Below are 72,089 nucleotides of genomic sequence, written 5' to 3' on the forward strand. Positions count from 1 at the left end.
TCCTATTCTTTCATTCAGGCAAGTCTATCTTGTCTGAAAAAATGTCTGAAAATAAATCTCCCACGGTAGTGTCTCTATGGTGGGACAGTTTGAGTTCTCATGTCACAAACGTCACAGCAAAAAACAACAGAAGATACAGGGCATTTATATGTTGTCTTTGTCTTCGCTCCGATCTCAAGAGAGTACTCTGAGGAGGGTCCTGAGTCCTCCAGTGACCCAGCAGCCTTTGGGGATGACGTGAACCTTGACCCTCTGAGCTCAGTTGTGTTGTCTGGGTTGTCCTTTCTTCTGGCGGGCTGCCTTGGGCTTGGGGATGTACTGGTTGTTAGCCTGGTGCTCCAGCTCCCGGCTGAAGTACTGGATGGTCTTGTTCAGGCCTTCCTCCAACGGTACCTGGCAACACAGCAACATACACATGAACACACACATATAGACACATACACTACATGACCAAAAGTATGTGGACACCTGCTCGTCGAACATCTCTTTCTAAAATCATGGCCATTAATATGGAGCTGGTCCCCCCTTTGCTCCTATAACAGCCTCCACTCTTCTGGGAAGGCTTTCCACTAGATGTCGGAACATTGCGGTGGGGACATGCTTCCATTCAGCCACAAGAACATTAGTGAGGTCGGGCACTGATGTTGGCCGATTAGAACTGGCGTTCCAATTCATCCCAAAAGTGTTCGATGGGGCCAGTCAATTTTCTACTTCAGTTTATTTTAGTAAATACTTTAACATTTTTTTTCTTAAAACTGCATTGTTGGTTAAGGGCTTGTAAGTAAGCATTTCACTGTAAGGTCTACCTACACCTGTTGTATTCGGCGCATGTGACAAATAAAATTGGATTGATTGATAGGGAGTGTTGCAAAAGAGGACAGCTGATTTTTACGCACTACGAGCTTCAGCATTCGGCGCTCCCATTCTGTGAGCTTGTGTGGCCTACCACTTCACGGCTGAGCCGTTGTTGCTCCTAGACGTTTCCACTTCACAGTAACAGCACTTCACAGTAACAGCACAGGTGACTGGGGCAGATCTACAGTAGCAGGGCAGAAATTTGACGAACTGACTTGTTGGAAAGGTGGCAAACTATGACGGTGCCACATTGAAAGTCACTGAGCTCGGGCCTCCCGGGTGGCACAGTGGTCTAGGGCACTGCATTGCAGTGCTTGGCCACCAGAGACTCTGGGTTCGAGCCCAGGCTCTGTCGCAGCAGGCCGCGACCGGGAGGTCCATGGGGCGTGACGCACAATTGGCCTAGCGTCGTCCGGGTTAGGGAGGGTTTGGCCGGTAGGGATATCCTTGTCTCATCGCGCACTAGCGACTCCTGTGGCGGGCCGGGCGCAGTGCACGCTAACCAGGTCGCCAGGTGCACGGTGTTTCCTCCGACACATTGGTGCGGCTGGCTTCCGGGTGCGCGCTGTGTTAAGAAGCAGTGCGGCTTGGTTGGGTTGTGTTTCGGTGGACGCATGGCTTTCGACCTTCGTTTCTCCCGAGCCCGTACGGGAGTTGTAGCGATGAGACAAGATAGTAACTACTAACAATTGGATACTACGAAATTGGGGAGAAAAGGGTGTTAGATTTTTTTCAAATAAAAAAATAATTTAAAAAAGTCACTGAGCTCTTCAGTAAGGCCATTATACAGCCAATGTTTGTCTATGGCGATTGCATGCCTGTGTGCTCGATTTTATACACCTGTCCGCAACGGGTGTGGCTGAAATAGCTAAATCTACTAATTTGAAGGGGTGTCCACATACTTTTGTATATACAGTGTTTATGCACAGAAACACACACACACACACACACACACAATATCACATGCACGTCCAAGCGCACGTAAAACACAAACAATCATAGTAGTCTCAAAGAACATCACCTGGGGATCCCCTATATCCAACCCCCAGACAGTGTCAAACTACATCCCCCATAATGCACCACCCCTCCATCTCTCTGGGCAGTGTGATTTGACAGCAGTGCATTGAGTAAATGGTGAATCACTGGTGAGAGTGAGTGACAGGCATGTTTCTCTACTGAGTGGTATTATACACTAACCGGACAGTTTATTAGGTATACCCATCAAGTACTGGGTCGATCCCCCCTTTGCTTCCAGAACAATCTGAATTATTTGGGGCATTCTACCTGGTGTCGCAAACGTTCCACATGGACGTTGGTCCACGCTGACATCACGCAGTTGCTGCAGGTTGGACGGCGGTACATTCATGCTGGTAACAGCCCGTTCCATTTCATCCCAAAGATGCTCTATTGGGTTGAGGTCTGGGGACTGACCAGGCCACTCAAGTAGACTGAACTCACCTTCATGCTCCAGGCAATGTTTTTCCACTCCTCAATTGTCCAGTGTTGGTGATGGCGTGCCCACTGGAGCCGCTTCTTCTTGTTTTTAGCTGACAAGAGTGGAAGCTCATGTGGTCGTCTGCTGCAGTAGCCCATCCGTGACAAGTATTGAGTTGTGCGTTCCGAGGTGCCGTTCTGCACACCACTGTTGTACTGCATCGTTATTTGTCTGTTTGTGGCCCGCCTATTAGCTTGCACGATTCTTGCCATTCTCATCAATGAGCTGTTTTCGCCCACAGGACTGCCGTTGAATGGATGTTTTTTGTTTGTCGCTCCATTCATGGTAAAGCCTAGACACTCGTCGTGCCTGAAAAACCCAGTAGGGCGGATGTTTCTGAGGTACTGGAACCAGCACGCATGGCACCGTCAATCATACCACGCTCAAAGCTGCTTTGGTCACTCGTTCCGACCATTTTGTTCAATTGAATAGTAACGGAATGCCTGTCTGTCTGCTTTATATAACAAGCCACGGCCACGTGACTCACTGTCTGTAGGCGCGATCCATTTTTGTGAACGGTGTGGTGTACCTAATAAACTGTCCGGTGAGTGGTTGTATACCTCCCTCAGTGTACTGTGTTTTCATTCATGTCATATACAATATGTTCAATGTTTAATACAATATATACAGCCAACCCTGTATAAGCTATGACACAGCAATTCACTCTTTTGTCATTACGCACACGTCTGATGGAAGATTGTTGTGTGTTGTAGTGTGATCAAATGCATTGAGAGTATGTCTGTCTAGCCGCATAAGTGTATGTGTGTGCATGCAGTCGTGTGTGTGTGTTTGTGTCTAGCGTGCGTGTGTATCTAGTGTGAGTGTGCGTGCGCGCGTATGTGTGTGTCTAGCATTTGCGTGTGTGTTTATGTACTGACCACAGAGGTTCCCAGCCTAGCATCATCTTGGCTTTGCGGATGTCGGGCCGTCGCCTCTGAGGGTCGTCCTGCCCCTCTGGAAGGAACTGGATCTGACTGCGGCTCACTGTGTGTGTGATTGTGTGTGGAGAAAAGTGGGAGGTAGAGAAGGGTACAGTTAGGTACAAGTCCAACCTAGAACAGCAGCGATCTATTATATTTGTAGAGAGAGGTGAAGAAAGCTTGAAAGAGAATAAGTAAGAATGATAAGGAGCAAGGGGAAGAATAAGGAAAAGTGTTATTGCAGAGGGCTTGTCTATTGATCTGACACTCACTCACCAGACTCCTGATGAGCTCAGCAAACTCCAATATGGTGTGTTCTTCTGGGTTCCCCTACAGGCAGATTACATGAATCAGCACAGAAAATCAAGAAGACGCAAACACACACACACACAGAAAGATGAAAGTGCACACACCCTTTCAAAAGCAATTTAGCGGAGTGCTGCACACCGACCTCCCAGTGTCAAAGCACAACAATTTGGTTGGTCAGAGCACAACCCTGGTGTGTGTGTTTCAATAACGCACTTCAGTAAGCCTCTTTCTACAGGACCTCTCCTACTACTGTCACATCTCTAAACATTATGTCAGAGTGAACTGGCTGAATAGCTGCCATTCTGTAACATCCATTGCCTGACAGGTACTATAGAGAACCGTCTGAATAGCTACACAGTTCACAGTATGACAAAAAAAAACTGTAGTCAAATATGTTAGTGTATTTTTACTAATCATCATCCATTTGCTTTGACAATTCAAAAATACATTAAATTACACACAGATATAGATGATACCGTTATAATGTTTGGATTCAAGAGTAACGGACAAACTCACCAGGTTGACTGGGCTGCTGATGTTACTGATCATCAACGACACCAGACCATTCACTAGATCACACGAGAGAGAGAGAGAGAGAGGAGAGAGGAGAGAGGAGAGAGAGGAGAGAGAGACGTGACAGAGAGATTCATATCATCAGGCTGTGCAAGTGAACACAGACGGGCAGCAGAGAACACACTCAGTACAAATGTTAAACCAACTGCCATGGAGCTAAGATGAATACCTATACACTTGTCAGGATAACCCCTGTCTCTTCCCCTGGGATCTGGTCTACATAGTCCCTGTCTCTTCCCCTGGGACCTGGTCTACATAGTCCCTGTCTCTTCCCCTGGGACCTGGTCTACATAGTCCCTGTCTCTTCCTCTGGGACCTGGTCTGGATAGCCCCTGTCTCTTCCCCTGGGACCTGGTCTAAATAGCCCCTGTCTCTTCCCCTGGGACCTGGTCTACATAGTCCCTGTCTCTTCCTCTGGGACCTGGTCTGGATAGTCCCTGTCTCTTCCCCTGGGACCTGGTCTGGATAGCCCCTGTCTCCTCCCCTGGGACCTGGTCTGGATAGTCCCTGTCTCTTCCCCTGGGACCTGGTCTACATAGCCCCTGTCTCTTCCCCTGGAACCTGGTCTACATAGTCCCTGTCTCTTCCCCTGGGACCTGGTCTGGATAGCCCCTGTCTCTTCCCCTGGGACCTGGTCTGGATAGCCCCTGTCTCTTCCCCTGGGACCTGGTCTACATAGTCCCTGTCTCTTCCCCTGGGACCTGGTCTACATAGTCCCTGTCTCTTCCCCTGGGACCTGGTCTACATAGTCCCTGTCTCTTCCCCTGGGACCTGGTCTACATAGCCCCTGTCTCTTTGCCTGGGACCTGGTCTGCATAGCTCCAGTTTCTTTCCCTGGGACCTGGTTAGCCCCTGTCTCTTTGCATGGATCACACATATAGATTACTACAACCATTTTGACTCAGAATAAATTATATTCATTACATTGTGTGTGTGTGTGTGTGTGTGTGTGTGTGTGTGTGTGTGTGTGTGTGTGTGTGTGTGTGTGTGTGTGTGTGTGTGTGTGTGTGTGTGTGTGTGTGTGTGTGTGTGTGTGTGTGTGTGAGTGAGTGAGTGAGTGAGTGAGTGAGTGAGTGAGTGAGTGAGTGAGTGAGTGAGTGAGTGAGAGCGAGAGTGTGTGTGTGTGTGTGTGTGTGTGTGTGTGTGTGGACAAGGCGTGTGTGCTGATGATCCTGAACAGACTGGTGATGATGAGGAAATTGTCACATTTGAATGGACGAGACAGAAGTGGAAACCAATGCGGGGTTAACATGTCTCAGAGTAATTAAGACTCATGAGCGCATTAGGCACGGCTTGTTAAGGACCCTGGTTTGCATATGAATTGAGAATGCTGATCCCTCATTTCCCCTCCTCCCCTTCCCTGCGTCAATAATTTCCTTTATTCATTAGGCTACTCCCTCCCCTGCTCCACTATGATAAACCGCTGTGGTTTATCATAGCGTGAGACATCGTTGTGGTGTGTGAGGAGGCCTGGTAGAGCTGTGATGCTGTTTCAGCATACTGAGGAGTTTGCCTCTCTCTCTGTCTAGACGCAGACAGCTAATCTCTGATTATAGTGTGTGTTTGTTATTGTGTGTCCACAGGAGTCATGTATTCTCTTTAAACTAAGCTGCTGCCATTTTCTCCTCCCCTCAGCTCTCACGGGTCAGATAGCCTATGTAGGTCTGGGTCTGGTGTTTGGGTCTGGTATCTGGGGCTTCAGTGGTCCAACAACAAAGCAGTCCACTGGCTGTTATGCCGGAAGAGTCACAGGATGGGCTGAGTATGAGGGGAAGCAAGTCAGAGGTTTATTACGGTACTCCATAACACATTCTCAATCTCCTAGACTCGCATTCTATTAACACAAACTCACTCCAACACATTAACCCACTGGTGCAATCACGTGCATGCTCTCTCTCTCTCTCACACACACACACACACACACACACACACACACACACACACACACACACACACACACACACACACACACACACACACACACACACACACACACACACACACACACACACACACACACACACACACACACACAATAAAACCCTCACTCTCACAGCCAACACATTGGGAAAAAGGCAGCGCTCACTACAACGGCTTTCAACCAACTTTACAGTTTTTTACGATTGCTGACACACTACAATTTAACTTTTCCCACAATTAGCAAAACCTTACACTCAAGGAGCAAAACACAAGGCTAGATTTGCACAACTGTAAGCACATTGTCAGCTTCACACTATTTGCAAAACATTACACACAGTGATTTGCAAAACACTAAACACACTTGTATACATCAGACACAGAAGTATATCATGATGTCACTTCCTTGCAATTCAAAAGCACTGACTGTCAAATAAACACACCTATGAGCCAATCTGTTAAACACAGCCATCAGGTGCACAAACACATGATTGCTAAATTGTAGACACACCAATCAGGTTTAAGCACTATAAAAATGCAGGAGGTAGGTTCACCTGCCTTCAACCAAAATGCCTTCAACCAATATAATCAATGTCACAGGGCAACGTGGGGGTAACATCACCCTTTGCGCTGCCATTTCACAGCATGGGGTTGTCCTCCATCATGCCAAAATGGGCCTTTACAACACACCTCACATTCTCTCATTTTTGGACCGATTGCACCACATCGTCACAGTAGGTAATGAAATGCACCAGATGCAATACACGGTCTTCTGGGACAATGTGTCATTCCACCGCTCTGCTTTGGTCCAGAACTGGTTTCAACACCATCCACAGTTGACAGTACTATACCTTCCACCATACTCTCTGTTTCTAAACCCTATCGAAGAGTTTTTCTCTGCATGGCGGTGGAAGGTTTACGATCTCCAGCCCCAGGCTCAGGTACCCCTCATTCAGGCCATGGAGGACGCCTGTGACCAAGTCGACGGCGCAGCTGTGCAAGGATGGATTCGACATTCAAGACGGTTCTTCCCGCGTTGTCTTGCTAATGACGATATTGCTTGTGATGTTGATGAAATTCTCTGGCCAGATCCAGCTAGGCGAAGAGATAATGTATAGTATGTTTACTGTAGTATTTTCTGTACAATATTGTCAGTTTTTTTCTGATAATTTTTTATGTTTGTTGTTGTTGTTATTTACTGTAATTGTAACCTGTACTGGATACAGTATTTTAAGTTTGTCTGTTGTTTGCTGAGATAACAGTGTTATGCACACTACTGTAGTAGCATGAAAACTGGGACATGTTTTGTTGTGATTCTCCATGTTGACATGTTGACTGATTTGGGTATATGGAGAGAAATAAATGATATTTTCCTCAGTCTGCAGCGTTGGTCTTGTGTAGTGTTTGTATAGTTGCACTTTCTCTGTGTACTTCATTTACACTACTCTAATCACTGACAATTAGACTTGCTAAAAGTGTTTTAGGTTAGCAACAGCAGTGTGTAACTGGTTCAAAAAGATTGAAGTCATATGAAATGTGTGTGTTTCGTATGGTAACAAAATATAATTTTTATGAAGTCGTGTATAGTTTTGACAAAAGTGTTCCATTTTGCAAATGATCTGAAGTGTTGTGCTACTTTGGTGTAGGGTTGTGCTAATTGTGTGTAGTGTTTTGACAAACCGGGCCCTGTTTTCAAAATTGTGCTTAAACAATTGAAAAAAACTGTAATGTGGACATCTTTGCCAACCTCTGAGGGTTGTACGGAACACCATTAAAGCCAGAGTTATTAGTCTGGTTTGTGAAGTTCTACGGAGAGATATAAAACAGGATGGAACAGAGAAGCTAACATCATACAGATAATATACAGACAGACACGTCCATCAGAGAGATCCAACACAACGATGAGAAGAGTGAATGCTTGCATGTGCGGTTCTATAAATGTCAATGTGTGTGATAGAGAGAGAGAGAGAGAGAGAGAGAGAGAAAGGGAGAGAACACGTGTGTATTCTACTACAGAATCGTTTAAGTGTGAACGTGTGTGTGTGTGTGTGTGTGTGTGTGTGTGTGTGTGTGTGTGTGTGTGTGTGTGTGTGTGTGTGTGTGTGTGTGTGTGTGTGTGTGTGTGTGTGTGTGTGTGTGTGTGTGTGTGTGTGTGTGTGTGTGTGTGTGTGTGTGTATAAGCCCCCAAGACCAGGTTTATATATCACAAGCGGCCAAACACAGCATGTCGCGTCAACATTTACCTTTGTCTGCTTATTTATCCCAGGGCAAGAGAAGTACTGTCTGGAAACCAGGCTCACAATATGCACACCTTGTAGCCGGAAGGAGGATCAAAACCAGACCTAATGCAGCGGACATTTTAACACTCCCATTATATCAATTGTGAATGAATTTGAGGCTGTCTTAAACCATGCATCCCCTCCAGGTACACCAAACTGAACCAAACTCCACTAAAGAATCTACTTTTGTCGATTTCTCCTTCCCTACGTTTGTCTCCTAGTCTACAAGTGATATTGGGAATTAGTAATGGGGAAACATTTATACAGTTACACATCTGGATGTTATTTTTTACGATATATCATATCGTTTTGACAATATTGCAATATTATTTTTGCGCTAGTTGGCTGTACCTGAACAAAAACTCCAGTACCTTTCCTTCATAGCTTGTCCTCCATCTTCTTAAATAGAGAGACAATTTGTTTTCAGCGCTTTTATTTCCATGACAGATCAGAACTCGTTTTCTCATCCAACTGCAGCAGACGTATGCTGAACAACATGTTTGGAACATCGAGTCGCAGTAAAATCACAGTATCCAAACGCAATACATATAGAATTGTGAGAATCGCAATACATACCGTATCGGCACCTAAGTATCATGATAATATCGTATCGTGAGGTCCCTGGCAATTCCCAGCCCTATTGCTAATGCTGAGTGCCTCCGGTGTTGTTCTCACAAACAGGTTTTAAAGAAGAGTCTAACATGATAAAACAATTGGATTGAATCTAGAGTCACCTACATTACAACGTGTTTAACTTACTGCTTGTGCACATTGATCTACAATCAATTTCTAAATGACTTCAAAGACAAGGTTGGGCTAGCTGCAGAGACAGGGTCTAGTGTGCCTGTGTGCGTGTGTGTTTGTGCGCAAGAAAGTGTGTGCCCGTGCCTGGAAGCATGAGAGTGAGCGTGTGAGTGAGTCCGTCTGTGCGTGCGTCTGCTTGCACGTGTGTGTCTTGGCCACTGAAATGTAGTGTAGTGGCCTTTGTGTTAATGCCACTGAAGTTCACCAGGCTGAGTCACTAACAACCACTATGCTCCTACTGGGAAGAGGATACAACTGGCTCCCTTATCAGCCATCCATCAATATAGACCTTTTTCTCTACAGTTGTTCTTTCTTTCTTCGTTCTTTTACCAGAAAAGAGCGAGGGAAAGGCGTTGTCGCTTCCTCCCTCTCAACATCATCCACCTCCACAAGATGACACATCAGTTTACCAAAGAGGACAGGGTAGAAAAGTCTGGATCACTCGTTCTGTCATGTCCTCCAAACTAAATGACCTCAGAGAGAAATATTCTAAATCCCTCATACTAATCCTCTGTCACAAGCCCAAGCCTAACTGCTGAATAATTTTGCTGTTAGTTTGAATGAAGACGTACCAAGACATGTCCACTTATTCTATTTCCAACTAAATGTATTTGTCTCTCCTTTTATTTTGTTTGGATTATTATCTTCCTTTTGGAGCAGCCTTGTTTAAACTCCTACTATCTCGTATATTCTTTCGCCATTACCACACTAAAGCTTGAGAGCTCGCTGACAAAATCGAGTTTTTTTTCTGTGCGATTGTGTCTGGAAGTTTGTACTGAGCAAAACACCAAATTGGCAAAATAAAACAGATTCCAACGAAGAAAGAAATGATGCAAAAAGAATTAGCAAAACGCTCCTGTGTTATTATTCAAATTGTTTCCTACAGGGCAGTTGTAATTAATCGAGAGACTGAGGCCCTATAAATAAAGACAAAATAATAACAGAACTACGGTGGAGGCATGAATTCAGATTAAACCAAAAAACGCTTCAACAGATGAATACCTTCGGGTTCATTGATGAAATACACAGACAATGCTATAAGCACCTGTATTGAAGAGAAAACCTTTTCCCACAGATCACAGTTAAACTAAGCAGGGCTAGAGGGCAAGACAACATTCATGGATTACACTGTAAACTCACTCTTTAGTTTACTGCACCTCCTGCAAGAAAAACTGGCCTTAAAGCAGCAAGACAGTACTCAAACTTAGCAGCAGACTAGAGAAAGGAGAGACAGAGACAGTTCACAAAAATAAATAAAAGAAAGTGTGCCATGAGAAAAAGAGTGCTCATTCCACCCGCCACTTGACACAATCATATAAAAAGGTCCACATCTCCCCCTCAATTCCTCAGGGTGCCAATTGTTCCACTGAGAAGAGATATGTGACATCACCTCAACCGAATCAGCTCTGTCAGGTGCTAAAGTATCGGAGTTGTCGTTGTCTCCCTCTGGCCCTCTGAGGCCTCGGCCGTGTGGGTGAAATGCATCCTGGAAAGTGATGAGAGGTCTGCTGTCTTGACATACTGCTAGACAGAGAGGAGGTAGCCGTTCATCCCGAAAGGTGTTCGATGGGGTTGAGGTCAGGGTTCTGTGCAGGCCAGTCAAGTTCTTCCACACCGATCTCAACAAAACATTTCTGTATGGACCTTGCTTTGTGCACAGGGGCATTGTCATGCTGAAACAGGAAAGGGCCTTCCCCAAACTGTTGCCACAAAGTTGGAACCACAGAATAGTCTGCAATGTCATTGTATGCTGTTGCGTTAAGATTTCTCTTCACTAGAACTAAGGCGCCTAGCCCGAACCATGAAAAACAGCCCCAGACCATTATTCCTCCTTCAACAAACTTTACAGTTGGCACTATGCAAATCAAATCACATTTTATTGGTCACATACACATGGTTAGCAGATGCGAGTGTAGCGAAATGCTTGTGCTTCTAGTTCCGACCATGCAGTAATATCTAACAAGTAATCTAACAATTTCACAACAACAAAGGAATGAATAAGAATATGTACATATAAATATAAGGATGAGCGATGGCCGAACGGCATAGGCAAGATGCAGTAGATGGTATAGAGTACAGTATATACATATGAGATGAGTAATGTAGGGTATGTAAACATTATATAAAGTGGCATTGTTTAAAGTGACTAGTGATACATTTATTAAATCCAATTTTTAATTATTAAAGTGGCTAGAGATTTGAGTCAGTATGTTGGCAGCAGCCATTTTATGTCAGTGATGGCTGTTTAACAGTCTGATGGCCTTGAGATAGAAGCTGTTTTTCAGTCTCTTGGTCCCAGCTTTGATGCACCTGTACTGACCTCGCCTTCTGGATGATAGTGGGGTGAACAGGCAGTGGCTCGGGTGGTTGTTGTCCTTGATGATTTTTTTGGGCCTTCCTGTGAGATCGGGTAGTGTAGGTGTCCTGGAGGGCAAGTAGTTTGCACCCAGTGATGCGTTGTGCAGACCTCACTACCCTCTGGAGAGCCTTACGGTTGTGGGCGGAGCAGTTGCCGTACCAGGCGGTGATACAGCCCGACAGGATGCTCTCGATTGTGCATCTGTAAAAGTTTGTGAGTGTTTTTGGTGACAAGCCAAATTTCTTCAGCCTCCTGAGGTTGAAGAGGTGCTGTTGCGCCTTCTTCACCATGCTGTCTGTGTGGGTGGACCATTGGCGCAAATAGCGTTCTCCTGGCATCCGCCAAACCCAGATTCGTCGGTCGGACTGCCAGATGGTGAAGAGTGATTCATCACTCAAGAGAAAGCGTTTCCACTGCTCCAGAGTCCAATGGCGGCGAGCTTTACACCACTCCAGCCGACGTTTGGCATTGCGCATGGTGATCTTAGGCTTGTGTGCAGCTGGTCGGCCATGGAAACCCATTTCATGAAGCTCCCTACGAACAGTTCATCTGTTGACGTGGCTTACAGAGGCAGTTTGGAATGCGGTGTTTGTTGTAGCCGAGGACAGACAGCTGTTACGCGCTACGCGCTTCAACACTCGTCGGTCCCGTTCTGTGAGCTTGTGTGGCCTACCACTTCGTGGCTGAGCCGTTGTTGCTCCTAGACATTTCCACTTCACAATAACAGCACAGTACAGTTGAACGGGGCAGCTCAAGTAGGGCAGAAATTTGATGAACTTACTTGTTGGAAAGGTGGTATCCTATGATGGTGCCACGTTGAAAGTCACTGGGCTCTTCAGTAAGGCCATTCTACTGCCAATGATTGTCTATGGAGATTACATGGCTGTGTGCTCGATTTAATACCCCTGTCAACAACGGGTGTGGCTGTATTAGCCGAACACACTAATTTGAAGGGGTGTCCACATACTTTTGTATATAAACTCAACAAAAAAATAAACATCCTCTCACTGTCAAATGCGTTTATTTTCAGCAAACTTAACATGTGTAAATATTTGTATGAACATAACAAGATTCAACAACTGAGACATAAACTGAACATGTTCCACAGACATGTGACTAACAGAAATGGAATAATGTGTCCCTGAACAAAGGGGGGGTCAAAATTAAAAGTAACAGTCAGTATCTGGTGTGGCCACCAGCTGCATTAAGTACTGCAGTGCATCTCCTCCTCATGGACTGCACCAGATTTGCCAGTTCTTGCTGTGAGATGTTACCCCACTCTTCCATCAAGGCACCTGCAAGTTCCTGGACATTTCTGGGGGGAATGGCCCCAGCCCTCACTCTCCGATCCAACAGGTCCCAGACGTGCTCAATGGGATTGAGATCCAGGCTCTTCACTGGCCATGGCAGAACACTGACATTCCTGTCTTGCAGGAAATCACGTACAGAACGAGCAGTATGACTGGTGGCATTGTCATGCTGGAGGGTTACGTCAGGATGAACCTGCAGGAAGGGTACCACATGAGGGAGGAGGATGTCTTCCCTGTAACGCACAGCGTTGAGATTGCCTGCAATGACAACAAGCTCAGTCCGATGATGCTGTGACACACCACCCCAGACCATGACGGACCCTCCACCTTCAAATCGATCACGCTCCAGAGTACAGGCCTCGGTGTAAAGCTTATTCCTTCGACGATAAACGTGAATCCGACCATCACCCCTGCTGAGACAAAACCGCCACTCGTCAGTGAAGAGCACTTTTAGCCAGTCCTGTCTGGTCCAGCGACGGTGGATTTGTGCCCATAGACGAAGTTGTTGCCGGTGATGTTTGGTGAGGACCTGCCTTACAACAGGCCTACAAGCCCTCAGTCCAGCCTCTCTCAGCCTATTGCGGACAGTCTGAGCACTGATGGAGGGATTGTGTGTTCCTGGTGTAACTCGGGCAGTTGTTGTTGCCATCCTGTACCTGTCCCGCAGGTGTGATGTTCGGATGTACCGATCCTGTGCAGGTGTTGTTACACGTGGTCTGCCACTGCGAGGACGATCAGCTGTCCTTCCTGCCTCCCTGTAGCGCTGTCTTAGGTGTCTCACAGTACGGACATTGCAATTTATTGCCCTGGCCACATCTGCAGTCCTCATGCCTCCTTGCAGCATGCCTAAGGCACGTTCACGCAGATGAGCAGGGATCCTGGGCATCTTTCTTTGGTATTTTTCAGAGTCAGTAGAAAGGCCTCTTTAGTGTCCTAAGTTTTCATAAATGTGACCTTAATTGCCTACCGTCTGTAAGCTGTTAGTGTCTTAACGACCGTTCCACAGGTGCATGTTCATTAATTGTTTATGGTTCATTGAACAAGCATGGGAAACCGTGTTTAAACCCTTTACAATGAATATCTGTGAAGTCATTTGGATTTTTAAGAATTATCTTTGAAAGACAGGGTCCTGAAAAAGGGACGTTTATTTTTTTCTGAGTTTATAGTGTATGTCTGTGTGGGGTAAGTCTGTGAGATATGTTTATGAGGTAGGTCTGTGAATTATGTGTATGTGGTAAGTCTGTGGTAAGTGTATGAGGTAAGTCTATGGTAAAATGAGGTAGGTTTGTGAGGTAAGTCTCACAGTACGGACTGTGTTTTACATGTGTAGTAACGGTGGGTTACAATAGCATGCTTTTCCAAAAGATGGAACATGACTGACTTTGAGGGTAACATTTTATTCAATAACACCTTTTGAACAATTGCTACGTCCCTTTAAAAACAAATGTTTAAGGCTACTTAGTGCAGTTCCTGTGTTCTTTTAGAGGAATAAAATATCAACCTGTGTCTTGAACTCAGAGGGTAGGGAGGGGAGGGTAGATTTGAGTTTTGGTTGGTTTCGACCAAATCCACAAAATGTGCTGATTCACAGACTATGGAAGTCATTTAGCAAAGTCTGGCTAAGTCATAAGAAGTGGATGAGAGAGGAGGAAACATAGAAGAGAGGTCACTTGAAGGTCCTGGCTCCCCCACTGTTTATGCAAGCCTAATTAAAGCCATTCAGGTTCCAGTTAATGTTTGCTCGGAGGAGATAGGAGAGCTTCAAATACCCATCTGCCTCTGATCGCTCCCTTTCTACAGTGCAGCATGTGTGTGTGTGTTGTGAGATGATCAGATGGCACCGTCGATGAAAGCAGGCCGGATTAAATGATCCCCCAAAAATCATTCTCACACACAAGCACAGCAATCGCCAAAACCTCTTTGAAGACTGAGGATTTGGATGAGGCGGTGTATTTGTGATGAAAAGAGAGAGATAGAGGGGGTTAGTATTGTATTCCATCCCCTTTGGAAGTAAAGCAAATCTAACTTATTTTCTACCCTCCAAACACTCGTGGCCAGAGCTCACATGACCAGCCAGCCGCATGTCCATTGCCTCCAGATTCTTGCGAGTGTTACTACGTCGATATATCCAGAACCCTACGCCCCTCCACCCAAGGCCGAGTCTGCGTTAGAAATACCTTGAACTTAATTCATAGAAAGCATTATTAAGCCCATCAAAAGCTTGGGGATGATTTCCTCCATGGTTATCCAACAATTCCTTAGAGGAGAGAGCATGCTTAAAGGTCTGGGCCTATAGAGCACATAATAAAATAACACTAACACATACTGCCACAATTTTCTCCTTAGAGACAAACAGCCTTTCCACTGAGCAACATTTTGTTTCTTCAAGAGAAAGTGCCCTTTAAGCTACTGTCAGAGACTTTCACAGAAACAGCATGCAGAGATTCACAGACACAAACGGAGAGCAAAAACGGAGAGCAAATTAAAGATGAACAATGTGTGTGTGTGAAGCGTTCAAATACTATTTCAAATATTTAAATTACTTTAACATACATTTCGAAGTATTCAGATATTTTTCATTTGAAAAGACAAGTAGTTGAATATTGGAATGTACTGTATGTGGAAATATAGTTGGAAAGTATTGGCATGTATCTGAAAATACTAAAATATACTGACTCAAATACACTCACATGCATTTAACTCAGGTACTGTATTTGAAATAAGTATTTGAAAAAACTTGCAAATAGTAAGCTACTTATAGGAAATTATTGAAAATACTTTCAAGTAGCCTACTTCCAATGGAAATACACAAAAAAATTATACACATGAATCCAGGCATGGTGTGAAGTGTGTTCAGTCAGGCTTACCTCACATACTGGAAAGCCCCCGTCTGGGATCCGCTACCATACACCTATAAAAAATAAGGTGAAATGAAACTTAATAAGAATGTGATTGTCATGTACACCATGTGCAGAGAAAAGTGGTAGATGCTGAATCATAGAGGGAGGGAGAGAGATTCAAGTCAGTCTGTCCATCTGTCAGACTGCCCAGAAAATGAGTGAGAGTGAGCGAGTTGTTGAGAGTGATAGTAACACTAAAAGGGGTAGAGAGTGTGAGAGCAGAAATATTGGTAAGGGAACAGTAGCGAGAGAGGAAAAGTGAGAGTGAGAGAGTGATTGAGTGAGAGAGATAGTAACAGTGCTAGTAGTAGTGGACGTACGGTGAGGGCCTCTCCCTGTAGAGCCTGCAGTATGAAGTTGCTGACCACGCGGCCATCGTTCATGTGCATCCGGGACCCAAAGGTGTTAAAGATGCGTGCCACCCTCACCTCCACTCCTTCCTGTGGGCACAGGGAGAGGAAATAGAGGGGTGAGAATAGAAGTACACAAATCCTAACATGGCACAGGACAAAAGAGGGGGGTTATGGTTAGTGTCATAGGGCTACCCTAATGCACTGATGAAACAACTGGATAGGTTGAGGATGTTAAGTCATTCATGAGTTATTGTCATGTAATTACCATTTTACAGTACATTTCTAAAACCAGGTGAAGAGCAGACCATAAAGTAAACCAATGTAACCAAAAACACTGGAGTCAAAGTTTAGTGTAAAACTACAGGCTCTATGACTCACAGGCTTATCTTCATCAGACTAGTCAAATACCGAATGGATATGGTTGGAGGATTAAAACCACCAGGCACAAAATTCATACCCTTTCTGAACCTGTTTACAGAACATTAAAGACAGGCACACACGATCAGATCATTACGTCAGGATAAAACATCTTAAACTCTGATGGCATTTTCCAAATGACACATAATATTGTATACTATTCTCATAACATAAATTTTGGTTTCAAAACTATAAGTTCTACAAACACATGCTTAGTACTGAGAGAAAGGTAAGAACTGTGGGAATCTGATAAAGGATAATGTGACTACTACAGAGCCTGAGATACAACAGGCCAAAAAAAAGAAATCCACATGTGTTATTTCATAGTTTTCAAGTCTTCAAATAGTACAACTAAAGAAAAACCCTGGAATGAGTAGGTGTGTCCAAACTTTTGACTCATACTGTATATAAGACCCAGACAGGTGAAGAAACTTCAAACTTATTTTACCATTCCCTTTTTCTATCATGACATTGCCAGCAGTAAGATTTGAGTTAGATTTTCAAAAAAAGTCCTGCAGCTTTCAAATGATATTGTCACGCCCTGACCATAGAGAGCCCTTGTTTCTCTATGGTGTAGTAGGTCAGGGCGTGACTAGGGGGTATTCTAGTTTATAATATCTATGTTGTGTTCTAGTTTATATTTTCTATGTTGGTGTTTTGTATGATTCCCAATTAGAGACAGCTGGTAATCGTTGTCTCTAATTGGGGATCATATTTAAGTAGCTATTTTTCCCACGTGTGTTTGTGGGATATTGTTTTGTGTTTGTGCATCATGTAGTCACGTTTAGTTGTTCGTTTATTGATACATTTTGTTTTGTTTATGTTTCTCTTTAAATTAAATATGTGGAACTCAACATCCGCTGCGCCTTGGTCCCGTTCTTACGACAGCCGTGACAGATATGTCACTTTCTAGAAAACATTTTTGGAGGGTGGGGTTCCACCCAAACACGCTGGACCCGGTACTGCATCCAAAACAACCATTGGGAAAACATTTGTTTTACAGATCTAACATGCTGGCGCCATTTGGCATTTGTTTTCAAAGTCAATAGAAAAAACATGTCTTCACAGGATTTCCTCCAGAATCTGTTGTTTGTCATCTGATGCAAAGTCTATTGTGATCTGTACACCAGAGTAATTAATATACGTAAACAGAGAACATCCTATTCTGGTGATGGAGGGATTAGCAACAATTACACAAAGCCCCATCGACTGTTGGGATTGGACGAGCACTGGTACACACACACAGCTCTATAGGACACCAGATGGGGTATTCCAGAAAGATGGTTGAACAAATTCAGGATTTCCTGAACATATCGGTCTTGTCTTCAGATGAGGGAGTCCAGGATTTCTTGGCTCCAGAGCGGCTGCTTCTCGATTAAGTTAATAGGCTAAGCAAAGCGCAGATTGGTTGACCTGTCAACTAACATTGAAAAAGTCCTCATGTCGATGACAGAAACAACGATAGATATTTCACAAGTCTAGAACAAGAAACAACTGAAACAACACAACGAATATGTTCACATATTTACCCAACAAAAAGTAATACATCCACCGTTGAAAAAAACAGAGATGGAGCCTGGCAGAAAATTGCAGAGAGAGCTTGGCCAAGTGAAGTGACACAATTCCAATATCTAATAGGCCTAGCTCACACACATGGCTGATTAGTAACAACACGTTCACTTTATAGAGCACTTTTATTGCAACGCTGGTGATATTAAGTGTCAAGGCTATGGCCTAATATGGAAGTTGTTGTAGCCTATGTCACAATTGCAGTGGTAGGCCCATTCTATAGCCTATGTAGGATTAATAATAATTTATTGAATTCATAGTGCTTTTCATGACAACATGGGCAACAATGTGTTCTCTGTTAAGTTGTAAACCCATAGAAGTCACAGATCATGTAACGATATTCGTCTTCGGATGAAGAGTAGTCATTGGACCAAAGCGCAGCGTGGCAAGTGTTCATGTTATTTTATTAAAACAGAAACACTAAACAAAAATAACAAAGAGAGTGAAACGAAAACGAAAGAGTCCTGAAAGGTGCTGCAACACAAAAAAGAAAACAACTACCCACAAAACACAGGTGGAAAATGGCAACCTAAATAGGCTCCCCAATCAGAGACAACGAGAAACCACCATAAACCTACATACCCCTAGACCATACAAAATCCCCATAGATAAACAAAAACCCTAGACAAGACAAAAACCCTAGACAATACAAAAACTAAACAAACCACCCTTGTCACACCCTGACCTAACCAAAAAATAAAGAAAACAAATATAACTAAAGTCAGGGCGTGACAGATCATCTGAGAAAAAAAAGAAGAATTGAATGACTGTTTCTGAAAATGATTTGGTTTGGTGAAAGTATTCAATAGCTACCTGTTTGTTTATGCTGTGGAAATATTTTCTATTCACGTAGTCTCCTTCATTTGCTCCAGAGGGTCTTTGAATGACGTTTGAAAAATCTTTATCATGTTACCTAGATTTATAAATTTGAGATGAGAAAATCATTGTTGGAATTCCATTGACCGCAGCCTACTGTACCTGCAATTCTGTAAAAGTCCTCCTTGATTATATGGACAGCTTGATGGCCAGGAAATGCAACAGACATAAAAAAATCTCTTCAACGCGAGGCAGACTATTCTTACCGCTCTACACACTGTACAGGAAACTTCCAGTGGCAAAATAAAATTGCAAAGCAATACACAGAGTTTGTATAGCAGTCAAAGCGAAACTGCACTGGAAATACGTGGTCTATACAGTGCCTTCGGAAAGTATTCAGACCCCTTGACTTTCACATTAAGTTATGTTACAGCCTTATTCTAAAATGTATAAAAAAATATTTCCTCAATCTACACACAATACCCCATAATGACAAAGCAAAAACTGGCTTTTAGAAATGTTTGCTAATTTATATTAAAAAAACTGAAAGATCACATTTACATAAGCATTCAGACCCTTTACTCAGTAGTTTGTTGAAGCACCTTTGGCAGTGATTACATCCTCGAGTCTTTTTGGGTATGACACTTGGCACACCTGTATTTGGGAAGTTTCTCCCTTTCTTCTCTGCAGATCCTCTCAATCTCGGTTATGTTGGATGAGGAGCGTTGCTGCACAGCTATTTTCAGGTCTCTTCAGAGATGTTCGATCGGGTTCAAGTCCGGGCTCCGGCTGGGCAACTCAAGGACATTCAGAGGCTTGTCCCGAAGCCACACCTGCGTTGTCTTGGCTGTGTGCTTAGGGTCGTTATCCCGTTATAAGGTGAACCTTCGCCCCAGACGGAGGTCCTGAGCACTCTGGAGCAGGCTTTCATCAAGGACCTCTCTGTACTTTGCTCTGTTCATCTTTCCCTCAATCCTGACTAGTCTCTCAGTACCTGTCGCTGAAAAACATCCCCACAGCATGCTGCTGTCACCACCATGGTCTGAGAGTCTTTTGGTGACTTTTGGCAAACCGCAAGCGAGCTGTCATGTGCCTTTTACTGAGGAGTGGCTTCCGTCTGGCCACTCTACAATAAAGGCCTGATTGGTGGAGAACTGCAGAGATGGTTGTCCTTCTGGAAGGTTCTCTCATCTCCACAGAGGAACTCTAGCACTCTGTCAGAGAGACCATCGGATTGTTGGTCACCTCCCTGACCAAGGCCCTTCTCCCCTGATTGCTCAGTTTGCCTGGGCGGTCAGCTCCAGGAAGAGTCTTGGTGTTTCAAAACTTCTTCCATTCAAGAATGATGGAGGCCACTGTGTTCTGGGGGACCTTCAATGCTGCAGGAATTTTTTGGTACCCTTCCCCAGATCTGTGCCTCGACACAATCCTGTCTCAGAGCTCTACGGACAATTGCTTTCGACCTCATGACTTGGTTTTTGCTCTGACATGCACTGTCAACTGTGGGACCTTATACAGGCAGGTGTGTGCCTTTCCAAATCATGTCCAATCAATTGACTTTACCACAGGTGAACTCCAAGTTGTAGAAAAATCTCAAGGATGATCAATGGAAACAGGATGCACCTGAGCTCAATTTCGAGTCTCGTTGCGAAGGGTCTAAATACTTGTGTAAATACAGTATTTCTGTTTTTGCTTAGTCATTATGGGGTATTGTGTGTAGATTTCTGAGATTTTTTATTTATTTAATCCATTTTAGAATAAGGCTGTAACGTAACAAAATGTGGAAAAAGTCAAGGGGTCTGAAAACTTTCCGAAGGCACTGTATATGCTTTGAGTAAATTGACCAGATACATGAGTGATTGTGTGGAAAAACGATAACGTAATTTTTTTTTCAACTCTGAATGATCTAAAGGATGTATTCGAAGTCCAATAATTTGTTCCCTTTGTAAAGCAAGGCAAGCAATGAATGTTCTGATGTCAAGTGGATTTTCCAAGAAAGGACAGGCCATAGTGACAAAAAATAATCTGATCGGCGGAGATGTCCCGTATTTATTTGCTGCTATGATCAGGCTCTCTTTCTGGAGCCAGAGTTCTGGAAAAATCTTGGTAAATCACTAATTAAGCTTTCTGGAATACCCCTCTGGTGAGCAAACAGACAAAACGACTACTCTCACACAAACACAAACACATACACATTGAACACACATACAGGTACTGTCAAAACAAGAATAGCCAGTCCCGTTCTGTGTGCTGGATGATTTCTCAGTCAGGTTTGGAGAGTTAGGTCTACTGCAGGGCTTTGCGCCATCCCAACACTAACACACCAGTCCTGGGCTAAAACAATATTCAGTAGCTCTTCAGGACCGGCATTGGACACCCCAATGGCCCACAATCTCAAACTATCCCTGCATGTAAAATACTGACCTAATCTAATGGATGGATAGATCCTTCGACAATCTTCCAATGGTGCATGAGTTGTTCCTACGTGATAACCAATCGATCACACAACCCAGGTTGCACACAAAGTGAGTACATGTTGATCTGATGGTTTCTCTAACTAACTAAAAGCTTCTACAAACTCTGTTTGGACTCAGGAGACCCTTCTATTGACCCTTATACAACGGATGGGTCTAACCCTGAATGCTGATTGGCTTGAATGCGGTTTTAACCAATGTCTATTCCACAAGTTACCACCGGCTAAATCTATGACGTTAAAATGCCTATTTACTCTGTTCCATCTGACTGCGCAATCCACTGTCACATCAGCCCAGCCAGGCACGTTATAAACCTGATCTCCACTATAAAAAGCATCTAGACATTATCTCACATTTCTTTTAGACTAAAATTGAGTTTTCAACTGCGGAGATTTGTATAAACCTTGCCATCTGTCTCTCCAGCATTTGCAACATTGTTTCAATATTCAAATTTGATCTCCTGCTGTCCCATAGTAACGAACGTGTCGGCAGGACGAAACAGGAAGGCAGTCAGCATTTCTCAGCCAGTCAAAATCATGAATCAGCTTACATCATTTTTATGGATATATACAAAGAAATATAAATAGAATAGTGCAGCTAGTTTGCAGTCTTTCCAGCTTCAGTTTGAAGTGTCACGTTCCTGACCTGTTTTCTTTTTTCTTGTATTTATTTAGTTGGTCAGGGCGTGAGTTGGGTGGGTTTGTCTATGTTTGATTTTCTATACTGGGATGTTTGTGTTCGGCCGGGTATGATTCTCAATCAGAGACAGCTGTCAATCGTTGTCCCTGATTGAGAATCATACTTAGGCAGCCTGGGTTTCACGTGTGTTTTGGTGGGTGTTTGTTTCCGTGTCTGTGTTTGTTGCACCACACGGTACTGTATCGGTTTATGCACTTCGTTTATTTTGTTTTGTAATTCAGTATTCAGTTTCGTTTTAATAAATCATTATGAACACTAACCACTCTGCGTATTGGTCCGACCCGTCTCGCCTCTCCTCGTCCGAGGAGGAGGAAGAATATGACGATAGCCGTAACATGAAGTGATTGTGTTAGCTGTATTGTTGGCTAGCTCCTCTGAACAACAATGTCCTGACGAGAGAGCACATTTTCTTTGCCAGGCGAAATCACGCCTCATTAGCTCATTGTTATGGATGTGTCCAAATAAATGTAACCAGAAAACAACTTTAAAAAATGCAGCTACTATGCTGTTTTTCTGGCTGCACGTGTCGTGGAAATATTCGGCCAATAATACTTCTCAGATACCGGAACCTGTGAATTCAAATATACTTTATTACAAAGTAACAAGCCAAGCTGGCCCATGGACCAACTAATCTTTCCAGTCTCAGCACTCTCCTTTTATACAGTTTTACCCTTACATAACACATAGTCACTCCACTTTATGTAAATGATTAATACAATCTAGCCTTATGCCACCATTATCTTTCAGTCTCACTTCTGACTTGTTTACGCCCAGATGATTGTGGACTACAGGAAAAGGAGGACCGAGCACTCCCCCATTCTCATCGATGGGGCTGTAGTGGAGCAGGTTGAGAGCTTCAAGTTCCTTGATGTCCACATCACCAACAAACTAGAATGGTTCAAACACACCAAGACATTCGTGAAGAGGGCACACCAAAGCCTATTCCCCCTAAGGAAACTAAAAAGATTTGGCATGGGCCGTCAGATCCTCAAAAGGTTCTACAGCTGCAACATCGAGAGCATTCTGACTGGTTGCATCACTGCCGGCAAATGCTCGGCCTCCGACCGCAAGGCACTACAGAGGGTAGTGCATACTGGGACTAAGCTGCCTGCCATCCAGGACCTCTACAAGTGACTATGCATATATGATAAACAGAGAGTAGCAGTAGCGTAAAAGAGGGGTTGGCGGGTGGTGGGTGGCAGGACACAATGCAGATAGTCCGGGTAGCCAATGTGCGGGGGGACCGGTTAGTCAGGCTAAGGCACTAAAAATTGTTAAAGACCCCAGCCACCCCAGTCATAGACTGTTCTCTCTACTAAAGCATGGCAAGTGGTACGAGAACACCAAGTCAAGGACCAAAAGGCTTCTCAACAGTTTTTACCCCCAAGCCATAAGACTCCTGAACAGGTCACCCCCAAAGCCAATTCCTCCTTTGGTCGTCTTTCCTTACAGTTCTCTGTTGCGAATGACTGGAACGAATTGCAAAAATCACTGGAGCTGGAGACTCATATCTCCCTCACTAACTTTAAGCACCAGCTGCCAGAGCAGCTCACAGATCACTGCACCTGTACATAGCCCATCTGTAAATAGCCCATCCAACTACCTCATCCCCATACTGTCATTTATTTTTTTGCTCCTTTGCACCCCAGTATCTCTACTTGCACATTCATCTTCTGCACATCTATCACTCCAGTGTTTAATTGCTAAATTGTAACTATTTCGCCACTATGGCCTATTTATTGCCTTACCTCCCTTATCCTACCTCATTTGCACACACTGTATATATACTTTTTTCCTATTGTGTTATTGACTGTATGTTTGTTTATTCCATGTGTAACTCTGTGTTGTTGTTTGTGTCGCACTGCCTTGCTTTATCGTGGCCAGGTCACAGTTGTAAATGAGAACTTGTTCTCAACTAGCCTTCCTGGTTAAATAAAGGTTAAATATTATTTTTTTTAACATATGCTGCAAGGAGGCATGAGGACTGCAGATGTGGCCCGGGCAATAAATTGCAATGTCCATACTGTGAGATGCCTAAGACAGCGCTACAGAGAGACAGGACGGACAGCTGATCGTCCTCGCAGTGGCAGACCACGTGTAACAACTCCTGTGCAGGATCGGTACATCCGAACATCACACCTGTTGATGAATGAATTGATGAATAAATTCATCAAAATAATGTTTTAAATTAAAATATGTCAATCATTATTTGAATATTTTGGTAAGCTGTTGTATAAAAGTGTAGGCCAATCGTGAATATGGTCTGAACCAACTAGGGCTGCGTATGAAAAGGTCCCCTACTACTTTTGACCAGAGCCATATGTGAGATGTCAACTAAGATCCTCTGGGTCCAAACAAACCAGGTGTTTGGTTTCCAGTGAATCCATGACATTAACCAAATCAATGGAGTGGCAACAATAGACACATATTATGGCCCTAGAGGACTTGAGTCCAGACTTCTTAGACAGCCATGGCCAGAATTTGATGGACGCTAGTCCTGTTTTTAAAGCTTGTATGGAAACACCTTCTGGACAGTTCAGACAAGATGGGAGGACTAGAGGGAAGGAACTAAAGCTGCACACTTAAAATGATTCTATATGTAAATGTGTTGATGGGATAACTCCTCATCCAAGACAGGGATATATGTGTCCTATAGAGAAAACAAACCAGATCCACACACATCGTTATCACCACCACAGACTGAACTTACACGATACACTAACTAAATATATATATTTTTTGATCACACAATTAAAAACACTATAAAAACCACTCAAACACAAGGCCACACAACACATGCAAGATGCCCACGCAACCAAAAACGCACAAAGGCTATCAATTCTGCCTGGTTACATCACCTTTATAACAAGGACAGTCGCCCCCCTTTTCATCGCCAAAGTGACAACTTCAATGAGTCCTATATTTAGTGTTAAAACATTAATAAAAACATGAAGACCTTATAAAACAGGCTATCTTGAAGATGTAGAACAGACTGGTAATATATATGGTAAACAAGGACATAATAAGGACAGAGTGATGGAGTGGACTTCCTGGAGAGGGAAACAGCTGAAATAGGTTAAATAAGTTGGGTAAAAAATAAATGAAAGTGTGTGTGCGCATGGCAGGATGTGCGTTCATTCACACGGCTGTTAATAGGGTCTAATGAGTCCTTGAACTCAGAAGGAGTCATGTAGAGAGGCGCCTTAGAGAAAGTGTGTGCCCTGGTTGCGGAGGGGCTCTTTAACTCTCAACACAATAGATGAGGGAGATAATTGTGTTCTGCTCTGTGTTAGAGGAACACCCTGGGTGATTCTTAAACGTGAAAAAAAATATTGTTTTCTATCAACAATGACAAGCCAAGTCTGACAACATGGATGGAAAATTACTGAGGATAATAGCGGACAATATTGCCACTCCTATTTGCCATATCTTCAATCTAAGCCTACTAGAAACCATGTGCCCTCAGGCCTGGAGGGAAGCAAAAGTAATTCCGCTACCCCAAAATAGTAAAGCCCCTTTACTGGCTCAAATAGTCGATCAATCAGCCTGTTTACCAACCTACCAACCTGTTTACCAACCAGCATTTTTAACAAGCAGTAGAATGCAAGCAGTAGAATCAGATTTAAAAATGTGACAAAAAATATACCTTATGGAACAGCACACACACACACACACACACACACACACACACACACACACACACACACACACACACACACACACACACACACACACACACACACACACACACACACACACACACACACACATACACATGATAAGACACACAATCTACACACACACATGTACACATGGATGTTGTATTGTAAATATGTGATAGTGGAGTAGTTGCCTGAGGGAACACACTAAATGCATTGGGTAACGTGTTATGAAATGTAATGTCATGTAATATTTAAAATTGTGTATATAACTGCCTTAAGTTATTGGACCCCAGGAAGAGTAGCTGCTGCCTTTGCGGCAGCAAATGGGGATCCTTAATTAATAAATACAAATACATACATTTTTGGACTTATAAATAAATGATATGTAACCATTGATTTTTGAAGAACATAACTTATGAGCTTAGTTCAACAGTTATACCTCATCAGAACCCAAAATATAAGCTTGTTTTGCTCCAATGTAAGTAAACCAATAAAATATAAGAAAACACTGTATAGCCTCAAAACATGGTTAAAACTATATGAGATGAGAATGGAAGGGAAGGGAAGAGGAGAGAAGGGTAGAGAAGGGAAGTGGAGAGGAAAGAAAAGGAGAGAAGAGTAGAGAAGGGAAGAGGAGAGGAAAGAAGAGGAGAGAAGAGTAGAGAAGGGAAGAGGAGAGTAGAGAAGGGAAGAGGAGAGGAGAGTTGAGAAGGGAAGAGTAGAGAAGGGAAGAGGAGAGTAGAGTAGAGAAGGGAAGAGGAGAGTAGAGAAGGGAAGAGGAGAGTAGAGAAGGGAAGAGGAGAGAAGAGTAGAGAAGGGAAGAGGAGAGTAGAGAAGGGAAGAGGAGAGGAAAGAAGAGGAGAAAAAGGGAAGAGGAGAGGAGAGTAGAGAAGGGAAGAGGAGAGTAGAGTAGAGTAGAGTAGAGAAGAGGGGAGTAGAGTAGAGAAGAGGAGAAGAGTAGAGGAGAGGAAAGAAGGGTAGAGTAGAGAAGAGTAGAGAAGAGTAGAGAAGAGGAGAGGAGAATAGAGTAGAGAAGAGAAGAGTAGAGTAGAGGAGAGGAGAAGAGTAGAGGAGAGGAAAGAAGGGTAGAGTAGAGAAGGGAAGAGGAGAGAGGCTCAGCTGGGTGTGATGTGGACTGATGGTAAGACAATCTGACAGGCCAGAGGGGGGTCTGGATAGCAGCATGTCTGTCACCCTGTGATTTCAGGCTGGATATCAGTGGCGATGTGTGTGTGCGTCTGTGTGCGTGTATGAGAGGCCTGTAGACATGAATAGCATGGATAGTGATATAGATAGCTTATAAACTACCCACAGCATTTATAATGTGATGGCAGGATATGAGGGAGGAGAGAAAAAAAGAGGGGGAGGTGGTGAAAAAAAGAGGGATAGTTTCAGGGTTTATGTGCATATTTATTCAAGCATGTAAAACAAGGAGGTGAAAAACAACACCAGGCAATTGAAAGCATTACTAGTTGACGGGTAGAGAGAAACAAACATTATTAAGGACATTCTGTAAATAAATACAATTAATTAGCACGCAAACCCCTTACGGATACTCTCCCATTATATCAAACATCATATACAATAAATGTTTAAAATAAATAATGTTTGTATCATGTTTTGTGCTGCTACCATGTTGTGTTGTTACCATGTTTTTGTCACGTTGTGTTGCTACCATGGTGTGTTGTCATGTGTTGCAGCCTTGCTATGTTGTTGTCTTAGGTCTCTCTTTATGTAGTGTTGTGTTGTCTCTCTTGTAGATCATGTATTTTCAGGTAGAGATACCTGCAGGACTATCACTCCGTAGAACTGACATCTGTAGCCATGAAATGCATTGAAAGGCTGGTCATGGCTCACATCAACACCATCATCCTAGACAGCCTTGGGCCCACTCCAATTCGCCAACAGATCCACAGATGACGCAATCTCTATTGCACTCCGCACTGCCCCTCTCCCACCTGGACAAAAGGAACATCTATGTGCAAATGCTGTTCATTGACTATAGCTCAGCGTTCAACACCATAGTGCCCTCCAAGATCATCACTAAGCTCAGGACCCTGGGACTGAACACCTCCCTCTGCAACTGGATCCTGGACTTCCTGACTGGCTGGCTCCAGATGCTGAGGGTAGGCAACAACACATCCGCCATGCTGACTCTCAATACGGGAGCCCCTCAGCAAACATGTGCTCCTCAGTAAAGGGCACTAGACAGCCAGCTTGGAGTTTGCCAAAAGACAACTAAAGGACTCTCAGACAAAGAGAAACAAGATTCTCTTTCTGATAAAACCAAGGTCTGCCAAGCATCACGTCTGGAGGAAACCAGGCACTGCTCATCACCTGGCCAATATCATCCTTACGGTGAAGCATGGTAGTGGCAGCATCATGCTGTGAGGATGTTTTTCAGCGTCAGGGACTGGGAGACTAGTCAGAATCGAGGAAAAAATGAATAGAGCAAAGTACAGAGAGATCCTTGATGAAAACCTGCTCCAGAGCGCTCAGGACCTTAGATTGGGGCAAAATTTCACCTTGCAACAGGACAACAACCCTAAGCACACAGCCAAGACAACGCAGGAGTGGCTTCGGGACAAGTCTCTGAATGTCCTTAGGTGACCCAGCCAGAGCCCGAACTGGAACCCGATCGAACATCTCTGGATAGACCTGAAAATAGCTGTGCAGCAACGCTCCCCATCCAACCTGACAGAGCTTGAAAGGATCTGCAGAGAAGAATGGGAGAAACTCCCCAAATACAGGTGTTCCAAGCTTGCAGCGTCATACCCAAGAAGACTGTAAGCTGTAATCGCTGCCAAAGGCACTTCAACAAAGTACTGAGTAAAGTGTCTGAATACTTATGTAAAATGTGATAGTTTTTTTTATTATACATTTGCAAAAATGTCTAAAAAACTGTTTTTGCTTTGTCATTATGGGCTATTGTGAGTAGATTGATGAGGGGGAAAATATGTTGTAATGAATTTTAGAATAAGGCTGAAAAGTAACAAAATGTGGAAAAAGTAAAGGGGTCTGAATACTTGTATAAAGCTCATTGTGTATTTATTCCTCGTGTTATAATTTTAAAAAAATTCTCTCTGCATTCTTGGGAAGGTTTGTAAGTAAGCATTTCACTGTTTGTCTACACCTGTTGTTTACGAAACATGTGACAAATAAAATGTGATTTGAATCGAAGCAACTGCTCTCTATCCCTCCCGACTGCACAGCTTCTGTTTTTCTGTGAGAGCAAAATTGCAAGATTTCTATAAATACTGTTATTGCATCAAATGGTTATTTTATACAACAGAACAGGGGGGGGGGGGGGGGGGGGGGGGGGGGGGGGGGGGGTTCTTAAACACTCATCTGTGTATTTTACTGAGAATGGGCCTCTGGGAGATGTAATGCTGACAGAAGATTTACGATGTCTTTGGTTGATAAACCTAACAAGACCACATTCCATAGCATGAGTTGGTGTTTCTGTACAGAGGTACCAGGGTGGAGATGGCTTCAGTATGGAGTAGGGAGTCAGACCCTGGTTTCTACACAATGAGAACAGTCTTTACAGCAGATACTGTCTGCTGTGCATTATTAGTATATTTCATATGAATCTTAACCTTGTGACCCATACATCTGTTGTTTGTCATGAACATCCAGGAGGATGGACTTTACTATAAAATGCTGTGGCTCAAAACCGCTCGTTGGGCTCTCAACTAATCACCTACAGGAGGGTCGTTGACAAGCTCCATTACCGCAGTAATTAAATAATAAAGTTGACTTGTTTTTAAGAAATGTAAGTCTCTCCTTTTGATTAGAATAATTCCACGACATTTCTCTCCCTCTCCGTGTCTGCCCCACACAGACCAGACAAGTAAAAGCGCAATGGTACAACTTCCTAATACATCGCACAGTTTGGGCTTGATCTGATTTATCTCTAGAGAAACTGTGATTGGAGCTTACAGGGAAAAAAGGAATGAAATGGATTTCAAATAATTGAACCGATGTCGGTCAATTAGTTGATTAAAAACCGAAAAATAACCATGCACTAGCATGCATAAAAAGTATTTTCAGGCAACAGAAATTATGAACAGAAATACAAAGATTGACTCTAAACCTATAATGTTAGCCAGCTAACTAGCTAGGTAGAGTGGCTAGCTAGCTGATCTGTTACATGTACGTGCTAACGTATCATCATGCAGGATACGTTGTGTCGAGCGTGGTGGAATGCTAATGCACTTCAACCAATGAAAATGTGTGGTGAGCCAGGCCGACCTGTGCCACGGTGAGCGGTACTTGAAATGGTAGGGGTCCAACCAATAAAAAACACACTGCTCCTGTTCAATGTCTGGTCAGAGTTTAACCACCGCCTAATCTAACCAATAGAGACCACCCGGCGACCACCCAGACACATGCGTCTTGCCAATCATCCTCTACTATGTGGTATGGAGGTAGAGAAACATGCCTCCCCCTCCTCTTCCCAACCTATACTCAACTTGTTTTAAATGTCAACGCATTTCAATGAAAGGGGGTCGGTTGACAGATGCAATTTGCGATATTAAAATTCCACCTACCTCCATGATGGACAGCTGCCTAATGAGAGACGGGCTCTTTCTTTGAATTTTCCCGAGTTAGCGATGAGATGGATGGCGGGACGAGATAAAAAATACCGCCAGCCCGACATGAAAGGCATGAACAAACAATGGAATGAGATTGTCAAAAGCTGGTGTCAGCCAGGAGGGAGAGAAAGGGGAATATTCATCAAAGAGTCTAAAAGAAGGTGTGCAAATAGCAGAGTAAGAATGAGGGTCCATCTGTCCATCCATCAAATAGCACATGTGGATCAAACTGAGGAAATAGTAGATGTATGTGTCAAGTCACACAGACAACGGTACACAGTCAGTATACATCTAACACAATCTCTCCCTCTCTCTCTCACACACACACACACACACACACACACACACACACACACACACACACACACACACACACACACACACACACACACACACACACACACACACACACACACACACACACACACACACACACACACACACACACACACACACACACACACACACACACACACACACCTTGTGTGATTGAGTTCATGAGGGTTGGTGGTGTGAGAGACTTTTCATCTCCACAGTGTTGTCCTCCTGGCCTCAGTGATCTGCCTCGGTGACCTGTTTGGTTTAGTCCACTCACTCTGCCCTCAGATCAACCTATCCTCTCCTCTCTGGACTACACTTTCCCGCTCTTTCTCCCTTCTTCCCTACTTCCTCCAGCTGATTCAACCTGTTTAGGGTGTTAGAGTTAGCTTCCATTCATGGAGGTAGGGTTGACTCTACTGAGCTAACACTAAAAGAACTGATGAGAGACAGAGATCTGACAAACAGAGAGGGAGGAGGAAGAGGACGGGGAATATGAAGAGGGAGAGAGGAAGGAGGAATAGGAAGACAGAATAGAAGAGAGAAGTAGCCCTCAGAGAGGATGGTGGAGGAGGATGTGTCCATTACAGCCCTTTCATCCTAGAATATAGTTATATTTTTTCCCTTCTTCGATTTGTCCAGCTCTTCAGATAGTTCTGCAGGGACATCCCCAACTCAAATCATACACAGTGACGCAAACTCATCTGAATGTCACTCAAAAATGTGGATGGTGAAGTCATGCAAGGAGAGAATTTTGTCTGCGGAAAAACAAAACTTTAAAAGCACAAGGAAATAACATAAAATGATTGCCTCCTGTAGGTCTGTCAGCTCAATGTATAGTACAATACACTTCCATCACAATTCATCAAATGCATTTACAAAATAACCATACATTTCATAGCCTGGGTGGTTTTACTGCACACTTTATGCCACAAGAAATCATGGAAAAGCCGTCCAGCACTCACACACACACAAACCTGGATAGGGGCAGGCGGGATGTGTGCATCGACAGAGGTGTTACACATTTGATATATTCTCCTCTGTGCAGTAACTGGTAAAGGAACGTGGGAGTAAATGCTCTAAACTACAGTAATACCAGCCACAGGCTAACACATGAATGAGAATGGAGTATAGACTGGGGATACCATTCTACAAACAAAAAATGTTTAAATAAGGAGAGAGAGCTTTTAAGCAGATAGAGGGAGACAGATCGAAAGATAGAGAGTCACAGCAATATCTTTTGTATGATCTCTTATACACTATTTTAGGCCCGGCTGTTGGAACTTTGGCTTTCCTGGATATAGCCACTATATTGTGATCACTGCATTCAATGGGTACGGATACAGCTTCAGAACAAAGTTATACAGCATTAGTAAAAATGTGATCTATACATGTGGATGATCTTGTTCCTGTCGTGTTTGTGAATACCCTGGTAGGTTGATTAATAACCTGAACCAGATTACAGGCACTGGTTACAATAAGAAGCTTCCTCTTGAGCGGACAGCTTGATGAAAACCAGTCAATATTTAGGTCCCCAAGAAAGTAGACCTCTCTGTTTACATCACACACACTATAACTAAGCATACACTAAGCATTTCACACATATTATTTAGATACTGACTGTTAGCACTTGGTGGCCTATAGCAACTCCCCAAAAGAAAAGGCTTTAGATGTGCCAAGCGAACCCCCCCCCCCCCCCCCCCCATTGCCCCCCACCCCTCTCCCCTATGGAACGCTGCTGCTACTCTGTATCTATGCTTAGTCACTTAAATAACTCTACCTACATGTACATATTACCTCAATTACCTCGCCCCCTGTATATAGCCCCACTATTGTTATTTACTGCTGCTCTTTAATTATTTGTTATTCTTAGCTCTTACTTTTTGGGGGGGGTATTTTCTTAAAACTGCATTGTTGGTTAAGGGCTTGTAAGTAAGCATTTCACTGTAAGGTCTACACCTGTTGTATTTGGCGCATGTGATACGCAAACATGACAACATTCCCACTACACACATACGTACACATGGATTTGTATTGTAGATACAGTACCAGTCAAAAGTTTGGACACACCTACTCATTCCAGGGTTTTTCTTTATTTTTACATTGTAGAATAATAGTGAAGACATCAAAACTACGAAAAAACACATGTGGAATCATGTAGTAACCAAAAAAGTGTTAAACAAATCAAAACATATTTTATATTTGTGATTCTCCAAAGTAGCCACCCTTTGCCTCGATGACAGCTTTGCAAACCCTTGGCATTCTCTCAACCAGCTTCATGAGGTAGTCAGCTGGAATGCAATTCTATTAGCAGATGTGCCTTAAAAGTTAATTTGTGGAATTTCTTTCCTTCCTAATGCATTTGAGTCAATCAGTTGTGTTGTGACAAGGTAGGGGTGGTATACAGAAGATAGCCCTAGGCCTTCATGGTCGAATTACTGCAAAGACACCACTACTAAAGGACACAAACAAGAAGAAGAGACTTGCTTGGGCCAAGAAACACGAGCAAGGGACATTAGACCGGGGGAAATCTGTCCTTGGGGCTGATGAGTCCAAATTTGAGATTGTGTAGTTCCCACCGTGAAGCATGGAGGAGGAGGTGTGATGGTGCTTTGCTTGTGACACTGTCAGTGATTTATTTAGAATTCAAGGCACACTTAACCAGCATGGCTACCACAGCATTCTGCAGCGATACGCCTTGCCATCTGGTTTGCGCTTAGTGGGACTATCATTCGTTTTTCCAACATGACAATGACCCAACACACCTCCGGGCTGTTTAAGGGCTATTTGACCGAGAACAAGGGTGATGAGTGCTGCATCAGATGACCTGGCCTCCACAATCACCCGACCTCAACCCAACTGACATGTTTTGGGATGAGTTGGACCACAGAGTGAAGGAAAAGCAGCCAACAAGTGCTTAGCATATGTGGGAACTCCTTCAAGACTGTTGAAAAAGCATTTCATGCTTCCATGCTGGTTGAGAGAATGCCAAGAGTGTGCAAAGCTGTCAAGGCAAAAGGGTGGCTACTTTGAAGAATCTCAAATATAAAATATATTTTGATTTGTTTAGCACTTTTTTGGTTACTACATGATTCCATGTGTTCTTTCATAGTTGTGATGTCTTCACCATTATTCTACAATGTAGAAAATAGTAAAAATAAAGAAAAACCCTGGAATGAGTAGTTGTGTCCAAATTTTTGACTGGTACTGTATATGCGTGTTTGTCTCCCATACCTGTTTCAGGTAAGCATAGCACATGGTCTCAGCGACGCGTTTGCCCTCGTCATAGCAGGCCCGGGGGCCGATGGGGTTCACATGACCCCAGTACTCCTCATTCCCGAGCACCTCGGGGTCTGAGTCGGGGGGGAATACAGACAGACAGACAGACAGACAGACAGACAGACAGACAGACAGACAGACAGACAGACAGATAGACAGACAGACAGACAGACAGACAGACAGACAGACAGACAGACAGACAGACAGACAGACAGACAGACAGACAGACAGACAGACAGACAGACAGACAGACAGACAGACAGACAGACAGACAGACAGACAGACAGACAGACAGACAGACAGACAGACAGACAGACAGAGACAGACAGACAGACAGACAGACAGACAGACAGACAGACAGACAGACCTGTTCTTTATATTGCTAATTCCACTGAAACAGAATCCACTCATATTCATATCACAGGCAATGAGTTGTCGTTGTTCAGGATGTAAAATGAAATCATTCTTGCACCAGGCTGAAATGTACTCCACATAAACAGTAAACTAAATAATGTAAATCGACTAAAGGCCATGTTTAGAGAAAATAGTAATTTTGTGAGAAGCGGCACACACATACACAGTTAAGTGAGAAGGGTTTACCAAGAAAAACTTAGTGTGTGTGTAGCTCAATACTGTGTGGTGTACACAGCTAACCTTTTTCACTACAACTCAACAAACTAAAGCACACACACACCAACTAAAACACACACTCAGACCCCTCGGGGGAGAAAATGAATGGGAGTTTGTGGGTGCGTTACAGTAAATTAGGTCAGTCTTAATGGTGTGCTTTTGTGTCAAACTGTAGCCCAAAACTAAGTGCTGAGGGGCAGAGAGAGACACTATGCTCTGGTCCCCCAGGAGAGGCTCACACACACACACACACACACACACACACACACACACACACACACACACACACACACACACACACACACACACACACACACACACACACACACACACACACACACACACACACACACACACACACACACACACAGAGAGACACACGCACACTTAAAAGCATCTTAAAAGCAATACAGTAATTGGTTCCTCAGAGCACTGTTATCTTTATCCAGAGACATGGCGAGTGGAGCTGTGGATAGTTACAAAGAAATACCACGCAGCTTCTACATTCCTGGTACAGTCACTAAAAGTTACTGTTACTACTGTGGCTAAAGTTACTGTACGGTAGGACAACAAAACAAACAACATTCATTTGCATAGGAAAGCGACATGTTGACGAGCTTTAACTGGGTCTTAAGGGGATTCACAGTCACCATAACTCTATGAAACATCCTCCATGACTACAATTAGCATTGCTGTTAACGTTACAGTACGTTTTTATCAAAGCTTCTTGACGTGTATTACACTTATATCAGTACACTCGTAACAACCTAAGCATGATGAAACTTCTATTCGATCAAATAAGCTTCACCTATCGAAATAGCAGTTCACTTTTATCCTGACCAAATTTGACACACTCATTGCCCCCCATACGAAAACTCGTCACTTGGTCTGCTATTTTTGCGCGGACAGATTTTGGACGGAGTCGACCTTCTTGCTTCACCTCTTCCTCTCTGGCATAGCGTACTGTAGCCTAGAGATCAATAAGGGGCCAGGCGGAAGGCTCTGGCAATAAGTGGTCAACTCTCTAGGCTATGTGCTTATGTCAACCACTCACACAGTCGACTTCGTGCAGTGTTTCCCCTATATGCATTTAGCAGCGGTACACCGCCACTGCTAAATCGTGGCCGCCACTGCATCATCAAGGACAATAACGACCCGAGCCACCGCCTGAAGGCGAGGTCAGTATAGGTGCATCAAAGCTGGGACCGAGAGACTGAAAAACAGCTTCTATCTCAAGGCCATTAGATTGTTAAACAGCCATCACAGAGGGGCGGCTGCCTACATACAGACTTGATATCATTGGCCACTTTAATAAATGGAATACTAGTCACTTCAATAATGTCACTTTAATAATGTTTACATATCTCGCATTACTCATCTCATATGTATACAGTATCCTACGCTATCTATTCTTTACTGTCTATTGCATCTTTGCCGCTCTGTCACTGCTCATCCATAAAATTTATATTTATATATTCTTATCCCATTCCTTTACTAGATTGTGTGTATTAGGTTTTGTTGTGGAATTGTTAGATATTACCTGTTAAATACGGCTGCATTGTCGGATCCAGAAGCATAAGCATTTCGCTACACTCACAACAACATCTGCTAACCATGTGTATATGACCAATAAAATTTGATTTAAAGAAAAAAAATATATATAGTATAATGTAGATGTATACCCCAGGAGGACCAACACCCACCCCTCACTAACTCTGCCACTGCTGCTAAAAAAAAATCCTAGGGGAAACACAGTCAGGTGGACAGAGAGGGAGAAGGAGAGGGAAACAGTGAAAGAGTGCATCGGAGGATTGACCAAATCAATAATTTCCTTTGTGTATTTGTGTATGTATTCTCATGCATGCATACAGTTGAAGTCAGAAGTTTACATACACCTTAGCCAATTACATTTAACCTCAGATTTCACAATTCCTGACATTTAATCCAAGTAAAAATTCCCTGTCTTAGGTCAGTTAGGATCACCACTTTATTTTAAGAATGTGAAATGTCAGAATAATAGAAGAGAGAATGATTTATTTAAGCTTTTATTTCTTTCATCACATTCCCACTGGGTCAGACGTGTACATACACTCAATTAGTATTTGGTAGCATTGTCTTTAAATTGTTTAACTTGGGTCAAACGTTTCAGATAGCCTTCCACAAGCTTCCACAAGCTTCCCAACCTTCCATTTGGAAGACCCATTTGCGACCAAGATTTAACTTCCTGACTGATGTCTTGAGATGTTGCGTCAGTTTTTCCACATAATTTTCCTCCCTCATGATGCCATCTATTTTGTGAAGTCCACCCGCCCCTCCTGCAGCAAAGCACCCCCACAACATGATGCTGCCACCCCCATGCTTCACAGTTGGGATGGTGTTCTTCGGCTTGCAAGCCTCACCCTTTTTCCTCAAAACATTACGATGGTCATTATGGCCAAACAGTTCTATTTTTGTTTCATCAGACCAGAGGACATTTCTCCAAAAAGTACAATCTTTGTCCCCATGTGCATTTGCAAACCGTAGTCTGGCTTTTTCATGGTGGTTTTGGAGCAGTAGCTTCTTCCTTGCTGAGCGGCCTTTCAGGTTATGTCGATACAAGACTCATTTTACTGTGGATATAGATACTTCTGTACCTGTTTCCTCCAGCATCTTCACAAGGTCCTTTGCTGTTGTTCTGGGATTGATTTGCATTTTTCGCACCAAAGTACGTTCATCTCTAGGAGACAGAATGCGTCTCATTCCTGAGCGGTATGATGGCTGCGTGGTCCCATGGTGTTTATACTTGCGTACTATTGTTTGAACAGATGAACCTGGTACCTTCAGGCATTTGGAATTTCTCCCAAGGATGAACCAGACTTGTGGAGGTCTACAATTTATTTTCTGAGATCTTGGCTGATTTCTTTTGATTTTCCCATGATGTCAAGCAAAGTGGCACTGAGTTTGAAGGTAGGCCTTGAAATACATCCACAGGTACACCTCCAATTGACTCAAATGATATCAATTAGCCTATCAGAAGCTTCTAAAGCCATGACATCATTTTCTGGAATTTTCCAAGCTGTTTAAAGGCATAGTCAACTTAGTGTATGTAAACTTCTGACCCACTGGAATTGTGATACAGTGAATTATTAGTGAAATAATCTTGTCTGTAAACAATTGTTGGAAAAATTATTTGCGTGTTGCACAAAGTAGATGTCCTAACCGACTTTCCATAACTCTAGTTTGTTAACAAGAAATTTGTGGAGTGGTTGAAAAACGAGTTTTAATGACTCCAACCTAAGTGTATGTAAACTTCCGACTTCAACTGTACATGCGTATGTATTCAGGGTGTTTGTGGAGATAGCCAGGTAGCCTGGAGACCCGTTTACCCTGCTGACCTTGCTCTGGCTCTGGCCAGGATTGGACAGGGCTGATATAGCAGGCAGCAGCAGGCGCCTGCTATCTTCCCTCCCCAGAGACATCTTTCTGACCTGTGGCTTGAACTAAACTTGCCACAACAACAATAGACATTGCCTCACCACTTGACTGTACACAGAACACCAGTATGTGTCAGGGAGAGAAAGATTATGTGCCGCCGTTGGGTTGTAATACTGTGAAATATGGTGTTATACTGCTCTGGCCATGTCTAGTAAAGCCCTGTGAAATTTGTGAAATGGACCTGGCACTCACTTTACATGCTGGATAAACCGTGTATGTGTGTGTGTCTTACCTCCATACACCTCAGACGTAGAAGCCAGCAGCAGACGGGCTCCCACGCGCTTCGCCAACCCTGGGGACACACAAGACAAAGGCAATAAGACCCAGAGACAAAAAACCTGGAGAGAGGCAGAACAGATCAATCAGACCCAGAGCCCGTCCTGGGGAGAGTCACAAACTAGATCAATCAAAGCTAGAGTGGAACCTGGGGAGAGAGTCAGGCCGGAGTAATCAAAGCAGTCATCACATCTGTGGAGAGGCAGACAAGATCAATTCAACTCAGAGTGGATAATGTGGTGGGACAAAGCAGAGAGATCAGAGCAGAATTAGTATGGGAGGAGAAGTTGGGAGGGGTAATCAGACCATAGCAGTGGGACTGGAACCAGATACACTTCCTCATACACTTCCCAGATCTGTATGTGCTTTAGCCAACTCCTCCAACTATACACGTTGGCGAAAGCACAGCCGAGCACAGACCGAGCTGGCACCGGGCTTTCACTTGGAAAGAAAGACTTCAAAGTCTGTGGAGAGAGGAACCTAGGCATATGTACAGTGCATTCAGAAAGTATTCAGATCACTTGACTTTGTCCACATTATTTTACCTTATAGCCTTATTCTAAAATGGATGAAATGAAAAAAAAATCCATATCAATATACACACACAATACCCCATAATGACAAAGCGAAAACAGGTTTTTAGATTTTTTATTTTTCAAATGTATAATAAAAAATTATAAAAAAATATCACAAGTATTCAAACCCTTTACTCAGTACTTTGTTGAAGCACCTTTGGCAGCGATTACAGCCTCAAGTTTTCTTGAGTATGATGCTACAAGCTTGGCACACCTGGATTTGGGGGTTTCTCCCATTCTTCTCTGCTAAGGCAAGCCTAAATCAGTTCAGAAGTCAAATGTGGCTTAACAAATCATCTAATTTATATGGACTCACTCTGTGTAAAATAATAGGGGTTGACATGAATTTTGAATGACTACCCCTTCCTCTGTTCCCAATACACACAACATATAGTATGTAAGGTCGCTCAGTCAAATATTGAATTAAGCACAGATTCAACTACAAAGAGGAGGGAGATTTTCAAAACTCTCAAAGAAGGGCAGTGATTGGTAGATGGGTAATAATAACAAAACAGACATTGAATATATCAACAACACAATAATGACCTAAATGACAAAGTAAAAAATACAAATAAAAACCATACAGAAACCATGCATATGTATGCAACATGGTATTAAAGTAATATTGCAACAAAAGAAACATGGCAAAGAAATACACATTTTGGTCTAAATGGAAAGCCTTATGTTTGGGGCAAATCCAACAACACATCACTGAGTAACTGCCTCCTTATTTTCAAGCATGGTGGTGGCTGCATCATGGTACAGTATGGGTATGCATGACATTGGCAAAGACTGGGGAGTTTTTCAGGATGAAAAGAAAAGGGATGGAGCTAAGCACAGGCAAAATCCTTGAGGAAAACCTGCTTCAGTCCACTTTACACCAGACACTGGGAGAGGAATTCACCTTTCAGCAGGACATTAACCTACACACAAAGCCAAATCTACACTGGAGTTGCAAAGTTAGCGGCCAAGTTACAGTTTAAGTTTTACTTAAATTTGTTTCAAAATCTATGGCAAGACTTGAAAATTGCTGTCTAGCAAGATTCCCCAACACCTTGACAGAGCTTGATGAATTTTGAAAAGAATAATGGCCAAATATTGCACAAAACAATTGAGACTTTCCCAAGAAGACTCACAGCTGTAATTGCTGCCAAAGGTGTTTCTAACATGTATTGACTCAGGGGTGAATACTTATCTACTTCAGGTATATTAGTGTTATATCTTTCATTAATCTTTAAAAATATATATTACTTATCTTCCACTTAGACATTACAGTATTTTGTGTAGATGATTGACAAAAAAATGAGAAATCTATCTACTCAAAAGTGCGCCTTCTTTACCTGTCTGTCTCCCTGCTTGTCTGTCTGTACACATTGACGAGCTGACAGTTGTACCTGCGGGGCCCATGCTGGTAGTCTAGACTTTAATGATCTTTCTATCAGAGTGAATAGAATGCAACCTTTTCAGTCAGTTTAAAATGTCACACTTACGCCTTGAAAGAGCAAACCGGCACATGCTGGGTTGAGAAGGAATGTGAGGAAAATGTTGGGTCATTGTATCAATCAAACGCCATTGCCGTGGGTGACGGTATGACCCCCCTCTCTCTGTTGACCCCCACATGACACCTGGATTCTCCTTCTCCGTGGCCGACGTAAGATATTTGAGCATGTTAACCCTCGCAAGGCTGCCGGCCCAGACAGCATCCCTAGCCGCGTCCTCAGAGCATGCGCAGACCAGCTGGCTGGAGTGTTTACGGACATATTCAATCTCTCCCTATCCCAGTCTGTTGTCCCCACATGCTTCAAGATGTCCACCATTGTTCCTGTACCCAAGAAAGCAAAGATAACTGAACTAAATTACTATCGCCCCGTAGCACTCACTTCTGTCATCATAAAGTGCTTTGAGAGATGAATCAAGGATCATAAATCCCCTCTACCTTACCAGACAACCTAGACCCACTTCAATTTGCTTACCACCCCAATAGATCCACAGACGATGCAATCACCATTGCACTGCACACTGCCCTATCCCATCTGGACAAGAGTAATACCTATGTAAGAATGCTGTTCATTGACAATAACTCAGCATTCAACACGATAGTACTCTCCAAGTTCATCATCAAGCTGGAAGCCCTGGGTCTGAACCCGCCCTGTGCAACTGGGTCCTGGGCTTCCTGACAGGCCGCCGCCAGGTGGTGAAGGTAGGAAACAGCACCTCCACTTCGCTGATCCTCAACACTTGGGCCCCACAAGGATGCATGCTCAGCCCCTCCTGTACTCCCTGTTCGCCCATGACTGCGTGGCCACACACGCCTCCAAATCAAATCATCAATTTTGCAGACGACACTACAGTGGTAGGCTTGATTACCAACAATGACGAGACAGCCTACAGGGAGGAAGTGAGGGCCCTGTGAGTGTGGTGCCAGGAAAATAACCTCTCACCCAATGTCAAACAAACAAAGGAAATGATCGTAGACTTCAGGAAACAGCAGAGGTAGCGCCCCCTTATCCACATCGACGGAACCAGAGTGGAAAGCTTCAAGTTCCTCGGCGTACACATCACTGACAAACTGAAATGGTCCACCCACACAGACAGTGTGGTTAACTTCTTATGGCTGCAGGGGCAGTATTGAGTAGCTTGGATGAAAGGTGCACAGAGGTGCCCATAGTAAACTACCTGCTCCTCAGTCCCAGTTGCTAATATATGCATATTATTATTCGTATTGGATAGAAAACACTGAAGTTTCTAAAACTGTTTGAATTATGTCTGTGAGTATAACAGAACTCATATGGCAGGCAAAAACCTGAAAAGTTCCACTTCCTGTTTGAATTTTTTCCGTGGTGGCAGATTTTCAACCAAGCTCTCAATGAAATTACAGCGAGATATGGATGAGTTTTCACTTCCTACGGCTTCCACTAGATGTCAACAGTCAATAGAACTTTGTCTGATGACTCTAATGTGAAGGGGGGCCGAAGGAGACAGGAATGAGTAATCACTGCCACGAGCTGAGCATGCTTTCACCATGCGCTTTCACATGAGGAGGACCTCCGTTCCACGGCTCTTCTGAAGTCAATCTAATTCTCCGGTTGGAACAATATTCAAGATGTATGTTAACAACATTCTAAAGATTGATTCAGTACATCGTTTGACATGTTTCTACTGACTGTTACGGTACTTTTGGACATTTCGTCACGTTATAGTGGAGGCGCTTTGTGACTTTGGAATGGTTTACCAAAGGCGCTAACAAAAGTAGCTAATTGGACATAAATAACGGACATTATCGAACAAATCAAGCATTTATTGTGGGCCTGGGATTCCTAGGACTGCATTCTGATGAAGTTCATCAAAGGTAAGGAAACATTTATCATGTATTTTCTGGTTTCTGTTGACCCCAACATGGCGGCTAATTTGGCTATTGTTCTGAGCTCCGTCTCAGATTATTGCATGATTTGCTTTTTCCGTAAAGGTTTTTTGAAATCTGACACAGCGGTTGCATTAAGGAGAGGTATATCTATAATTCCATGTGTATAACTTGTATTATCATCTACATTTATGATGAGTATTTCTGTTGAAACGATGTGGCTATGTAAAATCACTTGATGTTTTTGGAACTAGTGAATGTAACGCGCCAATGTAAACTCAGATTTTTTGTTATAAATATGAACTTTATCAAACAAAACATACATGTATTGTGTAACATGAAGTCCTATGAGTGTCATCTGATGAAGATAATCAAAGGTTAGTGATTAATTTTATCTCCGCCATGTTGGAGTCAACAGGAACCAGAAATTACATGATAAATATTCCCTTATCTTTGATGATCTTCATCAGAATGCACTCCCAGGAATCCCAGGTCCACAATAAATGCTTGATTTGTTCGATAATGTCCGTTATTTATGTCCAATTAGCTACTTTTGTTAACGCGTTTGGTAAACAATTCCAAAGTCACGAAGCGCCTTCCCTAAAAGCTGACGAAATGTCCAAAAGTTCAGTAACAGTCAGTAGAAACATGTCAAACGATGTATTGAATCAATCTTTAGAATGTTGTTAAACTCAGTTTCTCCACAATTCCTGACATTTAATCCGAGTAAAAATTCCCTGTCTTAAGTCAGTTAGGATCACCACTTTATTTTAAGAATGTGAAATGTCAGAATAATAGTAGAGAGAACGATTTATTTCAGCTTTTACTTCTTTCATCACATTCCCACTGGGTCAGAAGTGTACATACACTCAATTAGTATTTGGTAGCATTGCCTTTAATTTGTTTAACTTGGGTCAAACTTTTCGCATAGCCTTCCACAAGCTTCCCACAATAAGTTGGGTGAATTTTGGCCCATTCCTCCTGACAGAGCTGGTGTAACTGAGTCAGGTTTGTAGGCCTCCTTGCTCGCACATGCTTTTTCAGTTCTGCCCACAAATTGTCTATGGGATTGAAGTCAGGGCTTTGTGATGGCCACTCCAATACCTTGACTTTGTTGTCCTTAAGCCATTTTGCCACAACTTTGGAAGTGTGCTTGGGGTCATTGTCCATTTGGAAGACCCATTTGCAACCAAGCTTTAACTTCCTGACTGATGTCTTGAGATGTTACTTCAATATATCCACTTAATTTTCCTCCCACATGATGCCATCTATTTTGTGCAGTGCACCAGCCCCTCCTGCAGCAAAGCACCCCCACAACATGATGCAGTCACCCCCGTGCCTCACGGTTGGGATAGTGTTCTTCGGCTTGCAAGCCTCCCCCTTTTACCTCCTAACATAACGATGGTCATTATGGCCAAACAGTTCTATTTTTGTTTTAATCAGACCAGAGGGCATTTCTCCAAAAAGTATGATCTTTGTCCCCATGTGCATTTGCAAACAATAGTCTGGCTTTTTTGCCCATATTCAATACTATACTGAACAAAAATCTAAATGCAACATGCAACAATTTCAAAGATTTTGCTGAGTTACAGTTCCTATAAGAAAATAAATTCATTAGGCCCTAATCTATTGATTTCACAGGGAGGGGATAGGCCCACCAAAGCCTACTTGAAGCTAATAGCGCTCACTGATGCTCCTATTAGCCGGTTTCCACAACTCCTGAAGTCCTCAGACATGGATGGATGTCGAATACTGACTTGTAGTCACAGGTGGCCTGCCTGAGGAAAGATCTAAACTGAGAGTTAGAAATAGGCCAATAATTATTTGGGTCGGAAGGGTTACCACCTTTGTGGAGAGGGAGCACATGGGCCGCCTTCCATGGGGAGAGGACATATCATAAATATGTGTTAATGATTCAGCAATCAAGGGGGTGGAAAGATGCAGTAAAAACAGGTCAAGCATTGAAATGGAAACACAGATTCACTAGTAGTTGATGGGTTTTCAACCAAGACCGCTAGAGGGTGAGCGCAGCAATCTGTCTGACAAGGGTTATTTAAACCCCCAATCTTCTCAAATAAAAAGCCTGCCGAAATAAAACTGTTATTAAAAGCCTCACTTATCTATTTGTTTCTCAGTAATAAAGGCTGAGTCTGACAACTTACTTAGGCAGGGAATGGGAGGAATTTGCACGCTTCAGTGAGTTAAGTTTTCCAGAATTCAGAAGAATCACCAGCAGAGTCAGATGGAGCTTAAAAAGTAGTTGGATATAGCTTTCTTAATCGAGATGGTACAACAGTTTCTGAGTTGTTTGAAAAGTTGCCAATCAGAAACGGTCAGTTTTTATTGCTTTGGCCCAGGCTTGATTCCTCCTCTGAATAAGCTGTGAAAGACCAGAGGAATAGCATGGGTTTGACTGGTTCTCGACTCTATACTGTTTATCCGATGCAGGTTTATCTGCTGGGTTAGGGGTTCTTAAAATTTTTCAGCCTGGGACCCAAATGAGAAATTCTGTGTTTTCCTGGGACCCAAGTTTATGAAAACATGCAACTATACGTAATATCTGTACATTCCGTTGCCCTTATGCCTAAAACAAATGCAATATAGCTATTAATGTTTATTTTTTCCCATCAAAAACACTCTTACATATCTGTCTAGGTTGGAACTGTTCCTGTTAAAATAAAATAAATCAATTTCATTCTGAACTGGAATAAACTGATTGATCACATCACACAGATGTACATTATAACAGAACACAAACACACAGGCTCAGTTTTTGATTGTGCAATCCTAAGTAACAGCACAGATGAAAAATGATCAGGACTACTCTACATCTTACTGTAGAAAGTATTGTTGAAAAAAAAGTTGCTGTTAAAATACAATAAATATTTTTTATTCTGAACTAGAATAAACTGATCGATCAAATCACAGAGGTTGATGTTTTCAACAAGCATGTCTATTCTGGGCTCAGGTTTTGACAGTGCAACAGTGAGGTCATGCCCAGCATGGAGTCTTTTTTCTGTACTTGTTTTTTAAAGTGCGTCAGAGTTGAGAACCCTGACTCGCGTAGGTATGTGGTGCCAAACTGGATCAGAACATCTACTGCTTTCTCAGTTAGGCAGGAGACCACTTCCTGCTGTAGATGAGCAACCCAGAACTCTATGAGTGTTTTCCTCCAGAAGCATCTTGCTTGAATCATTTTATTCCAGTTCAGAATAAAAATAACAGCAACAGTTCCAACCTAGACTTGTTTTCAGCAATAATTTATACAGTAAGATGTACAGTAGGCCTGATAATTTTTTATCATCTGTACTGTTACTTAGGGGTTGCACTATCAGTAGCTAGCTAGCTATTAGCTGTGTACAAGGGGATTGTTTGAAAGAGGAACTCCCATCTACTACTATGAGAGATAGTACTCCCTTATTTCTGCTTATCATCACCTGTTCTAAAATGACAACAATGCCTTGCTAGTTGACTTACTTTTCCACTGTCGAAGCACTGTTTCCTGAAACATTCTGCCCTGTTCTGAAAGAAGTCCCTGGGTTTACCGTCATGCTATGGATGTTTGGTCAGGACGTGTCGTTTTATTCAATTGTTTCGTTTTGAGAGACTCATTACTAAGCACTTCCCCGCACAAAATACTGTGGGCGCTCCTCGTTATTTCTCAAAGATTGTATGAAACCAAGAGAGTGAAACTCATCGCTGTATTTGCGTTTCATGACGATTGAGCTCAGTCAAAAGTTTTGGCTAGCTTGAATCCATTTGATGACAGTGGTGAGTGATGGCGAGTGGGAATGACAAGTCAGTGGCTGACAGCGCATCATCTGCTGCTGAGCGACAGCGCTGCAGTGTGTGGGTCGCGGAGTGATCTTCAAGAAAACTGCGAAGTGCACGGGCATCTCCCTCTCCCACTCGCGCAGCTGTCAAACTGAACTCTGGGTCAGGAATACAGGAGGCTCTTGATGGCTTTCATTGCGATTATTCATGTAGAAACCCATGTCTCTTCTTTAGCATACGCGGGTTTGAATTTTGCTGTTTGGTATCTTTAATGCATGGCGTTCCAACCTTGTTCCTGGAGAGCTACCCTCCTGTAGATTTTGACTACAACCCTAATCTACCTGATTGTAATAATTAGCTGGTTGATGAGCTGAATCAGGTAAAATACAACTGGGGTTGGAGCGAAAACCTACAGTAAGGTAGCTCTCCAGGAACAGAGTTGGAGAACCCTTCTCTAATACATGCTAAGGGACAATGATCGCGGAGGTCATATGCAAAGAATCCACTAGACAGATATTTATGGGGGTTGTTAGTAAGGATTACATCAATCAAAGAGAAGTCTGCGGGATTTTTTACATTCAGCCGTGTGGGCTTTGTGATCAATTGAGTTAAAATAAATACATAACTTACAAGTGTTTAATGGAAATGTGTTTCTTGCATATCTTAGTTCCCCCCGAGACACCCGTAGGGAGTGGGGTCGGCCAGGGTTTTAATTCTCCAGCACCTCTGGAGCAATTTGAGTTTAAGTGCTTTGCTCAAGGGCACAGCGACATATTTGTTTACCATGTTGGCTTTGGGATTTGAACCAGTGACATTTTGGTTACTGGCCCAACGCTCTAACCTTGAGGATACCTGCTGTGTGGGTGTGTGTGTAAATGTGTGTAGGTGTTGGATTTCCCCCTGTGCATAGTAGAGTCGCTGAGGCTGAGAGCTAATTTCACTAGGTGATTAGGTGTGAAGGACAAACCTAGGCTTAGCACACGCTGCTCCGTCTACAAGGGCTTACTTGTTCATGATAGGCCTTCAGACACATTGTGCAGTCCTTGAGTTATATAGCCCATTACAACCTGAATGAGCTTACATGGCTGTGAAGTAATACTCACTTACTTGCTCTCTATATCCTTGGCCCTCTCTTTCTCACTCTCCTGCCTTGACAGGCAGGCAGCCAGTCAGGAAGGCTGTCACACACCAACCAACCAACCACAAGGTCCCCAGGCATTTCTAAGCATGGAACTAAAGCCCTTCTCATTGCCTCAGGCATTTTAAGGACACTCAGTGGCCTGTGTAGGCCTCTTAGAGACTCTCGCCACACCGTCTCACTTAAGGCACATCTCTCCGAGATGATTAGAGAGGGAGGGATGAGTAGAGAGAGAGAGAAGGACTGAGAAGGAGAAGAAAGCATAGTAATGAAAAAGAAATGGGATTTATCTTGCGTTGTAGTGGCGTGCTGAATGGCAGGCGTGGCTCAGATTGGGTTCTGGCTCTTTTTCCTGGAAAAGCAATCAGTGGTGAGGTGTGGAACTCAGGGGCAAATGAGTGTGATCAGGGTTAGAGACCAGGCTCTCTCGCACTCACACAAAAGCACACACACACATACCAATGCACACTCATACACTCAAGCACAGGGTGTGTGGTTGCATTTGTTTGTAGAGGACTATGGCTGCACAGTCAAAAAGTATATATATATATATATATATATATATTTCACCTTTATTTAACCAGGTAGGCCAGTTGAGAACAAGTTCTCATTTACAACTGCGACCTGGCCAAGATGAAGCAAAGAAGTGCGACAAAAACAACAGAGTTACACATGGGATAAACAATCGTACAGTCAATAACACAATAGGAAAATCTGTATACAGTGTGTGCAAATGAAGTAAGGAGGTAAGGCAATAAATAGGCCAATACTGGTGAAGTAATTACAATTTAGCAATTTACACTAGAGTGATATATGTGCAGATTAGGATGTGCAAGTAGAAATACTGGTGTGGTTGGTTGGATGGGCTATTTACAGATTGACTGTGTACAGCTGCAGCGATCGGTAAGCTGCTCTGACAGCTGACGCTTAAAGTTCGGGAGGGAGATATAAGTCTCCAACTTCAGTGATTTAAAAAAAAATCGTTCCAGTCATTGGCAGCAGAGAACTGGAAGGAAAGGAGGTGTTGGCTTTGGGGATGACCAGTGAAATATACCAGCTGGAGCACGTGCTACGGGTGGGTGTTGCTATGGTGACCAGTGAGCTGAGATAAGGCGGAGGTTTACCTAGCAAAGACTTATAGATGACCTGGAGCCAGTGTGTTTGGCGACGAATATGTAGAGAGGACCAGCTAACGAGAGCATACAGGTCACAGTGGTGGGTAGTATATGTGGCTTTGGTGACAAAACGAATGGCACTGTGATAGACTGCATCCAATTTGCTGAGTAGAGTGTTGGAGGCTATTTTGTAAATGACATCACCGAAGTCAAGGATCGGTAGGATAGTCAGTTTTATGAGGGTATGTTTGGCAGCATGAGTGAAGGAGGCTTTGTGGCGAAATAGGAAGCTGATTCTAGATTTAACTTTGGATTGGAGATTCTTAATGTGAGTCTGGAAGGAGAGTTTACAGTCTAGCCAGACACCTAGGTATTTATAGTTATCCACATATTCTAAGTCGGAACCGTCCATGGTAGTGATGCTAGTCGGGCGGGCTGGTGCGGGCAGCGATCGGTTGACGAGCATGCATTTCATTTTACTAGTATTTAAGAGCAGTTGGAGCAGCCACGGAAGGAGTGTTGTATTGCATTGAAGCTTTTTTGGAGGTTTGCTAACACAGTGTCCAAAGAAAGGCCAGATGTATACAGAATGGTGTCGTCTGTGTAGAGGTGGATCAAAGAATCACCAGCAGCAAGAGCGACATCATTGACATATACAGAGAAAAGAGTCTGCCCAAGAATTGAGACTCCCAGAGGTCTGGAGAACAGGTCCTCTGATTTGACACACTGAACTCTATCTGAGAAGTAGTTGGTGAACCAGGCGAGGCAGTCATTTGAGAAACCAAGGCTGTTGAGTCTGCTGATAAGAATACGGTGATTGACAGAGTCGAACGCCTTGGCCAGGTCGATGAAGACGGCTGCACAGTACTGTCTTTTATTGATCATTGTTATGATGTCGTTTAGGACCTTGAGCGTAGCTGAGGTACACCCGTGACCAGCTCGGAAACCAGATTGCATAGCGGAGAAGGTACGGTGGGATTCGAAATGGTCGGTAAATCTGTTTGTTCACTTGGCTTTCAAAGACTTTAGAAAGGCAGGGCAGAATGGACATAGGTCTGTAACAGTTTGGGTCTAGAGTGTCTCCCCCTTTGAAGAGGGGGATGACCGCGGCCGCTTTCCAGTCTTTGGGAATCTCAGACAATACGAAAGAAAGGTTGAACGGTCTAGTAATAGGGGTTGCAACAATTGCGGTTGATAATTTTACAAAGAGAGGGTCCAGATTGTCTAGCCCATCTGATTTGTAGGGATCCAGATTTTGCAGCTCTTTCAGAACATCAGCTGTCTGGATTTGGGTGAAGGAGAAGCGGGGGGGGGGGGGGGGGGGGTCACTTGGGCCAATTGTTGTGGGGGGTGCAGAGCTGTTGGCCGGGGTTGGGGTGGCCAGGTGGAAGCATGGCCAGGCGTAGAGAGATGCTTATTGAAATTCTCAATTATCATGGATTTATCAGTGGTGACAGTGCACTGGGCAGCTGGGAGGAGGTACTCTTATTTTCCATGGACTTTACTGTGTCCCAAATCTTTTTGGAATTAGTGCTGCAGGATAAAAATTTCTGTTTGAAAAAGGTAGCCTTTGCTTTCCTAACTGACTGTGTGTATTGGTTCCTGACTTCCTTAAAAGTTGCATATCGCGGGGACTATTGCAGCTAGTGCAGTACGCCACAGGGTGTTTTTTTGCTGGTCAAGGGAAGTCAAGTCTGGAGTGAACCAAAGGCTGTATCTGTTCTTAGTTCAATTTTTTTTTAAAGGGGCATGCTTATTTAAGATGGTGAGGAATGCACTTTTAAGGAACAACCATGCATCCTCGACTGACGGGATGAGGTCAATATCCTTCCAGGATACCCGGGCCAGGTCGATTAGAAAGGCCTGCTCGCAGAAGTGTTTTAGGTAGCGTTTGACAGTGATGAGGGGTGGTCATTTGATCGCGGACCCATTACAGACGCAGGCAATGAGGCAGTGATCGCTGAGATCCTGGTTGAAAACAGCAGAGGTGTATTTAGAGGGCAAGTTGGTCAGGAGGGTGCCAATGTTTACAGATTTGGGGTTGTACCTGGTAGGTTCCTTGATAATTTGTGTGAGATTGAGGGCATCTAGCTTAGATTGTAGGACGGCCAGGGTGTTAAGCATATGCCAATTTTGGTCACCTAGCAGTACGAACTCTGACGATAGATGGGAGGCAATCAATTCACATATGGTGTCCAGGACACAGCTAGGAGCTGAGGGGGGTCTACAACAAGCGGCAACATTGAGGGACTTATTTCTGGAGAGATGGATCTTTAAAAGTAGAAGCTCAAACTGTTTGGGCATAGACCTGGATAGTATGACAGAACTCTGCAGGCTATCTCTACAGTAGATTGCAATTCCACCCCTTTTTCTGTCTTGATGGAAAATGTTGTAATTGGGTATGAAAATTTCAGAGTTTTTGGTGGCCTTCCTAAGCCAGGATTCAGACACGGCTAGCACATCAGGTTTGGCGGAGTGTGCTAAAGCAGTGAATAAAGCAAACTTAGGGAGGAGGCTTCTGATGTTAACACGCATGAACCCAAGGCTTTTACGGTTGCAGAAGTCAACAAATGAGAGCGCCTGGGGACACACAGGGCCTGGGTTAACCTCTACATCACCAGAGGAACAGAGGAGGAGTAGGATGAGAGTCCAGCTAAAGGCTATAAGAACTGGTCGTCTAGTGCGTTGGGAACAGAGCATAAAAGGAGCAGATTTCTGGGCTTGGTAGGATGGATTCAGTGCATAGTGTAAGGTAGGGTGCGAGTACAGTGGGGGTAAACCTAGGCATTGAGTGACGATATGAGAGGTTGCATCTCTGGAGGCGCCAGTTAAGCTGGGTGCGGTCTTCGCATGTGTGGGGTGTGGGACAAAGGAGTTATCTGAGGCATGTTGAGCAGGACTATGGGGTCTGCAGTAAAATTAAACAATGAGAGCTGCTCTAAACAACAGTATACAAGGCATATTGACATTAGAGAAAGGCATAAGCAATCACAGGTGTTGATTTGGAGAGCTAAGACAGCAACGGGTGAGACAACAACGGGTAAACAGCTAAGACAACAACAAAGGATAAATGGCGATGAATGGGCAGAGAGGGTCAGCTAGCTACACACAGGTCCTGAGTTTGAGGCTGGGGCAGACAGATAAACAAAATGAAGTACCATGTTAATGGACAGTCCAGCAGGCATCGGCTGTGTAGTCGAGTGATCACAGGATCCAATGAGCAGCAATAGATGAAACAGGGAACCGTTCGGTAGTCGATTACTACATTGAGCGAGCGGGAGAAACGGCATTCAGGGAGCTAGCAGGCCGGGGCTAGCAGATGGATGATCACCAAACATCCACGACGCAGAGGCCGGTTGAGAGCACATCGGCCGAGTTACGTCAGCAGACCAGTAGACTAGGCTTGATGGATCGGCGGGGCTCCGTGCTGACAAAGGGTCCAGGCCATTTGGCAAGAGAAGTGTTGTAGTTGGTGTACTTTGTTTGCTAGCCGGGAGATGAGCCTAGCTCGAGGCTAACTGGTGCATGTTTCTGGACAAGGGCGTTAGCCACAATAGCCACTCTGTAGAAACTAGCTAGCTGCGAAGATCCGATGTAAGGGTCCAGAGCTTGCGGCAGGAATCCAGTGATGTAGTGAAAAAAAGCAGTCCGATATGCTCAGGGCTGGTATCGCGCTGTGCAGACTGGCAGGTATTATCCGGGCTATCCAGGCGAAAGCGGGAGAAGTCCGAGCTAAAGGTAAAGACCGCTAGCAGAGGCTAACAATGACTAAATAGCTAGTAGCTAATTAGCTGGCTAGCTGCTGATGGAGGTTCCAGTTATAAGGTCCCCAAAAAATTTGCTGATCCGTACCACATTGGGTCAGACGGGTTGCAGGAAGATATATTTCATTTGAAAATGGAAAAAAAGAGATTAAGATGTATACAAAACCCCCCGAAAAAGACAATATTTACATGGGACGAAAACAAACACGTCTTACTGCTGCGCCATCTTGGATTAGTAAATTAAAGGAATATAATTTGGATCATATTCTTTGCTTGTTTAATCACTCAATCAATATTTAGAATGTGGTGTGTGTGTGTGTGAAAGAGGGAAACTGTTTGATCTTGTAATCCCACTTCCAAATCAATCAGCCATTAGCATTCCCCAGAGGAGGAAATTACTCAAGTTCTGTTACAGAACAGATCGGCCCCGCCACCAATGGCCTTGTATGGACTGTCTAATTATGGGGAAATGGGGAATGTGTCTCCCTCTCTTCTGAGGGGAAAAGGCGGTTGATAGTTTCCAAGGATGCCTTCGGAGGAGAAAGAGCGTGTTGTCACGCTGGTTATGTGGTTTTTCCAACTGCCACAACACAGTCTTACTTCTTAAGGGATATGGAGGGCAACAACATTGCTGCCCTTCCCATGCGTGACACACATACTGCTCCCTGCCATAATCACACAGTGTAAACCCACAGGCCAGATGGACCAAGCATGAGAATAAGCCCCAATGATATCCTTAATGAAGTCCGCTACTGTTCTGTAATGTGACTCTGCTCTCCGCATAATATGCCCAATAGCCTTACAGCTCTCATCAGCACAATCAACATGATGCTCACACGTTACTTCTAGATGGATTCCATGACTTTGATTTGTATTAATGTACCATCTTCCTATTAAAGCTTTAATTCCTTGAATCTTTCTTTTGATTTCCAGTTTCTCTCAGAAATACCCCGCTGTGAAGTTCCTTTCGGAGAAGAATCGGAAAAGGATTTTGGTGAGTGTTTCCAAACGCATGCACACATGCACGAATGCCGAACACACACACAAACACAAACATTCATCTCTTATTTCTGAGTGTACCGGTTTTCGTCGTCTGAAGAACAGGAATCGGACCAAAGCGCAGCGTGGTAAGTGTTCATGCTTTTTATTACAACTGAACACTAAATAACAAAAAGAATGAACGAAACTGAAACAGTCCTGTTAGGTATAGAAACACAAAACAGAAAATAACTACCCACAAAACACAGGTGGGAAAAAGCTATTATGATTCTCAATCAGAGACAACGATAGACAGCTGCCTCTGATTGAGAAACACACCCGGCCAAACACAAAGAAATACAAAACATAGAAAATGAACATAGAATGCCCACCCAAATCACACCCTGACCAAACCAAAATAGAGACATAAAAAGCTCTCTACGGTCAGGGCATGACACTGAGATCACAATCCTGGACTTAAAGCATGAATCTGTTCCACAGCGCCCTCTCCCCCTCCTCTACTCATCCTTTATTCCTCTCCTTCTTTCTTCCTGCCCTCAGTCAGCCAACCAGCTGACACTTCAACTTTAGGACAGGTCTGTAGTGTCTGTCTGGTTGGTTGGATGCTAGACCCTTATCCAAACACATTACACATCCTCTGTGATGGACAACTAGCTGCAACTAGCTTGAAGGCACACTGAGGATTGAGCGTACGCTTCAAGGCAGGTCTATCCTACTGGAATGGTGCTGACGCCATCTCTATGCCAGCAGTTTTCTATTTATCTCAAGCTATACTAATGATCTTATACTCTCAAGTAATGCTCCCTCAAGTTAGATCTTTCAAGTTATTTATTGTATTTGAAGTTAATATTCAACCCTTAGTGAGAAGCAATAAAAAACGAAGCAGTGGAACTGGCTTCGAGATCCAAATTAGAATTTGAGGGCCCTAGATCATGGGCAGGGCAGGCTTCGTGGGCTCTCTTTCTCCCCCCATCACTACCCACCCCATCCCTCTCTCATGGTGTAACCTTCTTTCACTCAGATAACGGGAGGGGTGGGCTTCGTGGGCTCCCACCTGACTGATAAGCTGATGATGGACGGCCACGAGGTGACGGCGGTGGACAACTTCTTCACGGGCCGCAAGAGGAACGTGGAGCACTGGATCGGCCACGAGAACTTTGAGCTCATCAACCACGACGTGGTGGAGCCGCTCTACATTGAGGGTAAGTGGAGACACACACACACACTTGTGTGCACATGCACACATAACTCGTACAACCACATGCACCACATGCTGTATACAGAACATTCATACAGAGCACATACAGCTCACAGACAAAGTTGGAGTTTTCCATCATGTTGATGAGGATCTAACAAGAACAAGATATTCCACTAACTGACTACACACCTCTTCATCCTGGAAATGTCCCATGTCAAAATGGTGCTCAATGTCCCTGAAAGACAGTGTCACCACACACACACACACACACACACACACACACACACACACACACACACACACACACACACACACACACACACACACACACACACACACACACACACACACACACACACACACACACACGATTAATAGATCATAACACAGTAAACTATTCTCTACCCTTTCACCATCTGCCTTCCATTTTCTTATTCTGTCAGTGACACCAGTGATCTTGCAACCAGCTTTTCACAGTAGACCATTGTGACCTGAAAGCTCTGTCCGAGCAGGCAACATTTGTTATAGATGTCTTTTTTCATGACCAGATAAAGGTGTTCTGGGAAATATGTCATATTTAGGATGTTATCTGGTCAGATCTGGTCAGATTTGCTTTTTAACCAGATTACAACCAGATAAATACATATTTTTGTTGTTGCTAAAAAGACGTTGATAAATCGTCCTTACGCAACCTGACCAATATATCTTAACAACGTCATTGCAACCAGTTTCGGCCGCTGGTGTGTGGATGTTGAGAGGGGTTGGAGATGAAAGGTAAAGGGGAGAAGGGAAGGGATGGAATGAAAGAATATAGAGTGAGGACAAAGGAGATGAGAGGTAGTATTTAAAAAAAATATATATATATACAGTACCAGTCAAGTTTGGATACACCTACTCATTCCAGGGTTTTTCTTTATTAGCACTACATTGTAGAATAATAGTGAAGACATCAAAATTATGAAGTAACACATGGAATCATGTAGCAACCAAAAAAGTGTTAAACGGAACAAAATATATTTGAGATTTTTCAAAATAGCCACCCTTTGCCTTGATGACAGCTTGCACACTCTTGGCATTCTCTCAACCAGCTTCATGAGGTAGTCACCTGGAATGCATTTCAATTAACAGGACTTGTCGCCTTAATGCATTCGAGCCAATCAGTTGTGACAAGGTACGGGTGGTATACAGAAGATAACCCTATTTGGTAAAATACCAAGTCCATATTATGCCAAGAACAGCTCAAATAAGCAAAGAGAAACGACAGTTCATCATTACTTTAAGACATGAAGGTCAGTCAATCCAGAACATTTCCAGAACTTTTAATGTTTCTTAAAGTGCAGTCGCAAAAACCATCAAGTGCTTTGATGAAACTGGCTCTCATGAGGACCGCCAAAGGAAAGGAAGACCCAGAGTTACCTCTGCTGCAGAGGATAAGTTCATAAAATTGCCAGCCAAATAAATGCTTCACAGAGTTCAAGTAACAGACACATCTCAACATCAACTGTTCAGAGGAGACTACGTGAATCAAGCCTTCATGGTCGAATTGCTGCAAAGAAACCACTACTAAAGGACACCAACAAGAAGAGACTTGCTAGGGCCAAGAAAGACGAGCAATGGACATTAGACCGGTGGAAATCTGTCCTTTGGTCTGATGAGTCACCCTTCCCTAGTTTTAGTAATAAGTTATTAATTTGTCATGCTCCTTTGCTTGGATATTCAACTTATTTTATTGTTATCTTATTCAACTTAAAATATGCGTAAACATTCTCTTTCAATGCAGCATGGCCTTCTCTCTCTCATGCCACTTTTCTGTTCAGCTTCCTCTGTGCATACCTCACATCTCCTTGCTTTTGTCTTCAATATACTCAACTCTCAGATGCCGCCATGACACATGACAGCCCAAGCCTCTAGAGAAACTGCTATGCGGGATATAGGCTACTTTACATGGAATACATTTGTAAGTATTTCATATGAAACATCTGTAGGTTTTGACACCCTTCTACTCAAATACCAACCTTTTGTCTTGTATCTACCCTATAAAGTAGCTTAATGATCTTACTGTACCTGCTGTATGAACAGATACAGTATCTATATATAGGTCTCTTTCTCTCCAGCACGGCAGCTTTCCCCTCATTAAAACCGCCCACCTCTCCCAGTCTCTGCCCCTTCACTAGAACTCCTGACAATTCTACTTTAAGTAAGTGTGCTTTTCCTGGAGCTTGTTCTCTATTCTGATTCTGGGATCAATAGTAAAGAGTAATTAGCAACACAGCAGCTGGTGGAGTCTGAAGCTGTGTGTTTGTGTTTGTGTTTGTGCTTTGTTTGTTGTTTGTGTATTTGGTCATCCCTCTCTCTTTCACAGCATTAGAATTCACCCTCATGGTCTTCCCCTCGCTTTCTCTCTCTCCCTCCCCCCGCTGTGTCCCTCTTCTCTGTTGACTCATGTTGGGGTTCGTTTCCCTGTTCCTTGTCAATCATTGGCTCATTGGTGAAATTATCATTATGATAATATCTTTAATTAAATCATTCAAAAACCTTTATTAATGCAGTTGCAGACAGAAGTTGACAACAGGAACATAACGCATGTTTCCGAGTAAGTTCTGCATCAAAGAAAAGGTCCCAAGTTATTTTATTAAACCCGAACTCCAGCCCTAGTGATGTCACTGCCTACGTCATTATCTTCTACTTATGAGACCAAAACCATGCCTACTCAACACTAAAACTCTTGTTTATATAGCTATGTAAAAGCTTAGCAGTAAATGTCCAAGTTGATTTATAGTGGAATGTCTGACTAGTCTCTTATCTCTTACACTCCCCTGCAGAGTTCTGTCTTCACAGTCACACATTTCTCAGACAGTTTCTTCATAAGAGGCAGAGAGCCTAGAAAAGTTCTGTGGAACAATATTAAACCTCATAATGTACATATGTTGTTAATCTGTAGTCTAGGACCCTATAAATGTAAGGTCTTATAACCCCTCCCCTTCTATTAATACTACATAAACATAATCAATTATTAAAATACATAAAACATTTGGTACAGCCCCTATCATGACCCCTAGGTGAACCCCCACTAGAGGGTGTGTGTGTGTGTGTGTGAACATGAATGTGTGTGTTATGTTCTTCAGCCTTCTCTCCAGATTGCCTGAGTATCCTTTAGGATAAAGCCTGCATGCCTTTGAGAATAGGCTGAGCCGGTGGAATCCAAGGCTATACTGTATCTTGTGACTGAAGAATTCCAGTGCAGTACCAGCTGGTCATAACATCCTTCCAGTGCAGTACCAACTAGTCATAACATCCTTCCAGTGCAGTACCAGCTGGTCATAACATCCTTCCAGTACAGTACCAGCTGGTCATAACATCCTTCCAGTGCAGTACCAGCTGGTCATAACATCCTTCCAGTGCAGTACCAGTGGGTCATAACATCCTTCCAGTGCAGTACCAGCTGGTCATAACATCCTTCCAGTGCGCTGGTCATAACATCCTTCCAGTACAGTAGCGCCTGGTCGTAACATCCTTCCAGTGCAGTAGCGCCTGGTCATAACATCAATCCAGTGCAGTAGCAGCTAGTCATAACATCCATCCAGTGCAGTAGCGCCTGGTCATGACATAATTCCAGTTCCAGAGGTGAGGTGCCAGAGGTGCCACCAAAGTGGGGTGAGCCAGCGGTGGAGCGGGGCCTGCGTCCCGCACCTGAGCCGCCGATAGATGCCCACCCAGACCCTCCCCTATAGGTTTATGTTTTGCGGCCGGAGACCGCACCTTTGGGGGGGGTACTGTCACGCCCTGGCCTTAGAGATCCTTTTTATGTCTCTATTTTGGTTTGGTCAGGGCGTGAGTTGGGGTGGGCATTCTATGTTTTGTGTTTCTATGATTTTCTATTTCTATGTTTTGGCCGGGTATGGTTCTCATTCAGGGACAGCTGTCTATCGTTGTCTCTGATTGGGAACCATACATAGGTAACTTTTTTTCCACCGTTCTTTGTGGGAAGTTGTCTTTGTTTGTTGGCACTAGTGCCTTTAGCTTCACGGTTTGTTTTGTATGGTTTATTGTTTTTTGTCGGCGCCATTCTTAAGAACAAATTCTTATTTTCAATGACGGCCTAGGAACAGTGGCTGCCTTGTTCAGGGGCAGAACGACAGATTTTCACCTTGTCAGCTCGGGGGTTCGATCTTGCAAACAGACACACACACACACACACACACACACATATGCAGTTCATCTCCCAGCACCTGCGCTAACAGCTCCTGTGTTTACTTCCTTCCTTCCGAGCCCAGCACAGTGATAGCTATTCCATATTCACTATCATGTAGTAATACCTCAGACAGTCCATAATGGTAAACACATCCCTGGTTGACAATGTCCAGTACACAGGACCAGTAGAATCAGGTTTGTTCAGTGCTGGAACAAAAGCATAGTGCGGCACTCCAGTCTCTACTCATCCATCCCTGCTCTAAGTCATCACCATCCCATTGTGCCTGTCAGTCTGACTTTATCTGCATCATTTACAGGTCCCTGTCAGCGCTGGTTTGGGTTTTCATGGTAAATATGACAATAAGGAGAACGATAATGAAGAATAAAGAAGAATGAAGCCAATGAGAGAAGTGATTAGACGTTTGAATACCTCGGGTGCCTGGCCACTAACTGGGAGTTATAATTCAAATGCACCGCTTCCCCTTATTGAAGCCTTAGTTACATTGAGCTTTCACACATAGGGCCGCATCAGTGTGTACGCTTTGTGTGTGTGTGTGTGTGTGTGTGTGTGTGTGTGTGTGTGTGTGTGTGTGTGTGTGTGTGTGTGTGTGTGTGTGTGTGTGTGTGTGTGTGTGTGTGTGTGTGTGTGTGTGTGTGTGTGTGTGTGTGTGTGTGTGTGTGTGTGTGTGTGTGTGTGTGTGTTGGATGTAGGATTTTGTGCAGGGGACATATTTTAATTCATATTGATCATTCATTACATGAGGGGAAAACAGGAAGGGAGAACTCACTCACCTCGTCAATCCTTTCCTCAATCTTCATATATACAGTTGGAATAACTATTGTAGCTGGAAACGGCAGTTGGAAGTTTGCATACACCTTAGCCAAATACATTTAAACTCCGTTTTTCACAATTCCTGACATTTAATCCATGTAAAAATTCCATGTCTTAGGTCAGTTAGGATCCCCACTTTATTTTAAGAATGTGAAATGCCAGAATAATAGTAGAGAGAATGATTTATTTCAGCTTTTACTTCTTTCATCACATTCCCAGTGGGTCAGAAGTTTACATACACTGAATTAGTAGTTGGTAGCATTGCCTTTAAATCATCTCTAGGAGACAGAACGCATCTCCTTCCTGAGCGGTATGACGGCTACATGGTCCCATGGTGGTTATACTTGCGTACTATTGTTTGTACAGATGAACGTGGTACCTTCAGGCGTTTGGAAATTTCTCCCAAGGATGAACCAGACTTGTGGAGGTCTACAATTTATTTTCTGAGGTCTTGGCTGATTTCTTTTGATTGTCCCATGATGTCAAGCAAAGAGGCACTGAGTTTGAAGGTAGGCCTTGAAATACATCCACAGGTACACCTCCAATTGACGTCAATTGGCCTATCAGAAGCTTCTAAATCCATGAAATCCTTTTCTGGAATTTTTCAAGCTGTATAAAGGCACAGTCAACTTCGTGTATGTAAACTTTTGCCCCACTGGAATTGTGATACAGTGAATTATTAGTGAAATAATCTGTCTGTAAACAATTGTTGGAAAAATTAATTGTGTCATGTACAAAGTAGATGTCCTAACCGACTTGCCAAAACTATAGTTTGTTAACAAGAAATTTGTGGAGTGGTTGAAAAACGAGTTTTAACCTCTAACACCTCCCAAACCCGGATCCGGGATCCCCCCCATCAAAAAAGCTGACTAGCATAGCCTAGCCTAAAGCCACAGGGATATCATATAATAAAATGTTCATGAAATCACAAGTCCAAGACACCAAATGAAAGATACACATCTTGTGAATCCAGCCATCATTTCTGATTTTTAAAATGTTTTACAGGGAAGACACAATATGTAAATCTATTAGCTAACCACGTTAGCAAAAGACACCACTTTTTTACTCCACCATTTTTTTACTCCATCAGTAGCTATCACAAATTCGACCAAATAAAGATATAAATAGCCACTAACCAAGAAACAACTTCATCAGATGACAGTCTGATAACATATTTATTGTATAGCATATGTTTTGTTAGAAAAATGTGCATATTTCAGGTATAAATCATAGTTTACCATTGCAGCCACCATCATAACTCTCACCAAAGCGACTAGAATAACTACAGAGACCATCGTGTATTACCTAATTACTCATCATAAAACATTTCTTAAAAATACACAGCGTACAGCAGATGAAAGACACAGATCTTGTGAATCCAGCCAATATTTCAGATTTTCTAAGTGTTTTACAGCGAAAACACAATATAGCGTTATATTAGCTTACCACAATAGCAAACATCACAACAGCATTGATTCAAGGCAAAAATAGCGATAACGTATAAACCACCAAAATATATTAATTTTTTCACTAACCTTCTCAGAATTCTTCAGATGACAGTCCTATAACATCATATTACACAATGCATATAGAGTTTGTTCGAAAATGTGCATATTTAGCGGCACAAATCGTGGTTATACAATGTGATTAGTGGCCAAAACGTCAAGCAATCTGTCCGGCGCCATCTTGGAGAGGCACCTATTCTAATCGAAAACTATTCATAAACTTGACTAAAAAAATACAGGTTGGACAGCAATTGAAAGACAAATTAGTTCTTAATGCAATCGCTGGGTTACATTTTTAAAATTAACGTTACTTCAAGCATACAGCGTGCGCTAAAGCGAGACGCACCGAAATTCATGGCGGAATTATTATTTGACATTTGTCAACATAAGTACGAATTAACAGCATAAAGACTGCTTACTATTAGCTGAGCTTCCATCAGAATCTTGGGCAAGGTGTCCTTTCTCCAGAACAATCGTCTTTGGGTTGAAAGATGTCCTCTTCTCCTGTCGAAATAGCAGCTAACGATAGCCACCCACTGGAGAGGTGTCCAACTCGTGAAAGCGCATGACAAAGAAATCCCAGAAAATCGCAATAAACTGCTATAAACTGCTATAAGTCGGTTTAAATTAACTACCTTATGATGTCTTTAACACCTATAACGAATAAAAACATGACCGGAGATATAGAACTACTAAAACGAAAGCGTTTGCAGGACGCCATTGTGATGTCTTCTTGCGCCAGGCGCACCGTTGAAAAGGACGGTAATTCCGTTCCACGGTCTTATATAGGGTCCCAGATTGCGCAATCCACTCCATTCAAATTCTCCCCGCTTACTGACATCTAGAGGAAGACGTATGCAGTGCATGTAGCCCGATGGCTTACATGGGGACTTATAAACTGACCTCAGAACAGGGACCTCGATTTCTGAAATCTCACTCCCTGACAGGAAATGTGCTGCAGAATGAGTTCTGTTTCACTCAGAGAAATAATTCAAACGGTTTTAGAAACTAGAGAGTGTTTTCTATCCAATAGTAATACTAATATGCATATTGTACGAGCAAGAATTGAGTACGAGGCAGTTTAATTTGGGAACTCATTTTTACAAAGTCGACCTTTCAACTTGCAACCTTTCGGTTACTAGTCCAATGCTCTAACCACTAGGCTACCTGCCGTCATTGGCCAGTACGGAGAATTAAGTAAAACCACAAGTCCAAATCCCTATCTCCATCCATGTCTAATTTAGGAAAGGGACGCTAGCTAGCTAGCCACCAGAGAAAAATGGCACAACGAGATGCAACAATTCAAGTTTTTTCTGTAAATGAACATTTGGCTTGTTATTTATGTGAAGCCAAATCAAAACTGACTTGCCTTGACACTTTTTTTTGGTGTGCCAGGACCATTCACAGCTGAGCTCACTCAGTTTAGCTCAACGCTGATTGGCTATTATTTTTTGTTTATATTTTATCAAGGGAAGCCAAATGCTCACTGGCTTTCCTTGCATTCAGTGCTACGGGTGGCAACAATATTATACTCTTTTTGATCAGACAGAATCAGATAGATGGCCTACACATACTGAGACAGAGGGGCGCTGTTTCGCACGCTTGGATGCTTTCTCTGGTGGGATACATTCAGCCTCTTGCGAATTGAAGGAAGATTATGAAACACAGAAAGACAAAGATAAAGAATGTTAGTCTGGCTTCCCTTGGCATAGGCTACAGAAAAGTCCACATGCTCTTTCTACCATGCTATTTCCACCCCAAAATGTACAGTCCCTATTAACTCAATTGGATCGTCTGTGGGATTAGTCGTACATTTTTTAAATGTATTAAGTTTTATTATCGCATAAACACAACCAGTCGAGATGTTTTCATTTGACTGTCAAACAATCACTTCAAAAGGGCTCCTTTCTAGGCTACCCGCGCATGTTCATCCATTCACAACATATTGCCAGCCACCAACCAGTGGTTAAGGGAAAGAGACATCTGTTACAGAAAATATCAAAAAAGTGTTATGACAAATTTGTCTATTGTCAGGCCAGAATTTGCGAGTGTTTCGGTGTCGGTCACTCATCTCTGCCTTGTACACCAAACCACATTGCATTTGAGCCTAGGATTTACCACCAGTTTTCAAGTCCATTTGCTCATTTGTCATGATAAACTGTGGTGTAATAGCCTACAGTTTTCTTGACATTTTGTTTTAATTATTGTGAATGGCTCATGTTTTAACCTGGCTATATCTGCTACATGATTTATGTTAAATTCGTTTTTTTTACAGAATGTTGGTGGAGAGATGCATCTCTCCAACAGAGAGGCACGCTAGGAATGGACAAGCTAAATATTTTGTGCCCCTGCCTTTGACAAAGTGGGCACTGCTTAAAACAGAGCGGCATGAGCGCTCACCTAAAAAGCCCATATGCCACTGGTTGAGAGAAATTGTCATTGTTTTCGGGCAGCATTATGTGAGGTTTTGTGTTGTTAGAGGTGCATCTTGGTTAGCTTAGCTCAGAAAATGCCACCCTTGTTAATCTGACACCATAGGCGGCCGCCTAATCCTGACTAATGAGCGCGCCGGCCCTGCACACACAAATTAGTCTTCAGAGGGGAGTCGGCACTTTGAATTCTAAGTTCAGCCGGATACAAAACAGCCCTATTCTAATGGAGAAACTGACAAAGACGCCATTTTGATTCCGTAATAGACCGGTAACGATTTGCGTTTATAAGGCTGACTTTTTAATGTGACTGGCATCACCTCTCACAGGTGGGTACTCCCCTCATAGACAAGATCCGGGATTTGGAGCAAAATGTATTCTTGCTTCATCACAAACACACGCAAACAGACACACGGAAACAGACACACGCAAACAGACACACGGAAACAGACACACGCAAACAGACACACACACACACACACACACACACACACACATGCAGTTCATCTCCCAGCACCTGCGCTAACAGCTCCTGTGTTTACTTCCTTCCTTCCGAGCCCAGCACAGTGATAGCTATTCCATATTCACTATCATGTAGTAATACCTCAGACAGTCCATAATGCTAAACACATCCCTGGTTGACAATGTCCAGTACACAGGACCAGTAGAATCAGGTTTGTTCAGTGCTGGAACAAAAGCATAGTGCGGCACTCCAGTCTCTACTCATCCATCCCTGCTCTAAGTCATCACCATCCCATTGTGCCTGTCAGTCTGACTTTATCTGCATCATTTACAGGTCCATGTCAGCGCTGGTTTGGGTTTTCATGGTAAATATGACAATAAGGAGAACGATAATGAAGAATAAAGAAGAATGAAGCCAATGAGAGAAGTGATTAGACGTTTGAATACCTCGGGTGCCTGGCCACTAACTGGGAGTTATAATTCAAATGCACCGCTTCCCCTTATTGAAGCCTTAGTTACATTGAGCTTTCACACATAGGGCCGCATCAGTGTGTACGCTTTGTGTGTGTATGTGTGTGTGTGTGTGTGTGTGTGTGTGTGTGTGTGTGTGTGTGTGTGTGTGTGTGTGTGTTGGATGTAGGATTTTGTGCAGGGGACATATTTTAATTCATATTGATCATTCATTACATGAGGGGAAAACAGGAAGGGAGAACTCACTCACCTCGTCAATCCTTTCCTCAATCTTCATATATACAGTTGGAATAACTATTGTAGCTGGAAACGGCAGTTGGAAGTTTGCATACACCTTAGCCAAATACATTTAAACTCCGTTTTTCACAATTCCTGACATTTAATCCATGTAAAAATTCCATGTCTTAGGTCAGTTAGGATCCCCACTTTATTTTAAGAATGTGAAATGCCAGAATAATAGTAGAGAGAATGATTTATTTCAGCTTTTACTTCTTTCATCACATTCCCAGTGGGTCAGAAGTTTACATACACTGAATTAGTAGTTGGTAGCATTGCCTTTAAATCATCTCTAGGAGACAGAACGCATCTCCTTCCTGAGCGGTATGACGGCTACATGGTCCCATGGTGGTTATACTTGCGTACTATTGTTTGTACAGATGAACGTGGTACCTTCAGGCGTTTGGAAATTGCTCCCAAGGATGAACCAGACTTGTGGAGGTCTACAATTTATTTTCTGAGGTCTTGGCTGATTTCTTTTGATTGTCCCATGATGTCAAGCAAAGAGGCACTGAGTTTGAAGGTAGGCCTTGAAATACATCCACAGGTACACCTCCAATTGACGTCAATTGGCCTATCAGAAGCTTCTAAATCCATGAAATCCTTTTCTGGAATTTTTCAAGCTGTATAAAGGCACAGTCAACTTCGTGTATGTAAACTTTTGCCCCACTGGAATTGTGATACAGTGAATTATTAGTGAAATAATCTGTCTGTAAACAATTGTTGGAAAAATTAATTGTGTCATGTACAAAGTAGATGTCCTAACCGACTTGCCAAAACTATAGTTTGTTAACAAGAAATTTGTGGAGTGGTTGAAAAACGAGTTTTAACCTCTAACACCTCCCAAACCCGGATCCGGGATCCCCCCCATCAAAAAAGCTGACTAGCATAGCCTAGCCTAAAGCCACAGGGATATCATATAATAAAATGTTCATGAAATCACAAGTCCAAGACACCAAATGAAAGATACACATCTTGTGAATCCAGCCATCATTTCTGATTTTTAAAATGTTTTACAGGGAAGACACAATATGTAAATCTATTAGCTAACCACGTTAGCAAAAGACACCACTTTTTTACTCCACCATTTTTTTACTCCATCAGTAGCTATCACAAATTCGACCAAATAAAGATATAAATAGCCACTAACCAAGAAACAACTTCATCAGATGACAGTCTGATAACATATTTATTGTATAGCATATGTTTTGTTAGAAAAATGTGCATATTTCAGGTATAAATCATAGTTTACCATTGCAGCCACCATCATAACTCTCACCAAAGCGACTAGAATAACTACAGAGACCATCGTGTATTACCTAATTACTCATCATAAAACATTTCTTAAAAATACACAGCATACAGCAGATGAAAGACACAGATCTTGTGAATCCAGACAATATTTCAGATTTTCTAAGTGTTTTACAGCGAAAACACAATATAGCGTTATATTAGCTTACCACAATAGCAAACATCACAACAGCATTGATTCAAGGCAAAAATAGCGATAACGTATAAACCACCAAAATATATTAATTTTTTCACTAACCTTCTCAGAATTCTTCAGATGACAGTCCTATAACATCATATTACACAATGCATATAGAGTTTGTTCGAAAATGTGCATATTTAGCGGCACAAATCGTGGTTATACAATGTGATTAGTGGCCAAAACGTCAAGCAATCTGTCCGGCGCCATCTTGGAGAGGCACCTATTCTAATCGAAAACTATTCATAAACTTGACTAAAAAAATACAGGTTGGACAGCAATTGAAAGACAAATTAGTTCTTAATGCAATCGCTGGGTTACATTTTTAAAATTAACGTTACTTCAAGCATACAGCGTGCGCTAAAGCGAGACGCACCGAAATTCATGGCGGAATTATTATTTGACATTTGTCAACATAAGTACGAATTAACAGCATAAAGACTGCTTACTATTAGCTGAGCTTCCATCAGAATCTTGGGCAAGGTGTCCTTTCTCCAGAACAATCGTCTTTGGGTTGAAAGATGTCCTCTTCTCCTGTCGAAATAGCAGCTAACGATAGCCACCCACTGGAGAGGTGTCCAACTCGTGAAAGCGCATGACAAAGAAATCCCAGAAAATCGCAATAAACTGCTATAAACTGCTATAAGTCAGTTTAAATTAACTACCTTATGATGTCTTTAACACCTATAACGAATAAAAACATGACCGGAGATATAGAACTACTAAAACGAAAGCGTTTGCAGGACGCCATTGTGATGTCTTCTTGCGCCAGGCGCACCGTTGAAAAGGACGGTAATTCCGTTCCACGGTCTTATATAGGGTCCCAGATTGCGCAATCCACTCCATTCAAATTCTCCCCGCTTACTGACATCTAGAGGAAGACGTATGCAGTGCATGTAGCCCGATGGCTTACATGGGGACTTATAAACTGACCTCAGAACAGGGACCTCGATTTCTGAAATCTCACTCCCTGACAGGAAATGTGCTGCAGAATGAGTTCTGTTTCACTCAGAGAAATAATTCAAACGGTTTTAGAAACTAGAGAGTGTTTTCTATCCAATAGTAATACTAATATGCATATTGTACGAGCAAGAATTGAGTACGAGGCAGTTTAATTTGGGAACTCATTTTTACAAAGTCGACCTTTCAACTTGCAACCTTTCGGTTACTAGTCCAATGCTCTAACCACTAGGCTACCTGCCGTCATTGGCCAGTACGGAGAATTAAGTAAAACCACAAGTCCAAATCCCTATCTCCATCCATGTCTAATTTAGGAAAGGGACGCTAGCTAGCTAGCCACCAGAGAAAAATGGCACAACGAGATGCAACAATTCAAGTTTTTTCTGTAAATGAACATTTGGCTTGTTATTTATGTGAAGCCAAATCAAAACTGACTTGCCTTGACACTTTTTTTTGGTGTGCCAGGACCATTCACAGCTGAGCTCACTCAGTTTAGCTCAACGCTGATTGGCTATTATTTTTTGTTTATATTTTATCAAGGGAAGCCAAATGCTCACTGGCTTTCCTTGCATTCAGTGCTACGGGTGGCAACAATATTATACTCTTTTTGATCAGACAGAATCAGATAGATGGCCTACACATACTGAGACAGAGGGGCGCTGTTTCGCACGCTTGGATGCTTTCTCTGGTGGGATACATTCAGCCTCTTGCGAATTGAAGGAAGATTATGAAACACAGAAAGACAAAGATAAAGAATGTTAGTCTGGCTTCCCTTGGCATAGGCTACAGAAAAGTCCACATGCTCTTTCTACCATGCTATTTCCACCCAAAAATGTACAGTCCCTATTAACTCAATTGGATCGTCTGTGGGATTAGTCGTACATTTTTTAAATGTATTAAGTTTTATTATCGCATAAACACAACCAGTCGACATGTTTTCATTTGACTGTCAAACAATCACTTCAAAAGGGCTCCTTTCTAGGCTACCCGCGCATGTTCATCCATTCACAACATATTGCCAGCCACCAACCAGTGGTTAAGGGAAAGAGACATCTGTTACAGAAAATATCAAAAAAGTGTTATGACAAATTTGTCTATTGTCAGGCCAGAATTTGCGAGTGTTTCGGTGTCGGTCACTCATCTCTGCCTTGTACACCAAACCACATTGCATTTGAGCCTAGGATTTACCACCAGTTTTCAAGTCCATTCGCTCATTTGTCATGATAAACTGTGGTGTAATAGCCTACAGTTTTCTTGACATTTTGTTTTAATTATTGTGAATGGCTCATGTTTTAACCTGGCTATATCTGCTACATGATTTATGTTAAATTCGTTTTTTTTACAGAATGTTGGTGGAGAGATGCATCTCTCCAACAGAGAGGCACGCTAGGAATGGACAAGCTAAATATTTTGTGCCCCTGCCTTTGACAAAGTGGGCACTGCTTAAAACAGAGCGGCATGAGCGCTCACCTAAAAAGCCCATATGCCACTGGTTGAGAGAAATTGTCATTGTTTTCGGGCAGCATTATGTGAGGTTTTGTGTTGTTAGAGGTGCATCTTGGTTAGCTTAGCTCAGAAAATGCCGCCCTTGTTAATCTGACACCATAGGCGGCCGCCTAATCCTGACTAATGAGCGCGCCGGCCCTGCACACACAAATTAGTCTTCAGAGGGGAGTCGGCACTTTGAATTCTAAGTTCAGCCGGATACAAAACAGCCCTATTCTAATGGAGAAACTGACAAAGACGCCATTTTGATTCCGTAATAGACCGGTAACGATTTGCGTTTATAAGGCTGACTTTTTAATGTGACTGGCATCACCTCTCACAGGTGGGTACTCCCCTCATAGACAAGATCCGGGATTTGGAGCAAAATGTATTCTTGCTTCATCACAAACACACGCAAACAGACACACGGAAACAGACACACGCAAACAGACACACGCAAACAGACACACACACACACACACACACACACACACACATGCAGTTCATCTCCCAGCACCTGCGCTAACAGCTCCTGTGTTTACTTCCTTCCTTCCGAGCCCAGCACAGTGATAGCTATTCCATATTCACTATCATGTAGTAATACCTCAGACAGTCCATAATGCTAAACACATCCCTGGTTGACAATGTCCAGTACACAGGACCAGTAGAATCAGGTTTGTTCAGTGCTGGAACAAAAGCATAGTGCGGCACTCCAGTCTCTACTCATCCATCCCTGCTCTAAGTCATCACCATCCCATTGTGCCTGTCAGTCTGACTTTATCTGCATCATTTACAGGTCCATGTCAGCGCTGGTTTGGGTTTTCATGGTAAATATGACAATAAGGAGAACGATAATGAAGAATAAAGAAGAATGAAGCCAATGAGAGAAGTGATTAGACGTTTGAATACCTCGGGTGCCTGGCCACTAACTGGGAGTTATAATTCAAATGCACCGCTTCCCCTTATTGAAGCCTTAGTTACATTGAGCTTTCACACATAGGGCCGCATCAGTGTGTACGCTTTGTGTGTGTGTGTGTGTGTGTGTGTGTGTGTGTGTGTGTGTGTGTGTGTGTGTGTGTGTGTGTGTGTGTGTGTGTGTGTGTGTGTGTGTGTGTGTGTGTGTGTGTGTGTGTGTGTGTGTGTGTTGGATGTAGGATTTTGTGCAGGGGACATATTTTAATTCATATTGATCATTCATTACATGAGGGGAAAACAGGAAGGGAGAACTCACTCACCTCGTCAATCCTTTCCTCAATCTTCATATATACAGTTGGAATAACTATTGTAGCTGGAAACGGCAGTTGGAAGTTTGCATACACCTTAGCCAAATACATTTAAACTCCGTTTTTAACAATTCCTGACATTTAATCCATGTAAAAATTCCATGTCTTAGGTCAGTTAGGATCCCCACTTTATTTTAAGAATGTGAAATGCCAGAATAATAGTAGAGAGAATGATTTATTTCAGCTTTTACTTCTTTCATCACATTCCCAGTGGGTCAGAAGTTTACATACACTGAATTAGTAGTTGGTAGCATTGCTGTCACGTTCCTGACCTGTTTTCTGTTAGTTTTTGTATGTGTTAGTTGGTCAGGACGTGAGTTTGGGTGGGCAGTCTATGTTTTCTGTTTCTATGTTGGTTTAAAGGGTGACCTGATATGGCTCTCAATTAGAGGCAGGTGGTTTTCATTTCCTCTGATTGAGAGTCATATTAAGGTAGGTGTTTTCACACTGTTTGTTGTGGGTGGTTGTCTCCTGTGTCTGTGTTTGTCGCGCCACACGGGACTGTCTCGGTTTGTTTGTACGTTCGTTCTTTTATGTAGTCAGTTTTCCTGTTCATGCGTTCTTCGTGTTTCATGTAAGTTCGTCGTCCAGGTCTGTCTACGTCGTTTATTGTTTTGTAGTTTGTGAAAGTGTTTTCGTGTTTTTCCGTTTTGTAAATAAATATTATGTCGAATTCCGTTACAGAACCACCCACCAAATTACCAGAACCAAGCAGTGTGACTACGAGCAGCGACCAAATAATCAGGACTCGTGGACTTGGGAAGAAGTCTTGGAGGGAAAAGGACACTGGGCACATATTGGGGAATATCGCCGCGCTCGTGAGGAGATGGAGGCAGCGAGAGCCCAAGAGCGGTGGTATGAGGAGGCAGCAAGGAGACGTGGCTGGAAGCCGGAGAATCAAGCTCAAGACCGGAGATATGAAGGTACGCGGCTAGCAAGGAAGCCCGAGAAGAAACCCCAAAAATTTCTTGGGGGGGGGGCTAAGAGGTAGTGGGTCTAGGGCAGGTAGGAGACCTGCGCCCACTTCCCAGGCTAACCGTGGAGAGCGGGAGTACGGGCAGACACCGTGTTACGCAGTAGAGCGCACGGTGTCTCCTGTACGTGTGCATAGCCCGGTGCGGGTTATTCCACCTCCTCGCACTGGTAGGGCTAGATTGAGCATTGAGCCAAGTGCCATGAAGCCGGCTCTACATATCTGGCCACCAGTACGTCTCCTCGGGCCGGCTTACATGGCACCAGCCTTACGCATGGTGTCCCCGGTTCGCCTACATAGCCCGGTGCGGGTTATTCCACCTCCCCGCACTGGTCAGGCGACGGGGAGCATACAACCAGGTAAGGTTGGGCAGGCTCAGTGCTCAAGGGAGCCAGTACGCCTGCACGGTCCGGTATTTCCGGTGCCACCTCCCCGCCCCAGCCCAGTACCACCAGTGCCTACTCCACGCACCAGGCTTCCAGTGCGTTTCCAGAGCCCTGTTCCTCCTCCACGCACTCTCCCTATGGTGCGTGTCTCCAGCCCAGTGCCTCCAGTTCCGGCACCACGCACTAAGCCACCTGTGCGTCTCCAGAGCCCTGTACGCACTGTTCCTTCTCCCCGCACTCGCCCTGAGGTGCGTGCCCTTAGCCCGGTACCACCAGTGCCGGTACCACGCACCAGGCCTATAGTGCGCTTCGAGAGGTCAGTGTGCCCTGTCCCTGCTCCCCGCACTAGCCTGAAGGTGCGTGTCCTTAGCCCGGTGCCTCCAGTTCCGGCACCACGCACCAGGCCTACAGTGCGCCTCATCCGGCCAGAGCCATCCGTCTCCCCAGCGCCATCTGAGCCATCCGTCTCCCCAGCGCCATCTGAGCCATCCGTCTCCCCAGCGCCGTCTGAGCCATCCGTCTGTCCCGAGCCATTAGAGCCGCCCGTCTGTCCCGAGCCGTCAGAGCCGTTAGTCAGTCAGGAGCCGCTAGAGCCATTTGTCAGTCAGGATCTGCCAGAGCCGCCAACCAGACAGGATCTGCCAGAGCCGCCAACCAGACAGGATCTGCCAGAGCCGTCAGCCAGCCATGAGCGTCCAGAGCCGTCAGCCAGCCATGAGCGTCCAGAGCCGTCAGCCAGCCATGAGCGTCCAGAGCCGTCAGCCAGCCATGAGCGTCCAGAGCCGTCAGCCAGCCATGAGCGTCCAGAGCCGTCAGCCAGCCATGAGCGTCCAGAGCCGTCAGCCAGTCATGAGCTGCCCCTCAGCCCAGAGCGGCCATTAATCCAGAACTGCCCCTCAGTCCAGAGCTGTCTCTCTGTCCGGAGCTGCCTTTCAGTCCGGAGTTGCCCCTCTATCCTGAGCTACCTCTCTATCCTGACCTACCTCTCTGTCTTGAGCTATCTCTCTATCCCGGTGCTGCCCCTTGTCACGGTGCTGCCTCTTATCGTAAGGTTACCATTAAAAGTAAGTGGGTGGAATAGGAGGGTGGTCAGTCGTAGGGGGAAACGTAAGCTGGGATTGACTATGGTGGGGTGGG

At 43.5% G+C, this 72,089-nt stretch overlaps 1 protein-coding gene across 1 annotated transcript; it reads right to left on the reverse strand.

Moving 5' to 3' along the window:
• Positions 1-258: 258 nt before the first annotated feature.
• LOC120063978 (UDP-glucuronic acid decarboxylase 1-like) lies at positions 259-40,268 on the reverse strand. Its single transcript, XM_039014288.1, has 9 exons — positions 40,256-40,268; positions 38,243-38,302; positions 33,862-33,980; positions 16,042-16,161; positions 15,690-15,732; positions 4,096-4,157; positions 3,543-3,600; positions 3,225-3,334; positions 259-393 (listed from the first exon to the last, which is right to left on the reverse strand). The coding sequence occupies exons 1-9, from the start codon at positions 40,266-40,268 to the stop codon at positions 259-261; spliced, it is 720 nt and encodes a 239-aa protein (XP_038870216.1).
• Between the last annotated feature and the right edge of the window lie 31,821 nt (positions 40,269-72,089).

The sequence above is a fragment of the Salvelinus namaycush genome, chromosome 19, assembly GCF_016432855.1.
Source record: "Salvelinus namaycush isolate Seneca chromosome 19, SaNama_1.0, whole genome shotgun sequence".
Lineage (NCBI taxonomy): Eukaryota > Metazoa > Chordata > Actinopteri > Salmoniformes > Salmonidae > Salvelinus > Salvelinus namaycush.

Coding starts and splice junctions, on each gene's coding strand:
- LOC120063978 (XM_039014288.1), bottom strand. Junction 4,158..15,689: donor GGGGGCTTTCCAGTATGTGA/GGTAAGCCTGAC, acceptor TCTCTCTCTCGT/GTGATCTAGTGAATGGTCTG. Junction 3,335..3,542: donor GCTCATCAGGAGTCTGGTGA/GTGAGTGTCAGA, acceptor TCACACACACAG/TGAGCCGCAGTCAGATCCAG.